The following is a 72,089-nucleotide window of genomic DNA, read 5'->3' as shown; positions in this document are numbered from 1 at the left end:
CAAAGTTGTATGCTTAACTGACTGAGCCACACAGACACCCCAGTTTTGTTTATTTCTAAAGTTAGAATTAAAGCTAGGTATATTCCTCTAACAAAGCACATGTCATATTCACTTCATTCTTTCATTCTTTCTACATTTAACAAATCCTGAGCACCCATTATTGCCTTTCATTCTGCTGTATGTTCAGGATTTAAGATAATATGGATGATTAAATACCAAATGTATTCTTCATAAACAAGCAACACATTTGGAGGAAAAAGAAACACTACTCATACATCCTACTAAAAGCCAGAGTAAGATAGATACCCAGGTGAAGGCCCAAAACAGTTCAGAGAATAAGCGACAAAAGAGAACATAGAGTGAAGAGAAGTACACATGCTTAAGCAAATGAATGTCAGCCAGTCAGAGTGTAAAAAGCACAGATATGGAAGCTTCACAGACCTGGGAGGGATGTTAAGCTTACCCACTAATCCTCTCAACACCAGAAGTTACCACAGCATTTTCAGATTCAATTTCCATATTCTAAAATTTGAAATAATGCAGCCCCTGAAGTTTTGTTGAGATCTCCCAGTAGAGAAAAAGCTAAACAGTTGATAATACCTAGATATAATTGGGACCAGTGAAAATCATTATTTTCCATAATCCATCCAGGCAGGGAAGGAGGTAATATAAGGGAAGAAATAGAGGGGCGCCTGCGTGGCGCAGTCGGTTAAGCGTCCGACTTCAGCCAGGTCACGATCTCGCGCTCCGTGAGTTCGAGCCCCGCGTCAGGCTCTGGGCTGATGGCTCGGAGCCTGGAGCCTGTTTCCGATTCTGTGTCTCCCTCTCTCTCTGCCCCTCCCCCGTTCATGCTCTGTCTCTCTCTGTCCCAAAAATAAATAAACGTTGAAAAAAAAATTAAAAAAAAAAAGGGAAGAAATAGAAATTAAGGTGAGATGGAAAAATAGGTAGGATTTAGGTCAAGATTTGTAGGGAAAATTTTCAACAGAGTCTCAGCTGAAGTCAAGGCAGAGAATAGGAGAGTAATGAGGGCACCGGCAAGTCTGGTCTGACCAGTTCGTGCCTGATTCTGTAGCACAGAGGTAGCAGAACCACCTGGGCAATGCTTAAAATACCCATCACAGAAAAGACCAAGTAAAACAGGTTCTCTGCTGGTAGAGAAATTACTTCAAAAACTGAGTAATCTTTAAATGCCAACCAGATAAGTTTATAATTATTCAGGAGCACTGTAGAATTAAAAGTTCTGGTCATAGGCTTATATAGAGGAGATGCAAATCCTGACTGTTCAAACTGAGGAACTGAACAAGTCCTATGAATCTGAATTTTTGGGGTGGGGGAGGGTTAATCTTAAAAATACAGATTAGAAATCTCCTTTCTTTTTTTTTTTTTTTAATGTTTATTTATTTTTGAGAGAGAGAAAGGGAGCATGAGCAGGGGAGGGGCGAAGAGAGAGGGAGAGAGAGAATCCCAAGCAGACTTTGAGCTGTCAGCACAGAGCCCGGTGCCGGGCTAGAACTCACTAACAATGAGATCATGACCTGAGCCAAAATGAGGAGTCAGATGTTCAACCAACTGAGCCACTCAGGCACTCCCAGCAATCTCCTTTCTTAACCCCATTTCCCACCACATGCATATACTCACACACACATACATTTTGAAACTGTCCTTGGAATTAAATAACCAAATACACTAGAGAGAGACACATGAATGGCAGAAATATAATAAATATAGCATGATATTATAAAGTAATATCAAACTCTTACAAGCTTTTGAATGGAGAATGAAACACTGTGTGACTCAAGAAACCAGAGATGATTAGAATCACTTCTCCAAGAAGTGTATTGGATATAGTTTGACCAGTAGTATTGTAGGTTACAATCAAAGGACAGTTCAAGGAGATGAAACCATTCAGTCATAGACTAAACTGAAAAATTATATGAAGGTCTCCAGAGTTATTTGTGGGAGAGGAGCCACAAGAGTACTAATGGTCTGGTTCAGAGTTCGGGACCTGTGAGGTTGGCAATCAAGTGAGGGAAGAATCCTGGGAGGGAGGGAGAGTAGATGTTTTAAAAATCTGTGTAAAAGATGAGCACACTGAAGATGTGCATACATGGAATAAAGTAGAGATTCTGAGGTGGCACAAAAAGAAGGTGAATATTTCATGCTTCTTTATGCTTTCATTCCAGTGGAACATCTTCTGTCATGGTCTTGGGAAACCACAGCACCATCACAGAATTCATCCTCCTTGGGCTATCTGCTGACCCTCACACCCAAATTCTCCTCTTTGCATTTTTCCTGGAAATTTACCTCCTGACCATCATGGGGAACCTGATGATGATGATGGCGATTATGACTGATTCCCATCTCCACACCCCCATGTACTTCTTCTTGAGTCACCTCTCCTTCCTGGATCTTTGTTTAACTTCAGTCACTGTGCCCAAGATGCTGGAGAATCTCCTGTCTCAGAAGAAATCAGTATCCATAGAAAGCTGCCTCGCTCAGGCATTTTTTGTGTTTTCCATCGCAGGGACTGAAGCTTTTGTGCTCTCTGCCATGGCCTATGACCGCTATACTGCCATCTGCAACCCCCTGCTCTATGACCAGGTGATGAGTAAACAGTTGTGTGGGGGTCTGGTATGGGTCTCATGGGGACTGGGCTTTCTGGATGCTCTCATTAACACCCTCATGGCTTGCAATTTGGACTTCTGTGGGACTCATGTCATGCCTCACTTCAGCTGTGAACTGCCATCTCTATTCTCTCTGTCTTGCTCTGATATCTCCACCAACTTTGCAGTTCTGGTGTGCTCTGCCATCATTCATGCCTCTGGAACCTTACTCCTGGTCTTCTTCTCTTACACCCGTATTATCTCCACCATCCTGAGCATCACCTCCACCTCAGGCAGAAGCAAGGCTTTCTCCACCTGCTCCTCCCACCTCACTGCAGTGAGTTTCTTCTATGGATCTGCTTTTCTTCGCTATCTCATGCCAACCTTAAGTTCCCCACTGGAGTTAATTTTTTCCATACAGTACAGTGTGGTCACTCCTCTAGTGAATCCCCTTGTCTACAGCTTGAAGAACAAGGAAGTAAAAGCAGCTCTGAAAAGAATGTTGCAAAAAGGTTTACAACAGCTCAGAGAGCAGAGAACAGGTAGATTTGAAGGCTGAAACAGAAAAGGTACCAGATGAACCTGAAGCATCTAGTAGCAACAGAAAGGAAGCACTCAACAACAACAACAACAACAACAATAACAACAAAACCCACAATGATAAGGGTATGTTAAAGGGACACAGGAACCAAATGAAAGAGACCCGGGTGACTAAGGATGGGACAATTTGAGCAACAAAAGAAACAACATAACATTAGATTATAACCAAAAGCATAAAATCAATACCTATTATACCAATATAAATAAATAATTGAATAATGAAATAAATGGAAGAGAACAGAAAATCTTCCTCTCAGAAGAATTCCAAATAACTTAGGTAGAAACTACACTCTCAATGAAGTGTAGAGCGTACCTGCCTACTCCTTAAATGTGGGTTGAACATAGTGTATTGGACCCCTTCTAAAGAATACAGTGTGACAAGGGGGAAAAAAGTGGAGAAACCTGACAAATGCTACCTAAGACAAATGACCAAGGTTAATATCAGCAATGGTTAAGTCATGTTGATAGTATGTACTTTCGATATGATGTGATGACTGACAATGGTACTTCACTTCTGTGGTCCCCATCTCCCAAACCCATAACAGTAATATAACCATGAGAAAAACATCAAATAAAACCAAATTGATGGGGTCTGTACAAAATATCTGACTAGTACTCCTTAGGACTGCCAGTGTCATCAAAAACAAAGTCTGAGAACTATCACAATCAAGAGGTGCCTAAGGATACAAGAATTAAGTGTAATGTGCTCTCCTGGATAGAATCTTAGGATAGAAATTGGACTTTAGATAACAACTAGGGAAATATGAATACATTATGGACTTTAGTAATAATTTATCAATATGGTTCATTAATTATGATAAGTATACCATACTAATGTAAATTAAATGCTAATAATAATGAAGACTGGGTAGGGGTATATGGGAATGCTCTGTACTATCTTTGCAACTTTTATATAAATCTAAAACTATTCTAAAATTAAAATTTTATTTAAAAAAAAGTCTCCTGGGGCACCTGGGTGGCGCAGTCGGTTAAGCGTCCGACTTCAGCCAGGTCACGATCTCGCGGTCCGTGAGTTCGAGCCCCGCATCGGGCTCTGGGCTGATGGCTCAGAGCCTGGAGCCTGTTTCCGATTCTGTGTCTCCCTCTCTCTCTGCCCCTCCCCCGTTCATGCTCTGTCTCTCTCTGTCCCAAAAATAAATAAACGTTGAAAAAAAAAAATAAAAAAAAACAAAAATAAAAAATAAAAAATAAATAAAAAATAAAAAAAAGTCTCCTTCTTGATCTTAGTCGGAAAGCTCTCAGATTTTTCCCCATTGAGGATGGTATTAGCTGTGGGCCTTTCATATAGGGCTTTTATCATGTTTATGTTCCTTCTATCCCTGCTTTCTTGAGGGCTTTTATCAAGAAAGGATGCTGTATTTTGTCACATGCTTTTTCTGCTTCTATTGAAAAGATTATGTGGTTCTTATCCTTTCTTTTATTAATGTGATATATCACATTGATTGATTTATGAATATTGAACCAGACCTGCAGCCCAGGAATGAATCCCACTTGATCATGGTGAATAATCCTTTTATTTTTTTAAGTGTATTTGTTTGTGTTGAGAGAGAGAGAGAACACAAATGGGGGAGAGGCAGAGAGAGGGAGATAGAGAGTCTCAAGCAGGCTCTGCACTGTCAGGGCAGAACCTGACTCCAGGCTCAAACTCATGAACTGTGAGATCAAGACCTGAGCCTAAACCAACAGCTGGACGCTTAACTGACTGAGCCACCCAGGCACCCTTGGTGAATAATTCTTTTAATGTACCGTTGAACTTCCCATCTCCAATCTCATCATCCATGGTAATCAATGTTGTGACCAGCACGGATCAGTTAATTCATGACAAGTACCACATGGTCCAAGGCATTCTGAATATTTCTCCAGACTATTCTGGTGGATGGTGAGATATTCTTACGCTAAAGCTTGGGAGGATGTTTTAAATCTTCTAAAATACTTAGAGTCAAGTATCTATTAAAAAAAATAATTCTTGGGGCGCCTGGGTGGCGCAGTCGGTTGAGCGTCCGACTTCAGCTCAGGTCACGATCTCACGGTCCGTGAGTTCGAGCCCCGCTTCGGGCTCTGGGCTGATGATGGCCCAGAGCCTGGAGCCTGCTTCCGATTCTGTGTCTCCCTCTCTCTCTGACCCTCCCCCCGTTCATGCTCTGTCTCTCTCTGTCTCAAAAATAAATAAACGTTAAAAAAAATTAAAAAAAAAATAATTCTTTTTTGAAATGGACTACCACCAAAAACATAAGTTTGATATGTCATTGTACTTGAAAGCATTTCTCACTTTTTACTCTATCCCTTCTCTGTTGGCTAATTTTATGTCTCAATTTGGCTGGGCCATGATGCCAAGATAGTTGGTCAAACATTATTCTGGATGTTTCTGTGAGGATGTTTTTGGATGGAATTAACATTTAATTTTCACAGATTTAGAGTAAAGTAGATTGCCCTCCATAATATGGGTGGGCCTTGTCCAATCAGTTGCAGGATCAAATAGAACAAAAGGCTGCCCTCCCCTGAGCAGGAGGGAATTCTTCCAGCAGACTGCCTTTAAGCTTCATTTACAACATCAGTTCTACCTGGTTTACCAGCTGATTGTTTCTGGACTTGAGCTGCAGCTCTTTCCCAAGTCTCCAGTCTGCCAACTTCCTCCATCAGATTTTGGAATCACCAAGCCTCCACAATCAATCACATAGGCAAATTCCTTGAAATAAAACTTATTCTATACCCGAATACAAAGCCTGCTCTTTCTATTTCTCTGGAGAAGCATGACTAATACACCCTCCTAAACAGGTGCAAGAGGAAGAAGTTCCAGTAAACTGTTAGAGGAAAAATTATCCATGATTAGATGCACTGGAGAGGGTACAATGAACAGTTATTCTGTACCCATGTCACCCCTCCCCAAAGGGCACGGCTCAGTGCCAAGAGAGACCTTCTCAGCCCATAATTTCTCCCATGGAGGAAAACAGGAGCATGTGAGTAAGCATCTGGCTTCCCCAGCTGTATGGGATAAGAAGGAGGCCAACTTCTTTCTTGCCTCCTCCAGAATACTAAGGTGTGCTACATGACTATGAATGAAGGGCCTTGGAGAACAGCAGCCAGTTGCTCTCAGAGGGCATCAGAGACATAGGTCCCACTAACCACTTCACAGATACCACCAAGAAGACGGCCTATGAGCTGCTGGTGATACCTCACCTGTGGGTCCCCCCCACCTGGCCCATGGGCACCCCCAACATTCCAGATGCCTAACACACATACCCTACCACCCTGTAGCTGTCAACCTGTGTGGTCCCCGATGGCAACAAATATAAGCCTTTGCAGACAGCTAGGGAGAAAATGTAGAAAAATGGCACAACTCTATAGGACTAAGAAAATGCATGGATACTGATGCATTCAGCATCGATGCATTCAACACTGCCCTAGGGAAAGCAAACAGGAGGCTGTTGGTACCCGCCCTGGCTTTGCAGGATCAAAAAAAGGCAAGCAATTTTAAGAATTCTGCCTAAGAGGAAGCAAGAAGCATAGAGTAGGTGTATCCATAGAAAAACTCAGAGAAAGCCTCAAAATACCTAGAAGGCCAACACAAGGTATTTCTCTCCTGAAGGCAGGGCAGTAGAGACTGGAGGAGGTGACTGAGTCTTCAAATGCAAAGACAACACAAGACATCAAGGAATAAGAAAAATCAAGGAAACCTGACACCACCAAAGGAACAAAATAATTTTTCAGTAACCAACCCAAAGGACTGGAGATCTATGATTTGCCTTATAAAGAATTCAAAATAGATGTTTTAAGGAAGCTCAATAAGCTACAGGAAAACACAGAAAGACAATTCAAGTAAATCAGGAAAATGATACATGAACACAGTAAGAGCTTTCGCAGAAAGATAGAAATTATTAAAAATAATTCAACTTCTTCTGGAGCTGAAGAATACAATGAATGAAATGAAAAATGAAATAGAGACCATCAACAGCCAACTGTTTGTTATCAGTAAGGTCAGCAGTAGACTGGTCAACAGTAGACTATTAGTAGTTAAGTTTAGGAGGAGTCAAAAGCTACATGCAGATTTTTGACTGACTCGGGTTGTTCAAGGGTCAACTATAAATAAAATCAGAAATGAAAGAGGAGATGTTACAATTGATACAACAGAAAAACAAAGATTAAAAAAGACTACTATGAATAATTATATACCAACAAATTACATAGCCTAGAAGAAATGGAGAAATTACTAGACGTATATCACCTGCCAAGACTGAGTCATGAAGAAATATAAAATCTAAACAGACCAATAACAAGAGATTGAATCTGTAATCAAACCTCTCAACAAAGAAAAGCTTATGACCTGATGCTTTTATTGTTGAATCCTACCAGATATTAAAATAAGAGGTCATACCAATCCTTCTCAAACTCTTCCAAAAAACTGAAGAGGAGGGAACATTTTATAATAACAGCATTACCCTAATACCAAAGCCAGACAAGGATACTACAAGAAAATTACAGGCCAATATCCCTCATTAAAATAGATACAAAGACCCTCAATCAAACACTATCAAACTGAATTTAAGAACACATTAAATGGATCGTACATGGGGCACCAGGGTGGCTCAGTCAGTTAAGCATCCAACTTCAGCTCAGGTCATGATCTTATAGTCTGTGAGTTCAAGCCCTGCATTGGGCTCTGTTCTGACACCTCAGAGCCTTAGCCTGCTTCAGATTCTGTGTGTCTCCCTCTCTCTCTGCCCCTCTCCCACTCATGCTCTGTCTCTCTCTCCCTAAAACAAATAAATAAATAAACATTTTTTTTATTTTTTATTTTTTTGTTAACGTTTATTTATTTTTGAGACAGAGAGAGACAGAGCATGAACGGGGGAGGGTCAGAGAGAGAGGGAGACACAGAATCTGAAACAGGCTCCGGGCTCTGAGCTGTCAGCACAGAGCCCGACGCAGGGCTTGAACTCACGAACTGCGAGATCATGACCTGAGCCGAAGTCGGACGCTTAACCGACTGAGCCACCCAAGCGCCCCAAATAAACATTTTTTTAAAAGGATCATACACCACAATCAAGTAGGATTTATTCCAGAAATGCAAGAATGGTTCAATACTGAAGATCAAAAAACATGATCTACACCACATTAACAAAAGACAGAAAACCTATGATCATCTTAATACATGCAGAAAAAGAATTTGACAGTATTGAACATCGTTTCATGAAAAAACTCTCAACCGATAAGGTACAGAAGGAATGTACCTCAACATAACAAAGACCATATATGGTAAGTCCATAGCTAATATCACACTTAATGTGAAAACAGAAAGTTTTTCCTCAAAGAATAAGATGAAGACAGGGTGCCTACTCTCCCCATTACTATTCAACATAGTTCTGTAAGTCTTAGCCAGAAAAAATTGGTAAGAAAAAGAAACAAAAGGCATCCAAATTGGAAAGGAAGAAGAAAAATTGTTTCTGTCTGCAGATGAGGTGATCATACATATGAAAATACTAAAGACTCCACCAAAAAGCTATTAAACTAATCAATTAATTCAGTAAAGGTGCAGGACACAAAATCAACATATAAAAGTTAGTTTATGGTCAACTAATCTTCAACAAAGCAGGAAAGAATATCTAATGGAAAAAAGATGGTCTCTTCAACAAACGGTGTTGGGAAAATTGGACAGCAACATGCAGAAGAATGAAACTAGACCACTTTCTTATACCACATATGAAAATAAATTAAAAATGGATGAAAGAGCTAATGTGAGACAGGAAACCAGCAAAATCCTAAAGGAGAACACAGGTAGCAACCTCTTTGACCTTGGCCATAGCAACTTCTTACTAGACAGGTCACCAGAGGCAAGGGAAACAAAAGTAAAAATGAACTATTGGAACTTCATCAAAATAAAAAGCTTCTATACATTGAAGGAAACAATCAATAAAACTAAAAGGCAACTAATGGAATGGGAAAAGATATTTGCAAATGACCTAATAAAGGCTTAGCATTTACAAATCTATAAAGAACTTAGCAAACTCAACACTAAAAAAACAAATAATGCTTTTAAGAAATAGACAGAAGGGGAACCTGGCTGGCTCAGTCAGTTAAGTATCTGACTTCGGCTCAGGTCATGATCTCACAGTTCGTGGGTTCGAGCCCTGTATCGGGCTCTGTGCTGACAGCTTAGAGCCTGGAGCCTGCTTCAGATTTTGTGTCTCCCTCTCTCTGCTTCTCCCTCACTCACACTCCCTCTCTCTCTCAAAAATAAATAAACATTAAAAAAAATTTTTTTTTAAAGAAATGGACAGAAGACATGAATAGACACTTTTCCAAAGAAGACATCCGGATGGCCAACAGACATAAAAAGATATGCACCTGATCATCAGGGAAATACAAATAAAAACCACTATGAGGGGTGCTTGGGTGGCTCAGTCAGTTAAACATCGGACTTCTGCTCAGGACATGATCTCACGGTCTGTGGGTTGAAGCCCCATGTTGGGCTTTGTGCTGACAGTTCAGGGCCTGCAGTCTGCTTCAGATTCTGTCTCCCTCTCTCTTCACCCCTCTCCCACTGGCTCTTTGTCTCTTTCTCTCTCTCTCTCTCAAAAATAAACATTAAAAAAAAAAAATTAGGGGCCTCTGGATGGCTCAGTCAGTTAAGCGTGTCTTCAGCTAGGTCTTGATCTCACTGTTGCAGCCTAAGTTGCAGCCCTGCGACTGGCTCTGGAGCTTGTTTCAGATTCTCTCTCTCTCTCTCTCAAAAATTTACATTAAAAAAAGTACATACACACACATACACACACACACACACACACACACACACACACACACACATTAAAGGGGCGCCTGGGTGGCTCAGTTGATTGAGTATCTGAGTCTTGATTCCGGCTCAGTTATCATCCCAGGGTCGTGGGATGGAGCCCCGCATCTGACTCTGTGCTGAGAGAACAGAACCAGCTTGAGATTCTCTCCATTCTTCACTCTCTGCCACTCACACTCTGTGTGTGTGTGTCTCTCAAAATAAATAAATAAAAATTAAAAATAAAAAAAAATAAACATTAAAAACTTTTTTGTTTAAAAATTAAGAAAAAAACAAAACATGATGAGATACCACCTCACATCTGTCAGCATGCCTAAAATTAACAACAAAAGAACCAATAGGTGCTGGCAAGGATGCAAAGAAGGGAATCTTCTTGCACTGTTGGTGGGAATGCAAACTGGTACAGCCACTTTGGAGAACAGCATGGAGTTTCCTCAAAAAGGTAAAAATAGAACTACCCTATGATCCAGCAATTGCACTACTAGGTATTTACCCAAAGGATACAAAAAGTACAAATTTGAAGGGGTACATGCACCCCAATGTTTATAACACTATCCACAACAGCCAAGTTATGGAGAGAGCCCAAATGTCCATTGACATATACATATATATGTGTATATATATACCACATCTTCTTCTTCTTCTTTATATATATATATATATATATACACCACATCTTCTGTATATATATATATATATACAGAACAAAGGTATATTTTCACAGAAATAGATTTCTTAAATCCTATATACATACATATATACACATATATATAATACATAAAGAAGATGTGGTATATATATATATATATACATGCATATATACACATATATATACATATATACACACACAATGGAATATTCCTCAACCATCAAAATAAATGAAATCTTACCATTTGCAACAATGTGGATGGAGCTAGACCGTATTATGCTAAGCGAAAGAAGTCAGTCAGAGAAAGACAAATACCACGTGCTTTCACTCATATGTGGAATTTAAGAAACAAAACAGATGAATAGATGGGGGAGGGGTGTGGAATAGAGAAAAACAGACCATGAGAGACTCTTAAAGATAGAGAACAAATTAAGGATTGATGGAGGGATGGGCTAGTTGGGTGATGGGTACTAAGGAGGGTATTTGTTATGATGAGCACTGGGTGTTGTATGTAATCGATGAATCACTGAATTCTACTCCTGAAACCAATATTGCACTGTGTGTTAACTAACCAGAATTTAACTAAGTAGAATTTAAATAAAAATTTTAAATTAAAAAGAATTAGTTGCCTTTTTATACACTAAGATCAAGCTGTCTGAAAAGAAAAGAGAACAATCCCATTTATGATTGCATCCAAAACAATAAAAGACTTAGGAATAAATTTAACCAAGAAGGTGAAAGACTTGTGCACTGAAAACTATCAGACACTCCTGAAAGAAATTGAGGAAGACACAAATAAATGGTCAGATATCCATGTTCATGGATCAGAAAAATTAATATTGTTAAAATGTCCATACTATTCGAAGCCATCTACAAATTCAGTGCAATCCCTATCAAAATTCCAATGGCATTTTTCATGGAAATAGATTTCTTAAATCCTAAAATTTGTATGGAACCATAAAAGAGCCCACATAATCACAGCAATCTTGAGAAAGAAAAACAAAACCAGAGGCATTATATTTCCTAATTTCAAACTATGTAGCAAAGCTATAGTAATCAAAATAGTATGATATTGACATAAAAATAGACCATTGGAATAGAATCAAGAGTCCAGAAATAAACACATGTATATATAGTGAGCCAACCTTTGCAAGGGCACAAGATTACACAATATAGAAAGGATAGCTTCTGATAAATTGTGTTGGGAAAACTGGATATCCACATGCAAAAAAATGAAACTAAGCCCCTATCTTACAGCACTTACAAAAACTACTTGAAATAGATTAAGTACTTAAACATAAGACCATACGACCTGTAATCATAAAACTTCTAGAAGAAAACATAGGGGTTGGGACTCCTGGGTGACTCAGTTGGTTAAGCGTCCCACTTCAGCTCAGGTCATAAGCTCGTAGTTCATGGGTTCCAGCTCCACACTGGGCTCTGTGCTGACAGCTCAGGGCCTGGAGCCTGCTTCAGTTTCTGTGTCTCCCTCTCTCTCTCTGCCCCTCCCATGCTTATGATCTCTCTCTCTCTCTCTCTCTCTCTCACTCACTCTCATTCTCTCTCTAAATATAAATAAATGTTTTTAAAAATTAATTTAAAAAGGAAAACATAGGGATAAGCCCTTTGATTTGCTCTTGGCAATTATTTTTTTGGATAGGACACCAAAAGTATAAATAATAAAAGCAAAAATAAACAAGTGGAACTCCTATACATCAAAGGAGACAACCAACAAAAAGAAAAGGCAACCTACAGAATTAGAGAAGTATTTGCAAACCATACAACTGTCATGGAGTTAATATCCCAAATACATAAGGAACTTATCCAAATCAACAACAACAAAAAATAATCCAATTTAAAAAAATGGGCCAATCACCTGAACAGACATTTTTCCAAAGACATTCAAATGGCAACAGGTACATGAAAAAATGTTCAACATCACTAATTATTAGGAAAATGCAAATCAAAACTACAAACCTGTTAGAATGGCAATTATCAAAAAGAAAATAGATATGTGTTGGCAAAGATGTGGAGAAAAGGGAACCCTTGGGACATTGTGGGAATGTAATTGGTACCACAATTACAGGAAACAGTATGGAGATTCATCAAAAATTAAAAATAAATATGATCCAGGAATTCTGCTTTGGGCATGTATCCAAAAGAAACAAGGTTAGTATCTCAAAGAGATACCTGTACTCCCGTGTTCATTACAGTATTGTTCACAATAGCAAACATGGGAACAACTGAAGCATCCATCAATGGATGAATGGATAAAGATGTGGTATATATATATGCAATTGAATATATACAATGAGAAAGGAGATCCTGCCATTTGCAACAACACAGATGAATCTAGAGGACATTATACTAAGTGAAATTAGCCAGAGATAAAGACAAATACTTTATGATCTCACTAATATGTGGAATCTTTAAAATAAATGAATTAATTAATTTTAAAAAATGAATGCATAGAAACGAAGAGTAGAATGGTAAATGGTGATCACAAGGGGCTGGGGGTGGAGAAGATAAGAAGATGATGGTCAAAGGGTGCAAGCCTTCAGTTATAGGATGAATAAGCTCTGGGGATCTAATGTACATCATGATAACTATAATTAATAATATTGTTGTATACTTGAAATTTGCTGAGAATAGACCTTAAACATTTCACCACACACAGACACAAACATATAACTATGTCAGGCGATGGATGGGCTAATTAATCTGATTGTGTTAATCATGTCACAAAGCAAAAATATGTAAATCATCACATTGCACATTTTAAATATATAAAATTTTATTTTTCTTTTTAAAAAAAAATTTTTTTTAACGTTTATTTATTTTTGAGACAGAGAGAGACAGAGCATGAATGGGGGAGGGTCAGACAGAGGGAGACACAGAATCTGAAACAGGCTCCAGGCTCTGAGCTGTCAGCACAGAGCCCGACGCGGGGCTCGAACTCATGGACCGCGAGATCATGACCTGAGCCGAAGTCGGCCGCCCAACCGACTGAGCCACCCAGGCGCCCCTAAAATTTTATTTTTCAAGTATAGCTCAAGGAAGCTGAAAAAGCAAGAAGGAAGGAAGGGAGGGAGGAAAGTACAGAAAAAACACCAGACACCCAGAGTTCTCACTCAAGTTTCCAGTAAGATTTCGAAGTCAAGTTCTGAAGCCAATATCTGAGATAATCTGCAGAATTTGCAAAATGCAACTTCCCCAATTAACGCATGTAATCTTGGCTTCAAGCTCTAACTCCAGGGAATAAAGACTGTCGCTTCATCTTTCTCTTGAGCTCCCAAGTTCAGTCAGCCAATAAACTAACTGCATGACCTATAATTGCTTTTCTAGAAGTTAGAGCTAAAAACTACTCTCTTGAACACAATATTTAGTCACAGAGAAAACTAAATGAAGAGACACCAAGTAGCCGGGCCCGAGATCATCTGAGAGAAATCTCTTACCCAAATTGTACTTGTTGAGGATCTGAGAATCTTTTCACTGTGGCCAGTGGAGACATGGATGACCAAGACTTCAGGACAATCTAAATCTAGGACAGTCTGTCTTCCTGCCCTCACTGTGACTCCCAACTGGAAAAATAAAAATTGCTGTTTTCCCTGGAGTTATTTCATTGAAATATTAATTCTTAGAACCTCAAATAAGTTCTACCTAGAAAAAGAACTACAAAATGTCTTCAGTACCAGAAAAGACAGGAGCATGGTAATATTTTCTATAATTTTTCTGAAAGTTTTTCCCAAATCCTTTCTAGTCACTTTATACTTTTATTAATATCTCTCCTCAGGTCTTCTCTCCCTGCATCTCTGGGACACCTCTTTTCACTTTCTCACCTCACATTCCACTAACAGACACCATTGTATAGCAATGCTCCCTAAAGCATGTGTATATTTCTTGTTATGTTCCAGTGGGCCTTTGTCCTCAAGTTCTCTTATTAGGTAATGAGGAGGTCAGTGTTTACTCAATGAAGAATCTTAATTATTGGGAAAGGGGATTCCATGAATTTTGGCAGAAAACATCAGAAAATATTGGTGCCCTAAGATATACTCTTTTTTCCTCAATCCTATTTGTGCAAAGAATTCATTTCTCTATTATTACCCATTCCCATTCTGATCTGTGCTAAAATAATTAATGCAAAAATGTGGGATACATATTTATAACAATTTATTCCGATCATCAGGCCCCTTCTATAAGTACTGAAGCATTTCAGCTCTCTCCTCCTAACTTCACTTATCAATTAAGACTTCAACATTTTCTGAGTTGAACTATACCAGGCCAAGTATCAGGCACCTACCGAAGTAAATCTCATATTTTGATTATTGGTCCTTAACTACTACTGCTCACCTTGTAAAACATTGGTGGCATCATTAGACCTAAAGACTTCATACTTCATAACTATCTCAATGTACAACCCTTACCCAAACTTATTTTACTTTAGACATAAACTCACTTGGGTAAAAGCAATCTCCAGTGTTGAAATTTCAGCAAAAAGGAAGATAGTGATTATTTATGATGCTATTTGATTTCAACTTTATATTCTACTTCTGTTAAGATGGTCTTTGAAAAAAGATGTGGAATGCTAAATGAGTTTATTTTTGTTGTTGTTGTTCTGTGTGCAGTTCAAGGAAAATTGATAAACAGTCTCGGAAGAAACCCTTGGGTTGCTCTTCCCACCTCTACCTTTTCAGGAACTACCCCAAACCCCCTACATTCACAATCATTTTTAGATCTGGAACCATTCACTCCGACTTTGGACTGAATTGAATTCACTGTGTTTCTTCTGGGAGGTAAGTGAGAAGAGTTTGGTATTAGCATCTTATCATTTCCTTAAAGATTAATATAAAGACATTGTCCTTCTTTGAAAGAAGGTATCATTTGTTAGAAGGTCCATGCTTTGAGCCTGGAGTGAGATGGGTCATCAAGTCACATGATGTAGCTGTCTCACTGATAGACTGTGGTGCCTCCATTCCAGGATAAATTTTCAGGTTTTGGATCCACAATGAACAGCCTCTCTAATATGCTCTGTAGATGCTAGAGTATTTTCATACTAAGAATTGGTCCTTATAGCCAGGTCTATATTAGAGCGTCACCATAAAAGAATTGAACCAATTTCTCTGATTTGAATACTAAATACCAAATTCTTAAAAATGTTCACAGTCTTGACTAGAATGGATTTTGTTCACAGTGTTATTTTGTTAGTGTAAAATCCAGGGAAGTTGTTCACTTTCAAAAGAATGTTATGGACTTGCTAGGGGATAGTTTATATCATCAGTCTTCCATCCAATAGGATTCCTGAAATGAGCAGGATAGGGCAGTTTAAAATGAGTACTTTGACACCTGATATGGCTGCATTCTATACCTCAGTGAAGAAGCAGAAAAATACTGACACATAGTGAGGCAAACGGCATTTCTGAGAACATTTTGTGACAATATATTAGCATGTGGTGGGCTTTAGTTTTATTTTAAGCTAAACATTCAAACAGATTATAGGTTAACAGCTCCTACAACTCAGATTTAGTATTGTTGTTTGATCATCATAAAGCATATTATGTTGCTAGTTTTTTTTTTTTAATTTTTTTTTTCAACGTTTATTTATTTTTGGGACAGAGAAAGACAGAGCATGAACGGGGAAGGGGCAGAGAGAGAGAGGGAGACACAGAATCGGAAACAGGCTCCAGGCTCTGAGCCATCAGCCCAGAGCCCGACGCGGGGCTCGAACTCACGGACCGCAAGATCGTGACCTGGCTGAAGTCGGACGCTTAACCGACTGCGCCACCCAGGCGCCCCATGTTGCTAGTTTTTAAAAGACCCAGGGGCGCCTGGGTGGCTCAGTCGGTTGGGTGTCCGACTTCAGCTCAGGTCACGATCTCGCGGTTCGTGAGTTCGAGCCCCGCGTCGGGCTCTGGGCTGATGGCTCAGAGCCTGGAGCCTGCTTCCGTTTCTGTGTCTCCCTCTCTCTCTGCCCCTCCCCCGTTCATGCTCTGTGTCTCTCTGTCTCAAAAATAAATAAACGTGAAAAAAAAATTTTTTTTAAAGACCCAAACTATGATTTATAAAATTTATTGGCATTTTTGCTGGGTACGTTTAAATAAGATTTAAATAAAATAACAGATTTTTTAAAAGCAAGTAAAGTAATGTGTCAAAAAAAAAGTAAGAGTTTTACGGACTCAAAGATAAAATTTACTTTTGCAGATAGTGCTTCTTCATTATTGAATCTTCTTCATTGGTTTGGCACAACCCCCTGGGACTATAGGTTACCCACTGGACAGAATTCAGAGGTAATTCAGAAACATATTCTAAATAAGGGCACAAAGTTTGGGAGGTATATACTGGATATAGTATCAGGGACGGGGAGGGTGGAGAGGAAGTTCAAGGCCTAGGAAATTTTACTTCTGAGCAAGATTATGCCTTTTATTGCAAGTCCTATGATTAGACTTGTGTGGTAGACACAAAAAGTAGAGGTGCCAAGAAAGATTTGGAGTTCAAAGGGCAGATCAGAATACTTTAATAGTAGCAAAGCACTCATGAAGATCCCAGGAAAGTCTGCGTATGAACGTCAACCATAGGTTGCATCTGATGAGGAGGAAACAGGCTAGGGGGATTGTCACACCTCAGTAATACTCGGGTAGGTGCACTCACACAACAGTTAACGAAAGTACACTGGAGAATTGTCTTCAATTGCATGCACAGCACAGTGCCTTACAGTGAACAGAGATTCAAAAAACTTTTGTTCAATAGCATTATGGATAGGTAGATAGATGGATGGATGGATGCTTAAAAAAGCAAAGTATGGAGTGATCACTATGAAGCAGATATCTGTAGGTATTAGTGATTTCAGAAGGAATAGGCCCTCTTTCAGTCTATTACAGCAAAAAGGAGAGAAATATTCCACCTCTTCTCTTTCTCTTCTAATTCCAGGCCCCCTTAATGCTTTGCCCTTGACCTGAAGTTGACCTTCTGGACCTAGAGATAGTCTCCAAGGGTTTTTACTACATAATCTGTTCAATTTTATTTATTTTTGTATTTACTTACTTAACAATGGTTCATTTAAGGTCCATTAAATATTGATGGGGAGGTGAGTTAGAAAATAATTCCTGCCCTCCTTTGAAACTGCACTCTCATTGTAGACATAGGAAACAATACACTCAAAACTAGGTGATAAAGCAAGCTAGTAATATAAATAATGGCAGAACTTACAATGTGTTGATGAATTGTTACCCAGAAAAGGGAAGCACACAAGGTTTTACGATTCCAGACTAGAAAGAGATTAATTAGAATCTCACATTAGCTTATTTAGCTTTATTTTCATCACCTGAAAAATATGGTTCATGATGATTTTCCCAGAGATTTATGTGAGAACAAAGAAGGAAGTGGTCAAAGAAGAACTCATGGATCAGGTGGTAAATAAGGTGGGAATCTCAAGATAAATAAGATGTAAAGCAATTAGTAGAAACACAAAATAGGCCAACCGAAATCAAATCAGAGAGAACAAGAGTGATGGGGAACAAGAAATGCCTACTGGCCTCAGCAGCAGGGCATCTAGAGAACCTTGGGTGATTAACACTTTGAAATCCAAACTAGGGAGTTTGGCTTTTTCTCTAAGCAGGTCATACAGTAGATCAGCTCTTGTTTTACAATCATATGTGGCAGGTTCAATTCCTTGCTGTTCAAAGAACTGATCAGTGTGGGGATCTAGACAAGTTCTAGGATCACTGGGCTTAAATGTTCTCACCTGTGAAATAAGCTCAGTCTCTTCCCTCACCATCTCCCGTACAAACACACACACAGCGGAAAACATGTGCGGAGGTCATTTGTACAAGATCAACAGCTACGCAAACACAACTTTGCTATCATTAATCAGTTAATGAACCGTCGGTGGGTTTTGAAGAAGGGAGTAAAAACCCAGGTAATAGATGTGAGCAGAGATCTGCATCAGCCTCTCCAAGACATCTTCTGGAATTCACCTAGCTTCGGGATTGTGTAACTTAGTCGTGGGACAGTTCTCTGGTAGGCCTACGTAGTCGACCATACCCCCACACATTAGCCTTATTAGGAAAAAGTCCAGTGGGGCTGATCCAGAGCTCAGAGACAGCACCGCAGAGAGCCAGGGAGGAGAAGGACTCCACGGAACCATCGAAGGCAGATATGAGGGCTATGAACATGAAGATCAGACCAGGCAGGAGGGATATATAGGGAAAGATACGGGGAATGAATAACAAAGAATAATACCTTCAGCAAACTGTTATGGAAAGAAGAAAATTTAATGGTCTTCCTAAATTTTCTCTAAAGAACAGTGACCATAAATGGCCTCAGGGAATCACAGCCGCATCACAGAGTTCATTCTCCTCGGGCTGTCTGCTGACCCCCATGTCCAGGCTCTGCTCTTTGTTCTGTTCCTGATGATTTACCTTCTGACTCTGCTGGGGAACCTGCTGATCATACTCGTGATCCATACAGATTCTAACCTCCACACACCCATGTACTTCTTCCTCAGCCACCTCTCCTTCCAAGACCTCTTCTATTCTTCCGTCACTGTGCCCAAGCTGCTGGAGAACCTCCTGTCTCAGAGAAAAGCCATCTCAGTAGAGGGCTGCCTGGCTCAGGTATTCTTTGTGTTTGCCACTACAGGGATTGAGGCTTGCCTGCTCTCAGTGATGGCCTATGACCGCTATGCCGCCATCTGCCACCCTCTGCTCTATGGCCAGGTGATGAGTAAACAGCTATGTGAGAGGCTGGTGTGGGGTTCTTGGGTTGTGGCCTTTCTGGATGCACTCATGAACATCCTCCTGGCTTTGAATATGGACTTCTGTGATGTTCAAACCATCCACCACTACTCCTGTGAGCTGCCTTCCCTCTTCCCTCTCTCCTGCTCTGATGTCTCCACCAACTCTGCGATGCTACTCTGCTCTGCGCTCCTGCATGCCATTGGGACCTGCCTCCTGATCTTTTTCTCTTACGTTCGCATTGTCTCCACCATCCTGAGCATCGGCTCCACCTCAGGCAGAAGCAAGGCCTTCTCCACCTGCTCCTCCCACCTCACTGCAGTGAGCCTGTTCTATGGCTCAGCCATTTTTCGCTATCTCATGCCAACCTCGGGTTCACCTCTGGAGCTGATCCTCTCCATACAGTACAGTGTAATCACGCCCCTGGTGAATCCGCTCATCTACAGCTGGAAGAACAAGGAGGTGAAAGCAGCTCTGAGGAGAATGACGATAAAATATTTACAATGTCTCAGCACCGAAGAGATATAACATGAAGAAAACAGGACAGAACCGCAGCAAGAAATCTCATGGCTGACATTAAGTTCCTGATTTCCTATTTTGTCACGTGTTGCAATATGCATTGCTGATGCTCCCTTTTGAAAAATCACCAAGGAAAGTGCTGGAAGCTATTTTGCTTGCCATGGCTCAGAATCAATCCTATTCAGACACAGAGCACGTAAATCAGAAAACCTCAGCTTCACAGTCTTAGTTAATGACATGTCAAGTCATGATTCACATTTTTGAAAATCATTCAAATTGGGATGGGCCCTGAAATATTTTGCATCCTGAATGTTTAATTTGAATTAATGTGCCTGGGGAAAGGTTTTATAGGCATAAAAGATCCTGGATCTCTGAGAAAGGGAAAACAAAGAGTTGAGCTTTGGGGGGGTGGAGGAAAGGATAACGAATGGGTGGTGGTAAAATGTCTCGAAATAGGCGGAAAGAAAAATGTAGCCAACAGAGGCAAGTCACAATTTACCAGGTATACTAGTTCTCTATTGCTTTCTATTATTGTCATAATAAATTAGCGAAACTTTAGCAAATTAAAATAACGTCCGTTTATTACCTTCTGGTTCTCAAGGTCAGAAATTTGGGCAGACTCGGCTGGGTTCTCTGTTTAGGGTCTCACAGGTCTCACAGAAATCAAGCTGCTGGCTGGGTTGGGCTCTTATCCACAGGCTCTGGAGAAGAATCTGCTTCTAAACTCATTCTGGTTGTTGGCAGAATTCAGCTCCTTGAAACTGTAGGTCTGAGGTCCCCATCTCCTTGCTGGCTGCTGACAGGGGGTCATTCCCTCCTTATCAAGGCCCCTTCGCTTCTCACAGGGCCCTCTCCATTTTCAAAACAGCGCATCGCCTACCTCTCACGCTCCAAATCGCCCATTTCCCCTCCCGCTTCCATCTGGAGAAAACTCTGCTTCTAAAAGGCTCCTGTGATTAGATTAGGCTCACCTGTATAATCTCGTATTTTAAGGTCAACCGATCTGGGACTTTAATTACATCTACGAAATCCCCTCACAGCAGTCTCTAGATCTGGGTTTGAATAACAAGAGACTGGGAATCTTGAAGAGCCATCTTTAGAATTCTGCCTTTCACACCAAGTAAACATATAAACATAACACTCCTACCACAAGAATAGCTCATAAAAGGGATCAAAGCTGGAATGAAGTGGACGGAAAGGGAGGGGTGAGAGAAGGGAGAGAAGTGGGCAGAGCAAATAGTGCTTCATAGAGACGGGGAAAGAGTCAGCCTGGAGAGGAGATCATTGAGAAGCTGTCAAATGTAGAACATCTCCTTGTCCCAGAATATGTATGGATATAGGGAATTCACTGCGTCGATGCCTGGGACTGATAATGAAGAAAGGCTTTGGCCCAGGACTTTAAAATGAAACTAGGGGCGCCTGGGTGGCTCTGTTGGTTAAGCATCCAATTCTTGGTTTCGGCTCAGGTCATGATCTCACAGTTCCTGGGATCAAGCCCCAGGTCAGGCTCCACATTGTCAGCCTGGGATTCTCACTCTCTCTCTCTCTGCCACTACCCACTCGCTCATGCACTCTCTCTCTCTCTCTGAATGAATGAATGAATGAATGAATGAAACAAACTAAAATACAGACATAAGTTCCTACCCAAGGCTTAGGATGACCTCCTTCCATTTGGGAGGACCAAAAGCCCTGTCTGTGGTCCTTCTCTCTCTGCACATCTCCCACTTCTTTATGTCCCGGTGCCTTGAGACTGCCCTTGCAGAACTCCGCAGGCTTTCCACCTAAAGGATATTTGTCTAAGCCATTTTAGCCAATTATCAATTCTTTTATCCCAATCTATAATTATCAAACATTAGGTTTTCATATAAGGCAAACATGTTTCAGCCCATTTCAACATTTTGTTTCATTTTCAATCTGTTCTGTTTTGCTTCTTGCTTGAGTACTAGAAATAGTCTTAACTGCATTAATGTCCAAATTAACAATATTTTATAACAACCTCGGCAGAGAGGTAACGTAGAACCACTAAGGAACCATAGGTATTCATGACTACCTCTTGTCTTGCAGCGCACGAAAGCATAGTAAGAGTTAATATGTTAACAAAATTTTGAAAAGAGTACACACTTGCATGGAAGAGCTCACTACCTCGTGCAAACAGTGCAAAGAAAATGAGTTTTATTTTAATGTTTATTGATTTTTGAGAGACAGAGCATGAGCAGGGGAGGGGCAGAGAGAAAGGAAGACACAGAATCCGAAGCAGGCTCCAGGCTCTAAGCTGTCAGCAAAGAGCCCAAGGCAGGGCTCAAACCCACATACCGTGAGATCATGACCTGAGCCAAAGTCAGACGCTTAACCTAACGGACTGAGCCACCCAGGCACCCCATGAAAGCGTTTTATAACCTCCTTCTGAAAACAATCTGCATATGCAAAAGCATTTTTTCTAAGTTACCATGCCACACTCCCCAAGGACATCACATTTGGTTTTATTCAGTACTTTAATGTGCTTTGATATGTATATGTGTAACGTATATTTGATGTCTGCAAAAGCCAAGTAAATTTTAAAGATCTAATTGGCTTTTGGGGCACCTGGGTGGCTCAGTTGGTTAAGCGTCCGGCTTCGGCTCAGGTCATAATCTCACCGTTTGTGAGTTTGAGCCCCGCATCAGGCTCTGTGCTGACAGCTTGGAGCCTGGAGCCTGCTTTGGATTCTGTGTCTCCCTTTCTCTCTGCCCCTCCCCTGCTCATGCTCTGTCTCTATCTCTCAAAAATAAATAAATGTTTTTAAAAAAAAATTTTTTTTAAAGATCTAATTGGCTTTATTAATTGATTTATGAATCAGGCAGCATCCTATCAGCCAAGTAGAGGGGAGCTCCAAAGGGAAGGTTTTTAAAGGTAGAGAGGGAGTGGAAAAAAGGAAATTATTAGCAAAGAATCCATTGTTTTAGGCAAGGTTGCCCTCCTAAGGGGAAAGCTAGGATGTCTTTCAGTAAATTTCCTAGTGCTGACCAGGAAATTCCCACGTTGACTGGTTAAAGGTTACATTTCTGAGGGGTTGAAACTGCAGGAAGATTATTAAGTCTTGGTTTACTGACTTGGGGCCTTAAGCTAAGTGATGCCATTTGGGGCCTGTGATCTTCTTTGTAACACACACACACACACACACACACACACATTTAATGAGCACTAAATATACATTTAATATTATAACTGTACCAAATAGTAATTGTGTGACCGAAACCCATGTTTGGCTGCCCGTCCCTTGAAAGGCCAATTAATACTCAAGAGACAAGTTTTGACTGAAAAGGAACATGAGCTTTATTCGGGAGGCTGGCCACCTTTGGGGAAGGCGAACTCTTGTCCGAAGGCCGGCTTGTCCGAAGGCCAGGGTTTCTGCCTGGCCCAGAGATCTTTAAAGGGGTTAACTCAGTTCAGGGAGTGCTCTGGTCTGTGACATTTCTTTATTACCTGCAGACTGGATGATGCCAGCTACAGAGCTATCTCGGTGCTTGGAGGTTGCGCAAGAAGTTCTATCTAGTTCCTTGTGCCCGGGGGAGGATTGTGCAAAAAGGTCTGGTTCCTTGGTACCCAGGGGTGGTTGTGCAAGAGTAGTCTGTTCTTTCTGCAAAGGAGGGCAAGGTCTACAGATGCGCAAAGGGAGGTTGGTAAAGTCATTTGTGTGACCTTAAAAAAGAAAAACATTTTGCTACAAGATTGCTACTGGGCTAATCAGAAAGCCTGTGAGATTTCAAACAGACTTTCTGGCCTCTGTGACCTGGGAAAATTCTGGTCTTTCATTCCCCAAGGCCAGTGGTCTGCAAATCTCAAAGAAAGTAAATTAGTTTTGTCACTGATCAAGTGAGCAAGCGAGGGGTGTGTTAATTTGCTAACCCTTAAATTAACTCTTATTTTTTTTAGTTTATTTTTTTTTTTTCTTGAGAGAGAGAGGGAGAGAGCAGGCTCCATGCTCCTCGCAGAACCCGACACAGGGCTCAATCCCACAACCCTGAGGTCATAACCTGAACTGAAGTTAACAGTCAGACGTTCAACCAATTGAGCCACCCGGGTGCCCTGACCCTTAAATTAACCCTTAACATTGGCTGGAGTGCTGTTACAATTGTAACGAATGATAGATTTAAATGACAACATTGTTTGTTCTAAAACGCTAGCCTTTTAAAAGAATCTTATCTAGCATGCTAAAAAAAAAACCAAGACAATATTAATAATATACTGCTTCATTTTATATCTTAATTTGGCTGTTTGAAAATTTTCCTTATAAGTAGGGGACAATGTAGTGATTAAAACAAAGGGATCGTATCGTAACTGTGTTCATTGTTTTCTCTTTCCCTCTTCCCGAATTCTCAAGATTAGCATTTCTTAAGATTAAAAGAAAAAAAGCTTATTAATTCCTTAAACACTGTATGAATCCAAGGTTTCTAAAGTCAGTTGAAGTATTTATACCTGTAGGAAGGAAAAAAAATCTTTTTCTTCCACCCTTTTAAGTTCATGACTGGGACTCCTGGAACGAAAGACAAACAAAAGGGAAGCATACAAATTGTCTCTTCTTTTTCAAGTTTTTATTTAAACTCCAGTGAGTTAACATACAGTGCAATATCAGTTTCAGTGTAGAACTTAGTGATTCAGCACTTACAACGCCTGGTGCTCATCACAACCCATACAAATTTATTTAAGTTTTGTGTGACATGGGAATCTTCCTAAGAAAATGAAGACCAGAAAAAACAGTTAAACTCAAGTGGGATATTTTCCCAGGTTTACTGAGATATAATTGAAATATAACATTGTATAAGTTTAAAGTATATAACATATTGATATAATAATATACTTATATACTGCAATTTGTTTTTAAATGTCTCTTTATTTTGAGGGAGAGAGTGACCATGGGAGGGGCAGAGAGAAGGAGAGAGAGCAGGCTCCACGCTCAGCGCTGAGCCCAACACGGGGCTTGATCTCACAACCACAAGATCACAACCTAGTGAACTAATATCAAGAATCGGACACTCACTTAACCAACTGAGCCACCCAGCCACCCCTGTTTGTTTTAGATATATACTGCAATTTGATTACCCCCATAGATTAGCTCACACCTCACAATGGGAACATGTTGATCAAAACGTACAAACCTGTTTTTATGAAAAAGACTGGAAAGTCATGGAAAGATGTGATAAGACAAAGGTGAGCTAAGTATGGTAAGTGCAAGTGAGGAGAATGGGGATGGGTAGTTAGCAAGGCCTGTTCAGATTCCTCTCTGTGTCCCTTCACTTTAGAAATAAGGACGCCCCTTTCCTCCAGGTATAGGGAGGGCACCTCTTACGTGAGAGTTTTATGATCTGTGTCAGGGGAAGATCAGAAAGTCCTTCCTGCACCTGCCATTTCTCAAATTCTTTCAGCATGACATATTCAATAATCCAAGGTGCTACATTTGGGGAGAGTGATTTCATTCTACATAACTTCAACACAGAAGTTCCAAAAGACCATACCAAATCGAATCATCTGAAGTTTTTACAAATTTCAACTTGTCTAGTTAATGAGTTTCAAATTGGGCTTCAAGCTATGACTTCAGGGAATAAAGGACATTGGCTCCTTCATCTCCTAGGCTGCCAGGCTCAGTTCACCAATTACTGACTGCCTCATCTATATATACCCTTCTCAAGGGTTTTATGTGAGAATCACTCACCTCCCAGATTCTCCTATGACAGTATTTAAAATCAGAGAGGAAATTAAATAAAAAGATGCCCGTGTGGTGCGGCCTATGACCACTGGAGGGAAGCTCTTCAGTTTTTGTTGAAGATTTGATAGTCTTACCACCTATCGAGTAGGAGAGAAAAGGAGGAGCAAGACAGAACTCAGAAAATGCTGGTCTTGAAGCTGCTACCTTTAAGAGTAGCTCTGGTATAATCAGTTTTCTGCTCTCACTGTGACTTCCAAACAGGAAAAAAAAAAAAAAAAAAAAAGGACTGATTGCCTTTCCTGTAACTAGGCTACAGAAACATTTGTTCCCATAGGCATAGAGATCATCCCAGTCCAGATGAGATCTCATCATGAAAAGACCAAAGCAACAGGAAGTCTGAATCACAAAAAGCCTGGAACTCGGTAATGTCCGCTCTGATTGCTCTTCTCTCCTTCCTGGTCCCTATCTTCCCTCTCCTAATCCAGCCTTCTTCTCTTCTCATTAGCTTTCTGTTTGCTGGAGACTGAGCTTCCTGACCCAGAAATCACTTTTTCCATACACTGGGGCCTTTGTCCCATCCAGCTACATGAGAAGAACTCTCTACCCTCAGTGAGTTATGCTTAACATGGGGGTCTGGCATGTCTCACAACCTGGCTTCAGAGTCTGCCCTGGCCTGGGCTCTAGCAGTTCAGTGAAACCTGGGACCAGCAGGTGGAAGCATCAAGGTCAAGGTGGATGGGGCTAGTAGCGAGTACACACCAGAGTAGATCAGAGTAGACAACAGATAATGGTCACCCTGAGAAAACCCTCTTCTTCTAGGATGCCAAACCACATCTACTATAAAAAGTTCATTTTTTTTTTCGTTTACTAACTCCCCTTGACCCCAGTAAATATTTATGATGTGAAGCACACAGAGAAAGGGTCAGGAGTCTGACCAGGTTTGAGGGAAAATATCTGGATTCAAAAAGTTCCTTTTCAGTTCTCTCCTACATTCATCCCTCCTCCGTAGCCCTGGTGTGAGTCTAGACATCCAAAGATCTTTATACCATTTGCCACTCAGTAACCAAATTCCTACCCCATCCCATCTGCATTTGGCCACGGAAAACATCCCCACATTCAGTGAATAAAAGAAACACTGGACCTCTCTCTCTTCTCATTCTCAATAATCCACCAATCCCAGCATTTGTTCAACTAACATTTTAAAAATTAAATATATGTGAGCCTAACAAGACTTTAGGTACTTTGTATTATGCTATGTGGCTCCTTCGCCAAGGAGTGACCCAAGATACCCATCCCCTTAGACAGGATATGACAATGTCATATGCAAAGTTCCTGAGCCCAAATTCCAACTGACTCTTACTATCTCTATGATCTTGAGAAAGTTACTCAACTTTTCTGTGTCTTAGCTCCTCATCTATAAGAAAGGTATGTGTCAGGACTGTTTCAGAAACAAATAGAATCACCATACACAGAGGTGCCTGGGTGGCTCAGTCAGTTAAGCATCTGACTCTTGGTTTCAGCTCAGGTCATGATCTCACAGTTCGAGAGTTGGAGCCCTGTGTCAGGCTCTGTGCTGACAGTGTGGAGCCTTCTTGGGATTCTCTCTCTCCCTCTCTCTCTCTCTCTCTCTGCCCTTCCCTGTTCATTCTCTCTCTCTCTCTCTCTCTCTCTCTCTCTCCTCTCCCTCTCTCAAAATAAATAAATAAATACACTTAAAAAAATGAAGATAGAGAAAATATTCATTGGAAAGGACTTGACAAACTCAGAGATGAGAGAGGCTCTTTAAAATGGACTCTTTGTCCTGAAAGTTGCTCTCATTGTTTGCTGAATCAGAGTTAAATTGGGCCATCCTAAAACTACAGATCCACCTACAGGACAGACTGAGCTGTCATCTAGATCTAGCTTCTAAGTGAGACTCAGAGTCTTGGGATCTTTATGAATGTTTAATATTAATAGTGGAGAAAAGACATCTCTACTTTTTTGTCCAAGTAAAGAAAATGACAAAGACTGAAAACTCGGCTAGTTTTTCAGGATTTAACTTTTTGTTGTGAGTCCTCTGGGCAATACCAACATCAGACTCTGGTGTCAGAACAAAGCTAGAGAATAAAAGGCAGACTAAGAGGTCAAGGGACTGGTCAGAAGAACGTGTGAAGATACCAACCAAGGGGTGTTTAATAAAGAAGCAGGACTTGAATGTAGAGTGCTATATCAAGTTTCAAATGAAGCATAAGGAACTAGTCTAGAAAGATAAGTCATCCCTGGATACTTGATAAGACTGACTTAAAAATCTAGCAGAGAAATGTGCATGTATATAGCAGTTCAACATAAGTATCTGCAATGTGGCTTTCTCTAAGTCCAGCATTACCTGACATACAGCAGGAAATTCATGAGTGAATGAATGGAGCTTTGGATGGACAGATGGAAGAAAGATCAATGAATAAATGTGTAGAACTTAGAAGGCTAAGTTAATGGAAAAGATGTATTAAAGAATGAATGGATACACTAAATAAATTAATGCTCAGGAAAATGAATGAATGAACAGGTAATGTCATGTTAGCCTTTCTTATAGAGTCTGAAATGGGATAGCAGGCATGGAATATGTTAGGTACACCAATAGTTGCTCAAAACTGAGACAATCTATACACCCACTGCAAACACACATATACACACGTACCATTTCTTTGTTTCCCCCTCTGTTGTCTTCTTATTGCTGGATCCTTATCAAGCTTACGGGTGTGAAAATTTTTCTAAAGAAGATTAGCTAACGAGTCTGTCCAATTCACTTCATGGCTTTCTTTTTTCATCCAACAACTGCTAAAAGATCCACCGTATGTGCTTCTCATTGGGCCAAGTACTATGATAGATACCAAGTAATGTAGAGCATAATTACCCTCATCAAAGAACTATATAGTGTCATTGTTTGGTGGGGGGAGGAGAAAAAGAAATAAAATGACATAAATATTCGAACCACTAACTGCCAAAATAAGATGGTGATTCAGCAATGTCATAAAATGAATAGAGTTGTTTATGGTGAGTTAATGACTTAGCACAGAGTGGAAGCATATCAGGTGAGATCCTCCTCACCTGAAGCAGATGGTGAGGATTACACGAAGTTTTATGGGGCAGGGCCTGGGAAAGATAAAGAGGAGGAATCAGGATTGGGTCAGAAAAGCCTTCAGACTGTGATTCAGATGTGACACCGGCGATGGGAAAGAGGGAAGACCAACAGAATTGTCTAGGAGAGCTTCAGACTGCAGTACGGATCTGACAAATATTCATCCAAGCCAGTGGGAGATCGGAGCAACGACCTCCTTGTAGAGAAGGCATGCTCATTCACTGCCTCCCTGCAAACAGTTTGGCCTCTGCTAAAGCTGTGGTTAATCTCAAAGGTCCTGCAACTGGGTGCTGTCAGTTAATTGCATCCTTCACAGCTGAATGTTAGGTTCTTTCTTTAAGGTAGACCTTTCTTTAAGAAGTGCTTTAAGGAGCACTTCCAAGGCTGCCACCAGATGAGAGCTAGCGTCCTTAAGAAATTGGCAAGAAACAGGGAGGCAGAGGTGCCAGATAAGAATAATGAAGACCCGGGTGAAATCCTGATGTAGCCACTCATTCACTCGGGGAAGGCAAAACAATCACATACTCCTGATTATAGATTTGAAAAATTAGTATAGAATGACCTATCCAGAATTGTGAAATGAATTCTCATTTAATTGTGAAATTAAATGAGAAAAATGTCACAATTTTAAGAGTGCCAAGGACATATTAGGCCCTCGATTAAAATATATATATATATATATATTTTTTTTTTATCATTATGTACTGTGGGAGTTCAAAGAAGCAAATGATCACAAAGGATCTCAATAACAGGTCAAAATTAAGATGGGAGTAAAACAATAAATAAGATTTCAATTAATTACCTAAAAGGCATTTCCAGTAGAGCAGATGTTCGAGTAAAAGCTGAGAGAAAGTTATTCCTGTGGGTGCTCAGGAACAAGTACACCTGTCTGTCCACAGCATTGAGACCAAAACAGTTAAGACCAATTTTAATGTCTAAATGCCATGTATGATGGAGAATTTGAAGGCAGGCTTTAAAGGAAAGTCACTGGGGCGCCTGGGTGGCGCAGTCGGTTAAGCGTCCGACTTCAGCCAGGTCACGATCTCGCGGTCCGTGAGTTCGAGCCCCGCGTCGGGCTCTGGGCTGATGGCTCAGAGCCTGGAGCCTGTTTCTGATTCTGTGTCTCCCTCTCTCTCTGCCCCTCCCCCATTCATGCTCTGTCTCTCTCTGTCCCAAAAAAATAAATAAATAAAAACGTTAAAAAAAAATTAAATAAATAAATAAATAAAGGAAAGTCACTGTAGGAAAGAAAGGCTAGGTATACAAGTTATGGCCTTGGACAAGTTACGTAATTTATGATACTCATTTTTCAGTTTGCAAAAAAGGAGTCAGCAATAATTTCCCTTATTCTTTTGTCCCACATCCAAAATTCACACACACACACAATCATTTTTTAATCTGTTCCAGAGGGTCAAATTAACAATATATGTTAATGTGTATCATCAACAGTAAAAAGTTGAAGAAAAACAAAATGATGCTACTAAGCAATTATGAATCCTAGGAGGGTTTTGAAATGAGGCAAGAACAGATTGGAGAATAGAGGAGAGGAGGCATGAAATATCCCCCTAGCAACTCTGCTACAATGCATAAAACACACACAGAATACTGCTGACAAAGCAGTGCTCAGTTGAAGGAGGCGGAATAAATTAGTCATCAACTAGGTCTGAACAAATTTGCAAAATTCCCCCAGCCATCTTTTAAAATTTTTTTAATGTTTATTTATTTTTGAGGGAGAGATAAACAAAGTGTGAGCAGGGGAGGGGCAGAAAGAGAGGAAGACACAGAATTTGAAACAGGCTCCAGGCTCTGAGCTGTCAGCACAGAGCCCGACGCGGGGTTCAACTCACGAACCGTGAGATCATGACCTGAGCCAAAGTCGGACGCTCAACCTGCTGAGCCACCCAGGTGCCCTATCCTCAGCTGTCTTTAGAGTAGAATAACAGTGGGGTGCCTGGACGCCTGGGTGGCTCAGTCGGTTGAGCATCCGACTTCGGCTCAGGTCATGATCTCACGGTTCATGAGTTGGAACCCCGACTAGGGCTCTGTGCTGACAGCTCAGAGCCTGCTTTGAGCCTGCTTCGGATTCTGTGTCTCCCTCTCTCTCTGCCCCTCCCCCCACTCATTCTCTGTCTCTCAAAATAAATAAACATTAAGGAAACATTTAAATAAATAAATAAAGTAGGATAACAGCTCTATGGAAATATCACAGTGAGTTTGAACCGAACCCTAGAAGGGAAAGGAGGGATTCCAGATAGTCAATAAGGGCATACGTGGAATCTAAATAATTAGGAAGGAGTATACACATAAAAGTTGGTCCCTACCTCCGTAATTGGGTGTAATCAAGAGAAGTTTCAAGTCCATGCCTGTATTTACTTCTAGGAAACACGCTCTTTATTTTTTTTTTTTCAACGTTTTTATTTATTTTTGGGACAGAGAGAGACAGAGCATGAAGGGGCGAGGGGCAGAAAGAGAGGGAGACACAGAATCGGAAACAGGCTCCAGGCTCTGAGCCATCAGCCCAGAGCCCGACGCGGGGCTCGAACTCACGGAGCGCGAGATCGTGACCTGGCTGAAGTCGGACGCTTAACCGACCGCGCCACCCAGGCGCCCCGGAAACACGCTCTTTAGATGGCCTTGAGAAACCACAGCACCATCACTGAGTTCATCCTCCTTGGGCTGTCGGCTGACCCCGAAGTCCAGGCGCTGCTCTTTGTGCTCTTCCTGGGGATTTACCTCCTGACCATGATGGGGAACCTGACGATGCTGCTGGTGATCAGAGCTGATTCCCAGCTCCACACACCCATGTATTATTTCCTGAGTCATCTCTCCTTCCTGGATCTTTGCTTTTCTTCAGTCACTGTGCCCAAGCTTCTGGAGAACCTCCTGTCTGAAAGGAAAATCATTTCAAAAGAGGGCTGCCTGATTCAAGCTTTCTTTGTGTTTGCCATTGGAGGAACAGAAATTTTCCTGCTGTCTGCCATGGCCTATGACCGCTATGCTGCCATCTGCCACCCTCTGCTCTATGGCCAGATGATGAGCAGCCAGCTGTGTGTAAGGCTGGTATGGGCTTCATGGAGCCTGGGTTTCCTGGATGCAGTTATCAACATCCCCCTGGCTATGAACTTGAACTTCTGTGAAGCCCATACCATCTCCCACTACAGCTGTGAGCTACCCTCTCTCTTTCCTTTGTCCTGCTCTGATGTCTTCAGCAATGTCACTGTCCTGATTGCTTCCACACTCTTGCATGGCTTTGGTACATTCTTCCTGATCTTCTTCTCTTATGCCCGTATTGCAACCACCATCCTGAGCATCAGCTCCACCACAGGCAGAAGCAAGGCTTTCTCCACCTGCTCCTCCCACCTCACCACAGTGAGCTTCTTCTATGGTTCAGCTTTCCTTCGTTATCTCGTGCCAACTTCAGGCTCGCCGCTGGAGCTCATCTTCTCCATACAGTATGGCACAGTCACTCCCCTAGTGAATCCCCTCATCTATAGCCTGAAAAACAAAGAAGTAAAGGCGGCTCTGAGAAGAATGTTGGAGAAATGTTTGCAATGGCATAAGTATCAGGCTACAAAGAGACGATGAATTAGGAAGGAACTACAGGCTTCAGGATATCTGGTGGGTTGACACTAAAACCTTCTGATGGCCCACTGTTTTAGATGCTAAAAGGTATCACATAAAAGCTTAAGAAAGAGACACAAAGATACCTTGAGGGTGAGGTCAGGGTAGGAGAAGGTGGTTCAGATTAAATCCGGCTCAAAGGCAGATCAGTGGAATATATAGTCACCTTGATTAAAAGTTTTATTTAATCATAACTTATTTCCCTATTGTTTCATTGACACTGAGTTTAAAAATGTGTGTGTATTGGGTTACTTTTTAGAATTAAGTATACAGAAAGTCACTGAAAACCATGAGATTTCACCAAAACATTGAACTGCAGGGAAAGAACAGTTACAGACTTGGGGTCTGTGGAGACATTTGGGCTTTGGTTGGCAAGCCCTTGCTAAAATTCTGGACAGCACAAGCGACAGGTCAGTGACTTGGGTGATACCAAGAACTCTATTGTTACTTCGGAGTTGAAACATGAGGGAAAATGTGGCTCATTCTAGGGTAAGTCAGGAAAATTTAGACCTCTGCTACGATTCACCTCCTTTAAGCTTTATTTTTTCCATCTAGCCTACTTGGGGAATGCAAGGGATTTTAGTCAATTGTTCTGGAATAATTTCCTTTTCATGTATTTTAGCATGGGTTTATGAAATACGCAGTGTGTGTTACATAATTCACCACATGTGTATCTTCTGAGAAATTTTTCCATGCTATTTATGATTTTTCTCAAAATAGATTAAACTGTAGTAACTTATACTCATTCAACGTTATTTTCTGTACAGCAATACTGAGACACCTAATAATGCATGTTATTGACGAGGGACAGAAGCAGGAAAATGTTTAGGCTTAGCCCAGATTTAGGCTGATTTATAGTCTGCGCAGTTCCAATAAGGATCAAATATGTGCTGATTGCTACATTCTCTAAGCGTCTCACAACTGCCTGTATATTACTGGTAGTTAATATCGAACTGAATGATAAGCACCAGAGGAATCTTGCAAAAGTAGTTTTGTGAGTAGAAATTCGAAGAAATTTGTAATCTGATACTCCCTGCAAGCCCTCTACCCTTTGATTCTAGCAGATAACCACCAGCCTCACACAGCAAAAGTGTAGCTTTTTCTGCCCATGGGTCCCGTCCCCATGCTGCTGAAATAAACTTACTAAGTTGCACCATACAATGTCTCAAGAATTCTTTCTTGACCTGTGCTCCACAACCCCGCATCATTTTGATGAATGGGTTAAAACACTTCAGTTCCATTTTACTTTGTTTTTTCATTAACATGTTATCATAAAACATTATCAGGTACCGAATCATGCACTAATTAATAACACATCTGTATTTCCAATTTTTTAAGTTATAATAAGAAAGCAGATACATTAAAGAAAAGATGATGATTATCAAAAAATAATTCCATCACCCATATTTAGGTATATTTTCTTCTAATGTCTCTTATACATAAACATTTTATTTTTTTAATGTTTATTTATTTTTTTTGAGAGAGAGAGAGAGTGCAAGCAGGGGAGAGGAAGAGAGGGGGTTGGTGAGAGAGAATCCTAAGCAGGCTCCACACCATCAGCACAGAACCTGACATGGGGCTCCATCTCACGAAGCCATGAGATCATGACCTGAGACGAAATCATGAGTTGGATGCTTAACCGACTGAGCCACCCAGGCACCCCAAGATTTTAATGTAATCCATTTATTGGGCAGGGCCAATTCCACGGCAAATATACATGAAACTTCTTTTTTCCATTTCTTTAGTTCAACTGTGCTGTATAATCTCCATTTCCTTCCCCACCCCATCTGTCAGCTTTTCCAATTCTTCTCTTTCTGGCTCAGACAGGCGTAGAGGAAAGATCAGCAAGTCTACTGCTGAAGCAGATGTCTAACAGGAATAAGATCACAGTATATTCTGCTGGCAGGCATTCTGTTTTTGTGAGTTCTTCTCTTAAGAGCCCGTTCATTTGGATTCCACAAAAGAAAAGCAATCCTACTTGCCCCATGAGAAAGGAAGGAAACGACTTCTCACCACAAATACTAAATTCCCAATAAGGCCAATGAAATGAACACCCTCCCCAATTTGTTCCCAACCCAAACATTTTATATAGCCAGGGAAGGAGGGGGTTGGGAATAACTAGTGATCGCATCATAGGTTCTGCTATCTCTTACTAAGCCTTGAAAAGGGTCTGATGCCATTATTGGTAGATATTATCAAATGTAGGGTATTTATGTTGTGGGAATATAAACTGGTTCGGCCACTATGGAAAACTATATGAAGATTCCTCAAAAAAATTAAAATTAGTTCTACCATGGGGCACCCGGGTGGCTCAGTTGGTTAAGCGTCTGACTTCGGCTCAGGTCATGATCTCATGGTTCATTGGTTCAGGCCCCACATTGGGCTCTGTGCTAATAGCTTGGAGCCTGGAGCCTGCTTCGGATTCTGTGTCTCCCTCTCTCTCTGCCCCTCCCCCGCTCATGCTCTGTCTCTGTCTCTCTCTCTCTCTCTCTCTCTCTCTCTCTCTCTCCCTCTCTCTCAAAAATTAAAATAAACATTAAAAACTTTTAAAAAATAGGTATACCATATAATCCAGCCATTTCACTTCTGCATATACACCCAAAGGAAATTAAAATAAGATATCAAAGAGATATATGCAATCCTGTGTTTATTGCAGCATCATTCATAATAGCTAAGATATGGAAACAATCTAACAGCCCATCAAGAAATAAAGAGATAAGGAAGGTGTGGTGTAGGTATACAATGGAATATTATTCAGCCATAAGAAAGAAGGACATCCTGCCATTTGTAACAACATAGATGAATCTTGAGCGCTTAATGCTAAGTCAGACAGAAAAAGACAAGTACTACATGGTATCACTTATACATGGAATCTAAAAAAAGCCAAACTCATAAAAACAGAATAAATGGTGGTTACCAGAAGATGGGAGGTGGGGAGATAGGAGAGATTTCATTTAAAGATACAACCTTGCAACAAGTAGTAAATAAATCCTAGAGGTCGAATGCACAGCACAGTAAATGTAAGCAACAATATTGTATTATAATCATCAAACTTGCTTAGACACTAGAACCTGATTATTCCAACCACTAAAAACAAATTGTAATTATATAACATGACAGAGGTGCTAATTATCACTACAATAGCAATCATATTATATAAATGTATCAAATTCACATGGGGGTGCCTGGGTGGCTCAGTCGGTTGAGCATCCGACTTCAGCGCAGGTCATAATCTCGCAGCTCCTGAGTTCGAGCCCCACGTCGGGCTCTGTGCTGACAGCTCAGAGCCTGGAGCCTGTTTCAGATTCTGTGTCTCCCTCTCTCTCTGTCCCAACCCACTCGCATTCTGTCTCTGTCTCTCTCAAAAATAAATAAACATTAAAAAATTAAAAAAAAATTAACATGTTGTTCATCTTAAATTTACATAATGTTATATGTCAAATATATTCCAATTAAAAAAAAAAACTCACAGAGAGCAGATCTGTGGTTGCCAGAGGCCAGGGGGTGGAGGGTAGGCAAAAATGGGTGAAAGTGATCGAAAGATACAAACTTCCAGTTATAAAGTAAATAAGTCCTAAGGATGCAGTGTACAGCCTGGTGACTATAATTAATAATACTGTATTGTATATTTGAAAATCACAGAGAGTAAATCTTTAAAGTTCTCAAGGAAAAATTTTCTTTCTTTCTTTCTTTCTTTCTTTCTTTCTTTCTTCTTTCTTTCTTTCTTTCTTTCTTTCTTTCTTTTTCTTTTTTAGAGAGAGAAAAAGAAAGTGCCAGTAGGGGAGGGACAGAGGAAGAGAAAAAGAGAGAGAGAGAGAGAGAGAGAGAGAGAGGATCTCAAGCAGGCTCCATGCCAAGCATTGAGCCCAACACAGGCTCAATCATATATATATATATATATATATATATATATATATATTCCTTTTGGCTAACATTTGTTGAGGATATATATATAGAGAGAGAGAGATTTAAAAATCCTTTTCCTATCCTTCCTTCTCCAGTCCCTACCAGCTTAATAAAAGTTCTTTTAGGCTTTAAATAATTGCTTTAATTCAGAAATTTCAAATACTCCCCTGTGCCTCTTCCTGTTTACCTTCCTAGTCAGCTGGAAAGTGTGTTAATTAGGAAGTCCAGAACTTGGTTTCAGACTAGACTTCAGAGAATACAAAGCATTGGCCCAGCTTCCCCTGGGTGCCAAACCCAGCCCATGGCTGCATAAGCATAGACAGCCTCTGATTGGTTTTATTAGATTGTTCTTTACTTAAGAAGTATTTTTAAGATAGTATTCAGAATCACAGAGGAAGTAAACGAAGAGATGGCAGGTTACTAGATCTGAGATCATGTGAGGAAGTTTTAATGAAGTTGGAAATATGCTGGTTGGAAATATGAGCTTCTTTATAGATATTGTTCTTGTCCTTCCACAGAGTGGCCTGCACTGTAGAATGACACCACTCTATGTTAAGGTATTCAGGAAATAATCTTGATATTCTGGCCTCCTCCGTGTTCCTAAAGTTTGAACCATTCAGATGCCTAATATCCACCGACAACAAGAAGAAAAAGCTATCTGTTCTGTCAATAGTCAGACTCCGGTGACATAGGTTCTCTTATGGGGAGAATTTACCAATGATGTGTCTACCTGAACGGGAAAGCCGGAACACACAGGAGCTGCCTCCTCCAGGAAAAGCCAGGAGCATGGTAATATCCTCCAACATATCTGATATCCCTCTACTTTTTCTTCCTAGAAAGTTCTATATGTGTTTTAATTTTGCTCACCATTCTCCACCTTGACCCCATCTCCCAGAACCTCCTGATACATCCCACTAGTGCTAGATCCCGAGATGCCTGTTCAACCCATTCCTCTTTCCTGAGCTTGTGGTGGAAACTTCCCACTCCTTGGTAGGCCACCTCCTTCTCAAGATTGGCCCCTGAGGTCTCTGTTACTGAAAATGTTGTGTTTGTCCCAGCTGCCTTGGACACGACCTCAGAAAGATCTCTCTTTGCTCCCTCATGACACTGGTGACAGGGACATCTCACAGCCTAGGCATAAATCCTTTTATGCATCAGGATCCCAAAAGATTGCAGAAAGCTGACACCTGAAATGAAATGAGGGTAACAGAAATAGATGCTGACTTGCTGAAGCTACCTATTCCCCTGCTTGCACAGAACTTCTCTATTCGTACTTTTTTCTATTATTAGAACAACTTTCAGATCTAGCCACCACTGTGACAACGTGAATAGTATGACACAGTACTGGAGAGGACAGCTATGAGAACAGTCTCAAGTGGGTTACACTGACCTTTGGCTCCCTCCTGCTTCCAGCACTGATATCTTCCTCTCCTTTCAAATTACTTCTCATGCACAGAAGGTCAGAACATGGCACCCAGCCCCAGGAAGCCTCAAGCCACTTGGAAACTGACCTTCCAAACACATCCTTCATTCACTTATTCTTTCCAAATAAATCCAAAAACCAGTGTGGGCAAGGGTTGTCTAGAACACTTGTGAAATCCTCTTATTTACATATTTTACCCTTTCAGCCACCCCTTGTTTGATTTCAGTCCTTTGTTCTCACCCACGTGTAAATCTGACATGAGTCTCTCTTATGTTAGTATGAAATAAAGCCAATGTCTTTCATTTTAAATAGTGAATGAAATACTCATTTCCTGTTTAAAAATTGATTTATTTTCATGCCTGGAATGTAATCTAGAATTGAATAGAAGACTTTGTCCTCGGTCATTAAAGAAATCCCTGTAATCAGTTTGAGTTGCTGTTTAGGATGGTGAGGAAGGTGAGCTCCTTTTTTGTGATATCCCAAAATCATATGATACAAATAGCTGCTACCTTCATCCACACATAACGTGGATGTTAGCACATTAATAAAAAATACTTTTTTCAAAAACGCTACAGTCTTCTTAGATGGGACCCTGAACTCCCCAAAGATACTGTGGTCAGGTACCGTCTTGGGAGAGAAAGCAGAAAGATGGAAACAGTTTTCAGGATAGCCCTACCCACAAAAACTTGTTGCTCTCCAAATCTTTGATAAGCGTAGAACACACTTATCATTCCACTTCACTTGAGAAGATTCCGAGTGAAATGTTTGCTTTCAACAGTGTTTACAATTTTATCCATGCAGGATCCTCAAAAGTAAATTCCCCAGCTGTTTATGCTTCACCACCACTGGATCTAGCTGAAGTCACACCAAGGTAAACACTGCACTGTTGGCCCAGGCACACAGGGAACCTAGACTTGGGTCTAAGATGAGCTTGAGCTTGGAAATAGTAGGATTTGAGGGGAGGCTGGAAGTCACATGAAAATTTGGGTCAGTGGAATAAAGGAGAACATGTGAAAGCAGAACAATGTAATCAAAGACACAAAAATAGACCTTTCTAGTATCAAAAGGGGTGAAAAAGGCCAAAAGATAGAGTAAGACAAATGAGGAAGAAGTCTAAATGTCAAGGCAGGAAAAGTGATCTTTGTTTCTAGATGCTGGGATGAGAATTAGGAAAAAACTACAGAATCTATTTCCTGGCTCTCCTACTTGTTCTCAATAGGGCTCAGTATCATATTCATCAGGGGTAACATGGGATAAATTTCTATGCCTAAAATACCCCATAAAATGGCTGTGAGAACGAATAGGATTTTTTGTATATACTCTGTCTACAAAAAAAAAAAAAAAATACTATTAAAGTTTATTGTGCTGTTTAGGAAGTAAGAAGTCTTGGATTATTTTGAACAAGAAGAATGAAGAAAGGAGAAAAGGCTTAAAACATTCACTGTAGATATGTCATATAATGGCTTTTGAAACAAGATGGTAAGGATTTCTGAACTTTGGAGCATGCAGTGAAAATTGAATAACAATTAATGTGTAAGCAAGGCAGCAATACTATTTATCCAGCAAATCCCTGTGAAACAAGAATGGAATTCTCTAAAGTATGTGAATACTAGACAAGAAAGTGTAATGCCTGAAGTTCCGAAACCTCCCACAAAAGTCCACCAGAGTCGTGAGTCAAAGCCAAGCGGCAAGGGTTGTTTATTGCAGGTTCGAACCTGGTCCCCTGCGCACTCGTCGCTGGTGACGCAAGAGGCCTCGATCAGGGTTGGTACAGCGTTTTTATAGACAGAGACAAAGAGCACAGGGGAGGTTTCAAATTATGAGGGGCCTGATTGATTGATTTTAAAGTAAGGACATTTGTTGTTCTCTGATTGGGCGTCCTTTGTCTGTCCTTTGGCGGGAAGGCTTTGTCCGTTACTTGTGGCGGGAGGAAAAAGGGGGAAGGGGGAAGAGGGTAGGGTAGGTGAGGAATGTGCTAAGCAAGCAAGTTTACAGAAGCGAGAAATGCCGGTTAGTTTATGTACAATTACTCATTCCATGACCTATCAGACTACATTTAGGAAGGTTTACAACCCATTCTACTACACAGCGGGTTACATTCAGGAAGGGCCTCACAATGCTCGTAGCAAACAGCAAGCAAAACAGACTTCTCAGCAATTGTATTTCTTATCAAAGATCCATAATAAGCAGACAAGAGAACCTAGCTTTAAACGAAGGCAGGGCTGTCATTTGGATTGTTCCTTTCAAAAGGATAAAAACTCTTCCTGAGATACAATGGGGGCAGCCTTGAGATACTGAGCACAAGGTCAAGCAAAGCAGAGAGGGAGGGATGTATAAGAAGACATGATGATGCCCTAAAAAATGGGAACAATCATAGATGATATCACCCCCTTTCTATTTTATTCCAGGGACATCCCCTCCACAAATGGCCTGGAGGAACCACAGCATCATCACCGAGTTCATTCTCACGGGGCTGTCCGACGACCCCCACATCCAGGCTCTGCTCTTCGTGCTCTTCCTGGGGATTTACCTCCTGACCGTGATGGGGAATCTGATGCTGCTGCTGGTGATCAGGACCGATTCCCGCCTCCACACACCCATGTACTTCTTCCTGAGTAACCTGTCCTTCATGGACCTTTGCTTCTCTTCTGTCACTGTGCCCAAGCTACTGAAGGACCTTCTGTCTGAGAAGAAAACCATCTCAGTAGAAGGCTGCCTGACTCAGGTGTTCTTTGTGTTTTTTTCTTCGGGGACTGAAGCCTGTCTGCTCTCGGTGATGGCCTATGACCGCTATGCCGCCATCTGCCACCCTCTGCTCTACGGCCAAGTGATGAGCAGCCAGCTCTGTGTGGGGTTGGTGCTGGCCTCATGGGGCCTGGCCTCTCTCAATGCATTTGTCATTGTGCTTTTGGCTATTAACCTGGACTTCTGTGAGGCCCAAACCATCCACCACTACACCTGTGAGCTGCCTGCTCTTTTCCCTCTGTCTTGTTCTGATATCTCCATCACAACCAATATCCTGCTCTGCTCCAGTTTACTGCACGGGCTGGGAACCTTCCTCCCAATCTTTTTCTCCTATGCCCGTATTATCTCCACCATCCTGCACATCAGCTCCACCTCAGGCAGAAGCAAGGCCTTCTCCACCTGCTCCTCCCACCTCATCGCAGTGATCCTGTTCTTTGGCTCAGGTTTTCTTTGTTATCTCATGCCTCCCTCGGGTTCCTCTTTGGATTTGCTCCTCTCCTTGCAGTACAGTGCAGTCACGCCCTTGCTGAATCCCCTCATCTACAGCCTAAAGAACAAAGAGGTGAAGGCGGCTGTGAGAAGGACACTGGGGAAATATCTCTAACGTAGTGAACAAAGACACACTTACTAAGCAAAAATCACAAAGACTGTGTTCCGTTGCGTTCTCCTTTTGTTCCCACCTCTTCCCACACAGTGTCAGATAATTTGGAAGAAAGACTCTAGAGCTTGTCTGAACAGAGCTTGCCTGTTCTTCAAAGGCAGTAGTTTTGGTTTGGGCTCCTCTTTTGGAAAGGCTGCTCTGTTGGTTGGAAGAGAACGCGAAGACAATTTTCCACAAAACAGATCAATAAGACAAAATAATTAGGTTGAAAAGATACGATGGTCATTTCAGGAGATTCGGCATCTGACTGAGGAGTCGCAGAAAGAATTGAAAACAAGGGAGGAATGGGGCCCCTGGGTGGCTCAATCAAATAAGCATCCGACTCTTGATTTAGGCTCATGTCATGATCTCAGGAGTTCGTGAATTTGAGCCCTGCGTCGGCCTCTACACTGACAGTACAGAGCCTGCTCGGGACTCTCTCTCTCTCCATCTCTCTCTCTGCTCCTCCCCCATTCATGCTCATTCTCTCTCTCTAAAAAAAGGGGGGGGGATTTATTACACAGAAGATAACTTTTACAAATACCAACTACTTTTAAGTTTTTTTAAACAAAACTTGGGATAAAAGAAAAAAACTCCTATGTTAACACTGCAATCAAAACTCTATGTAGAATATTATGAACATGAGAACATTATATACTAAAGTTACAAAACATTGCCAGTGCAACCATTATCTTTATCTATCCTTATATTGATTCGTGAATAAACAAGAAAAAAAATTAAGTTTCTGAAAGCTCATATCCAAGCATTAGAAAATAACAAAACCTAACATAAGAAAAGGAGGATAAAAGAACTGAAAACACAAATTAATAAGTCAAAAAACAGAAAACAGAATTGAGAAATAAATCCAGGCTCTAGTCATTCAAAAAAGATCCATAAAATTCGGAGCACCTGGGTGGTTCAGTCGGTTAAGTGTCCAACTCTTGATTTCGGCCCAGGTCACAAACTCACAGTTGGTGAGTTCAAGCCCCACATCAGGCTCTGCACTAGCAGGACAGAGCCTGCTTGTGATTCTCTCTCTCTCTCTGCCCCTCCCTTGTTCTCTCTCTCCCTCACTCTCTCTCTCTCTCTCTCTCAAAAATTAAACTAAAAAAAATTATTAAATCTATAAAATTTGACATAACTCTGTAGAATATATTCAAGAAAAAAGAAAAAGAAATCAATAATACATTGACATAAAAAATAAAAATTATAATGAAATACTAAGATTCATCCCAATAAATTTGAAAAGCAGGCTTTTGTCTAATTTTAAGGAATATGTAACTCAAGAAAAAGAAAATTGAGCCATTAGATGTATAAAAACAAAAAAAGTCAAAGGATTAGCTCGCATGGGCAACAAGCAGGGATAGTTTTTCAGGTGAGTCCAAACTTCAATGTTATATGCATTTTTTAGAGTACAGAATAATATGGAAAATTGTCAATGCATTTTCAGAGCTAAAGCAACTCTGATTCAAAACCTAAAAAAATCATCATCTTCTGGGGCACGTGGGTGGCTCAGTCAGTTAAACACTCAACTCTTGATTCTAGCTCAGGTCATGTTCTCATGGTTCGTGAGATCGAGCCTGCATCTGGCTCTTCTCGAACAGCATGGCATCTGCTTGGGATTCTCCCTCTCCCTCTCTCTCTGCCCCTCCCCTGCTTACTCTCTCTCTCGCGCGCGCTCTCTCTCTCTCTATCTCAAAATAAATAAATAAAAACCTTACAAAAATTTTAATTATCATTCCCTAATGAATACATAGACAAAAATTCTGAATGAAATATTAATCCATTGAATCCAACAGTATACTGAAAGAGTAGCAATCTAAATAATAATCATGACCAAATAAATTTTGCTATTGGTTTGACTTCTCAAATCAATAGCTTAGAATGAGAATAATCATATTCCACCTGAATAGCTTCTTAACAGGTATAAAAATAAAATTCTACGATCATTGTGACCCCAAATATTTAATAATAAAAACTCTAATGATTCTCTCTTTCAATAAAACATATTTAAAATTAATCAATATTGAACCACATGTTTCAAAATAATAACAGATAATATCAGATTGAAGAAATTACAGTTTAATAAAAGAAACAACATGGGGCGCCTGAGTGACTCAGTCAGTGAAGCATGGGACTTTGGCTCAGGTCATGATCTCCTAGTGCATGAGTTTGAGCCCCGCATCGGGCTCTCTGCTGTCACTGCAGAACCCGCTTCAGATCCTCTGTCCCCATCTCTCTCTGCCCCTCCCCCATTCTCTCTCTCTCTCTCAAAAATAAATAAACATTTAAAATATAAATAAATACAAAGAGAAGAAAAGAAACAATACTACCAGGGAGCCTGGTGGCTAAGTCGATTAAACACCTGACTCTTGATTTCAGCTCAGGTCGTGATCTCACAGTTCATGAGTTTGAGCTTCATGTTGGGCTCTGTGCTGACAACACAGAGCTTGCTTGGGATTCTCTCTCCCTCTTTCAAAATAAATAAACATTTAAAAAATAAGAAGAAGAAGAAACACCACTCATATTACTTAAGAAGATTATGCAGTTTCCCTCCAATACAGTGAAACGAGAGTAGAATATGACATTCAAATTGGGATGGGAGGGATCCACAAATATTCAGAGTCGCTAATGATTATCTACCTGGAAATCTAAGAAATCTCATTAGAAATGACAAATTACTGGGGCTCTTGGGTGGCTCAGTTTGTTGAGCTTCTGACTCTTGATTTTGGCTCAGGTCATGATCCAGAGTCATGGGATCAAGCCCTGAGTCCTTTTCCTCACTGAGTATGGAACCTGCTTACAATTCTGTCTCCCTCTGCCCCTCTCCCTGCCTCACACTCTCTCTCTAAAAACAAAAGAAATGAGAAATTATTAGTATTCTAAGAGAGTTCAGAAAGGCAAACAACTTTGGAATATTCATGCAATCGGTAGTTTTTCTATACATCCACAACATTAGTTAAACAAAAAAAATGTATCTTCCAGAAAAATATCCATTCACTATGGCAAGAGAAATATAAAAACTTCAGGATTAAACTCAATAAGCATTCAGAACCCATACGAACGAAGCAACAACTGAACTAAATGTCATAAGAGGTGCTTAAATCAGCGGAGAAAGTATTCATTAGGCATGCTTTCATCTTCAAGTAACCAAAATGTGATTAACAATAACATAAACTGTAAAAAGATTTATCACTGAATTAGCAATAGGTCTGGAGATGGATGGTTCCAGAGTTAGTTGAGTTGCTCAATAGAACCATCAATGACTTGGGTTCTTTCCATCCATCCACTGTTCCATCTTCATGCTTTGGATTTCATCCTCAGTCTTGTTATAGGGTAAGCCTTGAGAGCTGTTATTTTTTCTCTTTTGGAATGCAAGGGTCTGACTTAGGCTTTGGTTGCCCAGGCAACTTGAATAAACACGATTAGGTAGAGAGATCTTGGTTCATGCCCATAACTGACCATTTGAGCCTCTTGTTTTTGTTTTTGTTTTTGTTTTTTCCTTCTTAATAAATCCTTATTTTTTCAAAGTTTCCTGATGGTTGTCTCTGAAGGGCGTCTTGCAATCATAACAAGAACCACAAGGGCTGCCCCGTCATAAAATTCATTTGGAAAAGGGAAATTGTGGGAAGCTCACCCAGACCCAGGCATTTTTAGCTGACAGTTTAACTATCCATAGGCTGAGGCTGGCCCTAAACACTTGCCCAGGCAGCTTCAGTTCTAGACATCATGGTCTTCTAAAACACAGACCAAAGCTAAAAGAAGGAAAACTATTACTTTAGTCCGTCCTTGAACTTTACATAAATGAAACCATTCTAAACGCTGAAAATTTAAAATACTTGGTCTTCAATCCTGATGAGGAGGTGGTTAGCTTCAATCTCCTTGCACTTGTTTTGCTTTCCATATCAGGCAAAAAAACAAGAAGTGCTATAATTTTTGTCTCTCAATTTACAAAGGAATGTTCCCTAGGTGACGTCACCTTCCGCTTTGCTACTTACAATTCTCTATTTGCAAGACCTTGGGGAGCCTGTTTGCATGACAATTGTCTCTTTGTACGACCTTGCTGCTTACAAGTGTCTACAGTATTTGCTTGTCTATTGCATTAAGAGGTGTTGGATTTTACAATCCTGAATACACTACAAGGAAAAAGAAAATAGAAAAACAGCAATAAGAATTGGTCAAGTCCCCAGAGCAATTGAGCTATCCCTCACATGTGAAATTTAATTTGCTAGTAGAGATTTTAGGCAAATGCACATTTATATAAATGGGCTTTTCAGCGATTAGTCTTTTTTTTTTTTTTAATTTTTTTTTTCAACCTTTATTTATTTTTGGGAGAGAGACAGAGCATGAACGGGGGAGGGTCAGAGAGAGAGGGAGACACAGAATCGGAAACAGGCTCCAGGCTCTGAGCCATCAGCCCAGAGCCCGACGCGGGGCTCGAACTCACAGACCGCGAGATCGTGACCTGGCTGAAGTCGGACGCTTAACCGACTGCGCCACCCAGGCGCCCCTTCAGCGATTAGTCTTAAGGAGAACTGGTTTGGACCAATGTAAACCTGGGCAGTCTACACATACTGACTGGTTTCTCATGCTCTGAAATATTCTCTTCCATAAATGTGTAAAATCAGTATCAGTGGCAGTGGTGGTGGGTAGAAGCCAGACTTCAGTGTGTTGAATAAATAGAACACATTTAAAAAAGTAATAAGTTCACACCACATTCTCAAGGTGTTTTAGAGAATGAAAGAGGAAAATAACAAGAAGGTGTGTCGAGGTTGAAGACATTTTTAACAATGAGAAAAAGACGTGGCTGCACTTCCAGGTAGTGAGAGAAAAAAATGGAGAAAAAAATTGAATATAGAGATATGGGAGGTTCGAATAGAAAAAACTTTATCTTAGGCCAGTTAAGTCCAATCCCCCTTCCTGCACTAATCACTAGGACCAAGGGACTTGTGCATTAAGACAGTCTACACCCGGGTAATCGGCCTATCAGAGAACAGAGCTTGGGCTACTACACTTCAGGTGCACTGAAGTCCACAGGTTGGGAGGTCATCCCTAAAACACACACTTTTTTTGGCCTCCACCGTTTTGATCTACCCACTGTCCTTTTCCTCCTCCCGTTGGTACTGCCCTCTAGTGTTAGGTGCCCGTTCACTCCCAATGTCATAATAGCCAACTTCAGCATTAATGTTGGTAACCTGATCTCAAATTCCTTATAATGTCTACCCTAAGTCACCATTGCTCAACTTGTACAAATAAAGTGACCCTCAAGGTCCGACCATTCATCTTATCTGAATGATTCCACCACTGTTGTCTCTAACCTCTGATGGAAATCCTCTGTCCTCACAGCTCCCTCACTTTTTCACCTGCAGCACCGCTTTCTAAACACTCAAGTTCTTCAGTCCATCCCTTCTTTCTGTCCATGACGATCACCCCACAAAAGCTTCATTTTAGTTATTTCCGTACATCGATTTAGCAGCTCTTGTGTCTGTGCCTTCAATGTCTTGCCAGCTTGTTCTTTCATTGCATCCACAGGCCCCACTACTTTCTCCATTTCTGTATCCAGGACATTAACCTCCATGGAATTCTGCTTATGCTTCAAACATAGTTTGACCTTCAGAATGAATAGTCGCCTTCCTCCTTAAATATAAAAAGAAAATTGTAGTAGATGACCTTCCTTTACACTTGACAGAGAATCACTTAATCATTTCTTCCATACTCAAAATTCTACCTATCTCTGCACATGACTTTAACTCTTTCAGTGCCAGTGAAATAGTCTAGAAGGACACCTTCTATACCTGCAATGGGGGTGTGTGTGTGTGTGTGTGTGTGTGTGTGTGCGTGTATTGGGTTGTGTGAATCTTTTGCCACCTTTCCCTGGACCTTGCTTCATCATTGTTTACCATTTTATTCTGCATTCTTTTTTTTTAAATTTTTTTTTTCAACGTTTATTTATTTTTGGGACAGAGAGAGACAGAGCATGAACGGGGGAGGGGCAGAGAGAGAGGGAGACACAGAATCGGAAACAGGCTCCAGGCTCTGAGCCATCAGCCCAGAGCCTGACGCGGGGCTCGAACTCACGGACTGCAAGATCGTGACCTGGCTGAAGTCGGACGCTTAACCGACTGCACCACCCAGGCGCCCCTTTATTCTGCATTCTTAACTTCGTCTGCTTTGTAGGCATAAACTATACCTATAGGTATAAACACTTTCCCATAGGTACAAATATTTTAACATGCTATTTCATCCCACCTTAAAAAAATAGTTATTCTCCAACACTGCTGTCCTCAGCCTTATATCTTCTTATCTTTAAACTCGTGTGCATCTATTCACAAAATATAGTTTCACAGGAACACTGGGGTGGCTTAGTCGGTTGAGCATCCGACTCTTGATTTTGGCTCAGATCATGATCTCACGGTTTGTGGGATTGAGCCCTACATTGGGCTTTGCACTGACAGCACAGAAACTACTTGGGATTCTCTCTCTCCCTCTCTCTCTCTGCCCCCCTCTCAAAAAAATGATACACATTAAAAAACATTTAAAAATATATATATGTGTATATATATATATATGTATAGTTCACCAACTAACACTGTCAAGGTACAAATGTGAATAAAGAAGAATAACAGATATATAAACAGGTAACTATATTTCAATAATGTAATTTTGATTGCAGACTGAGTAGAGGGTACTTCTAGAGCCGAGAGGATGGCTACTTACACAATCTTGATTGGGAACATCGGGAGAAATTCATGTAAACCAAAGGATTTATTCTTGAGGGATGATCCTTGGACTGGTGCTTCCAAGTCCTTCAGTCTCTCCCATCAGTAACCGATGAAGTCTGACAGTACTGATGAGCCTTTTCTTTCGCTGGTAATTTGATTTGGATCCTCTGGATGTCACTCCTGGATCTAAAGAAAACTTCACCTCGGTCTATTTGTCGTGTCCACTTCCTGACTACTTCTATAAATGATGTTATTCCCACAATTCTGACCTTGGGAAACTTCTCTTTCTATATACATTCTTTCCTGGCATTATTTTATTCACCTCTATGGTCAATAAAACTCATATGGTTTTGACCCCCTAATCTGAAGTCCAAACTAGTCTCCTGACCATTGAGCAACACATCCTACCACTCTACACACATTTAAAATGCAACATATACAAAATAGAGTACATTTATTCATACTTTTGCATAATAAATGCTTATTAAAATACTTACTATGAACCAAGCACTCCATGAAATCTATCCTCCATTATGTCATCCCCATGCACTTTTTTCATTACTAAGTGTGAAACTCTCATAGTCCTTCTGTTTGTTGCATCTGACTGGTGGCATAAATTAAATTGTGAGTATCACAAAAACTTATTACGTGAAACTCATGCTTTGCCACCAACTGTCTCATCTGATACAAGTCACTTTCATTTTCTCATTTAAAATGAAAGGCTACAAAGAATACAGAAATACTAATGCTAGGGGTGTGTGGGTGGCTCAGTCGGTTAAGCATCCAACTTCAGCTCAGGTCATGATCTCACGGCTTGTCAGTTCGAACCCCGTGTGGGGCTCTGTGCTGACAGCTCAGAGCCGGAGCCTGCTTCAGATTCTGTGTCTCACACTCTTTCAGCCTCTCTCTCTTTCCCCCTCTCAAAAATAAATAAACACTTGAAAAATTTTTAAATACTAACTCTAAGGAATACATGCGCCCTGATGTTTATAGCAGCGTTATCTACAATAGCCAAATTACGGAAAGAGCCCAAGTGTCTATCGACTGATGAACAGATAAAGAAGAGGTTGGTGTATAGTATCATGGAATATTACTCAGCCATAAAAAAGAATGAAAACTTGCCACTTGCAATGACATGGACGGAGCTAGAGAGTATCATGCTAGGTGAAATAAGTCAGAGAAAGACAAATACCATATGCTTTCACTCATATGTGGAATTTAAGAAACAACCATAGGGTGGGGGAAGAGAGAGACAAAGCAAGAAACAGACTCTCAACTATAGAGAACAAACTGGTGGTTATCAGAGGGGTGGGGTGGGGGGATGGGTGAAATAGGTGATGGGGATTAAGGAGTGCACTTGTTGTGATGAGCACCAGGTGTTGTACTGAAGTGCTGAATCGCCGTATTAGACCCCTGAAACTAATATTACATGATATGTCAACTAACTGGAATTTAAATAAAAACTCAAAAGTAAAATAAAGGGCTAAACCAGATCGAATGTTTTCAAACCTCTTTTAGCCCTGACTATATTCTTTTTTAAATCCTACATAAAAACATAAACTAATAAAAGTGATCAAAGTAGAGCTTCTTTGGATTGATGGGGGGCTCGAGAAGATGCAATGCCACTCACTTATGCCCCGCTTTTCCTTGTCTCCCAACACGGCTGAGCCAAACTGCTACCACTCCATCAGCTGGTCCGCCTCTCACCCAATCACGTCAAGTCCTAAACTGCCTCTTACCTTATTTACCTTCATAGTTTACAGATGCCATGCCAGTCAAGGATCGACGCTTTCCAAACACCACAAAAATCATACTAAATTGGCCTTAATTACAAGGAGTACTATTTGCTTCCCAGAACTGAGTTTTTTTGTTTTGGTTTGGGTTTTTTGCTGACAGGCTGTCACATATTAAGCATTCAGTGAAGTCTGGATTTAACCTTGCTCAGAGGATGACATTTACTGGGGCCCGAGAGAGACAAAGGGCTACAGGCAGATGGCTGTAGGTGTGCTGGTCTCTGGCTGTCCTCCTGGCCATACCTTGCCCCACTCCGGCCCTAGAGCATTCCACACTCCTGCAACGTGACGGCCAAGGCAACCACTACTCAGAGGCCCCGGCACAGGGCCTTCTCCTCCAGGAAGCCTGCCCTGAGTCCCTCCAAAGTTGACTGTAGACAGGTACTGGAAGATGTGGTTAGACAGTTAGAAATTCAATAAATAAAAATAAACACAGGGGTGCCTGGGTGGCTCAGTCGGTTGAGCACCTGACTTTAGCTCAGGTCATGATCTCACAGTTTGTGAATTCGAGCCCTGCGTCAGACGCTCTGCTGACAGCTCAGAGCCTGGAGCCTACTTGGGATTCTGTGTCTCCCTCTCTCTCTGCCCCTCCCCCTCTCATGCTTGCTCTCACTCTCTCTCTCTCTCTCTCTCTAAAATGAATAAACGTTAAAAAAAAACAAAAACAAATAAAAACAAACCAGTAACCACAAAGATGGGGGTCCCAAAGGAGACCATTCCTGCCCACTCACCAGCCTGGGCCCATTTACCATGTCTGCAGAATGACGCCTATGTGCCCCACCACTTGTGAATCCAGCCCACCCATGACTGCTTCATATGGCCAGCCTGGAGATGGGAGCAGAGAATTCAGGGTGGGCCGTCCAGACCTCTCCATCCCCCAGACGCCCAACATAACCGCTCACAGAGGGGCACACACACCAGGTGGTCAGGGAACCCTGCCCTTCCAGTTCCTGACCCTCACGATGTGTTAGGGTGTTAGGGTTGCTGGGTCACAGGCACCACTCTGGGCAGGACCGCCGCTGCCCGGAATCAGGGACACGCGTGTGTCCATCTGTTCTGTCCTGTCTAGTTGCCCCCACAGGGCCCGTCCTCCCTGTCCCTTGGGGAGCAACCTCCAGGAGCACTGCCCACCCTGGAGAAGTGTTCGGAACCCACGTATGGGCATCTGGGAGCTGTACATGTAACATGTCTCATGTTAGTGAAAACCGACCTCTGTGCTCTGGAGCAGAGATATGTAAGGCGAAGACAGAGTTTGGGTGTGAAGAAGGAAGATAGTTATTACTTTGCCAGGCGAAGGAAGCTGCTGCAGGCTCATGCCTCCAAGACTGCAAGCCCGCCCGGGGGTAAAGGGCTGAGGGGTTTCTACGAAAATACAGAATATGGCGGCTTCGATACAAATCCGGGACACGGAGCCAGCCACGTTCATCATGTCTTCTTCCAGCCATGGTCTCATGACTGGGGCTGGCACCGGCCGACCAGTCCCCTAAGTATACACTGAGGTCAGCAGGATGTCAACATCGATACTGAGCTCCTGGAACAAAGCATTCCACAGAAAACCAAGTGAAGGGGACGGGGAGGTTTCAAGAATGAGGAGGAGTTTAAAGTTTAAAGTCGAGCCTTGCTGAAACACTAGTGTGTCCATCTTCAACGTTTATTTATTTTTGGGACAGAGAGAGACAGAGCATGAATGGGGGAGGGGCAGAGAGAGAGGGAGACACAGAATCGGAAACAGGCTCCAGGCTCTGAGCCATCAGCCCAGAGCCCCACGCAGGGCTCGAACTCACGGACAGCGAGATAGTGACCTGGCTGAAGTCAGACGCTTAACCGACTGCGCCACCCAGGCGCCCCTAGTGTGTCCATCTTCATTTCCACCCGTTGTTTCTGTGGCAATTTCGGTCATGCCACCCAGGAGCCAGGGGAGCCGTGTGGGCACAGAGCAAGTGGGGTGAGTAGGGCCCTCTCATCACCCATCTACCCCCTCCTGGCCCTGCCCGGGCCCATCTGTACACTGAGGCGAGCCAAGGGTCCACACGGATGGTCTGGAAGGAGGAGTACAGCTCCACAGGGACCACGGACTCCGTGGCATCCTCCACCAATGGTGAAGGGTAAGGTGCCCTCTGTGTTTGTTACTTATATGTGAGCCCCGATAAATGCTGATGACGCTTCTCTGCCTTAAATCAGAAATACAAAATTTTGACTGCAGACATTTCAAAAACCCTCTGTGGGACTCACTGAACACAATTCATTACATACTCCAATTACCACTCTTTAATAAACTCCTTGAAAAATTCAGTATGTGCTTAAATGGAAACACTAGAAACTTAGGGCTGAATAAGACTCCTAAGGCGGACTTATAGCCTTTCGTTTAACTATTATAACAGACGATCCTGTCGGAGGAATGAGGAAAACTGCGATGTCCAGTGGAAATGAGTTGCAGTGCAGGCGGTAATGTGTCACAGCTCACCTCCCTCAACACTTTCTACGGGCTTTCTCAGGCCAATGATGCCATGGGGGAAATGTCCTTTTTCCAGCAGTTTTTCTTCAAATCTCTTTCTTAGGCTCTTGTTTTTCAACACCCCCACTCCCACCCCAAGCCTAATAATAGTCTTTTCTAGGCTTTCAATAATTCCCTCAGCTCAGAAACTTGAAATCCTGCCCTGGAGAGAACCTCTGTGCCTCCTACTCAATTCACCTTTCTAGTTAAGTGCGAACTGCGGTTAGTGAGGCCCGAGCTCGGCTTCAGACTGGGACTCGAGGGAATACAGGGCAGCGGCCCAGCTTCCTCTGGGGGCCCGACCCAGCCCCGCGGCTCCCTAAGTACAGATGGCCTTCCGACTGGTTCTATTAGATTGTTCTTTCTTTAGGTGATGCTCTCAGAGAGTATGCAGGAGCACAGAGGAAATAAATGAACACCAGGCACGTTACTGCACCTGAGATCAGGTGAGAAGGGATCCATGGAATGTGTGCCTGTTGTTCAGCACAGGAGCTTCTTTAAAAAGAACCGTCCCTGTCTTTCCATACAGCGGCCTGCATTGAAGAATGACCCCACTCTAGGTTAAGGTGTTCTGGAGAATAGTCCTGATTCTGTGATGTATCCAGTGCTTCCAGACCTCGAGCCATTCTAATTTCCCTCACTCACTGACAGCAAAAAGAAAAGGCTCTATACTCTGCGAAGAGACGCTTGCGGCGGGGGTTCTGTTCTCGGGACTTACCTACCAAGAGTCTGCTTGTGATCGGGAAGACAGACCATGTGGAGTTGCCTCCTCCAAGAAAAGCCAGGGGAATGGTAATATCTCGTCTGGTTTTCTGGTGGCCCCCCTGTTTTTCTGCCTGTAAAGTGCTGTGTATGTTTCAATTCTGCTGCTTTTCCTCTCCCCCCTCTCCACCCCACGATCCCTTCCATCTGTCCTAAAGCCTGAGGTGTCTGCTCCACCCGTTCCTTGTCCCTAAGCCAGAGGGGGGAACATCTGACTCCTCGGCGGACCATCTCCCCAGATGGGACTCTGATATCTCTGCTTCTCTGAATGACGCATCTGTACCAGCTGCCCTAGACACCTTCCCTTCCTCCCTGCTTCACACTAAGGAAGTGACACTTTAAAGTCTGGGCATAGGGGCGCCTGGGTGGCTCAGCTGGTTAAGCGTCCAACTTCAGCTCAGGTCATGATGTCCCGGCTTGTGAGTTCGAGCCCCATGTTGGGCTCTGTGCTGACAGCTCAGAACCTGGAGCCTGCTTCAGATTCGCCTCTCTCTCTCTCTCTCTCTCTCTTTCTCTCGCCCTTTCCCTGCTTGTGCTCTCTCAAAAATAAATACACTCTTTTAAAAATATTTAAAATAAAAAAAAGTAAAGTCTAGGAATAAATCCCTCTCATGCTTCAGGACCCCAAAGGATTACAAAAAGCAAACACCTGGAATGTAATGAAGGTATCAGAGAGTAAGGTGGACTGTCAGAGGCACTTATTTTCCTGCTTGCTCAGCACAACAGTTAGAAGCACAGTAGGCTTTTTTCCTCCTTGTGGAAGTCCCCCTGCAACAGTTAACCCCCTGAGAGCCATAAACTCATAAACATACCCAATATCCTCTCTCATCTCTTTGTAAGAGAAATCGATCGAACGACCAGGTATCTGGTGGGTATGAGGCATCTGTGTTGGCAAAATGGCAACACAGGCGTTTATCCAAGACACTGCTGGAATCCTCCTTCTACATCTCCCATCCCTCCATGACCAGCACCCCGGTCCACTCCTGCCCACAATCTATGTTCTAACTCTGGTGTCTGTCTGCCACGTCTCAGGATGGAAGCTTCCCTTCCCAAGAGTAACTCCCGGTCTGCTTTACTTTTATGCTTCATTCATCTGGGATTAATTGTTCCTGGTCATGAAAGAAGTCTGAGGCATCAATCTGGGGTGCTGCTGAGGGATTGTGAAGGGGAGGGACATGCCTTTGTGACAACTTGAAATCACACAAGAGAAGTCGCTGTTGCCTTCTTCCATAAAAAATGTGGGTGTCGGGCAGGACAGAAAAGGATTCTCCATAAATGCTAAGCTTCTTCAGATGAGAGGGCTTGACGCCCCAGCGGACATTATAGCCAGGTCCCCCTTATGAGTGAAAGCGGAAGAAGGCAAGCGATTTCCAGGGTAGCCATATCCCTAACTATTTTGAAATACAGGAATCTTTGGGAAGATGGCTTCCACGTATCATTTTACTTTGCTTGTATGGATTCAAGATACAGTGTTCACTTTCTACAGTATCTACAATTTTATCCATGCAGGCTCCTCAGAAGTAACTTCTCCAGTTATGCTTCACCACCCCTGGACGGAAGCTAGTGTCCTGCAGGCACACAGAGGTGAACGTTGCCCTCTCTGTCCTGGCACACAGGTAACCCAGACTTGGGTCTAAGATGGGGGGCTGATGGATTTGTTAATGGGATCAGAATTTAAGCTTTTCGTGATGCAAGTTAGCACCTAGTCATAAGATGGCTGCAAAGCTGAAAGGGTCAGAAGCAGGGCTCTCTGAATCAGTAAGATTAAATATTTCTGTGAAGACAAAAGCCCACTATGGGATCGGACTGTGGACTGACAGACAAAAACAGGCTAAATTAGCCTCAGAGGTCCAACTGAGGAAGGAATCTTCACATAGGATGTAGTCTGAGAAGCTAGGGTTCAAAATGATTCTTAGCATCACGATTAACATAAATTGCTCACCATCTGGTCCTCTTGGTTACACAGCTGATCCCTAGAGCAGGCAGATGCAAAAAACACTTAAAAGAAAATCGTAAGACTCTTCACTCTGACCCGCAAGGGGCAATAAAAGAATGACACATCCACAATAAATTACAAGCAGCCTCTTGCAGTGGTGGCTACAATGCTGTGGATTCTACAAAAATGAGACCGCAGGAGGGGCTGCGGCGTGAGGCGGTGTGCTCTGGATAGATAACAACATCCTGGAAATTCAGCCGCGGTGGCCTCCGCGCAGGGTGAGTGGGCAGCCTGGCGACGCTGGGGGGCAGCAATGTCAGCAGGACTTCTGCGGGGCGCTAGCGCTGTGGGGGCCGCTGGAGTCCGGGAGGAGACTGTGCTGAGGATAGTCCAGAGGTTTTTTTTCTAAGGCACGTGGGAGATGACGTGGAGAGGCTTCCAAAATAATCGGACAGAAATCTGAGAGGTAATCAGAAGCTAACAGGCAGGCGAGAGCCAGAGAAATGCTGATTTGTGATTGTTGGTGTCAAGTTGTGATCTATATTCTCAAGGAGTTCACAATCGGGAGGGGAAAACTGAGACGCTGTCTAACATGAGACAAGACACACAGTTCAGACTATGCCATAAGGCACCTGGGAGCAAGTGTCCCAGTGGTTTGAACAGAGAGCTGGGCAGTCAGGACAGGCTAGAAGCAAAAAGCAGGTTTATAGATGACACTGGAAGACCCAAGAGAGTCTGGGTCAGTGGGCTTAAGAGGAGAACATATGAAGAAGAATGTGAGCAAAGACACAGAAACAAATAGACCTTTCTGGTGTCTAAAGCAGCCAAAATGGCCACGAGTTGAAGGGCAGATGGAGAAGAATTTGAAGCATCTGAGTAAGAAAAGTGTTCCTTATCACTGTGCACTAAGCCTAGACATTGGGCCTAGACATTAGAAAAAAAATAATGTAATTTACTTCTGCTTCTCCTATTTTTACTTCTATTTGTTGTCAACATGACATTACAAAATATCCCTTAATATCAGACTTCTCTCACGTAAAAATGGGGATAAAATTCCTTGCCCCATGGCTAATAATTCCTTATCAAAGCTTACGGAATTGCCTTGAAACAATTGAGATAGTGATTTAAAAAATGCTCTGTATTTAATAAAGTCTTACTAAAGTTAAATGCTCTGTTCATAAAGTAGAGAGCAAGGACACATTAGGACTTTCATGGTTCCAGGCACTTTTGCCTCCCTAGGCTCCTTGTCTTTCCACACAAAGAGATATTAAAATGTTGCAGTTAAAAAGATGAATAGAATGCAGATTCTTCTGGTCTTAAAAGAAATTTAAAATGTTTTCATCAGCCATGCAACAACTGTGGCCCTAGGCACTGGACCTCCTGTGCCTAATGGATGTCAACTCTGGTAGGGAATCACTGGATGATTTTGAACCAAAAACTTGTGGTTGAGAGATTGAAGAAAGAAGGTTTAGAAAACCACTCAGATATGTGCTAGACTTTTGACGATTTCTAAAGTCTAAGAAGAATTGGTAGCATCTAAATACTATGAATGTGTAGGTGAACCAAAGATATCCATTGGTCCAGTGAAATCCCTAACGGAAGGGGCAGAAGATTCTCTGAAGTTCGCAAAGACTGTGACGTAGGATCGGTGATAACAAAACAGGATAAAAACTTTTCCTGAGATGCGGTAAGGGCAGCTTCAAGGGATGTATGGTGAGAGGGGTGATGACCTGAAGGAGACAGAGCTCATCGCTATTTCTATTCTATTCCAGGGACATCCCCTCCACAAATGGCCTGGAGGAACCACAGCATCATCACCGAGTTCATTCTCACGGGGCTGTCCGACGACCCCCACATCCAGGCTCTGCTCTTCGTGCTCTTCCTGGGGATTTACCTCCTGACCATGATGGGGAATCTGATGCTGCTGCTGGTGATCAGGACCGATTCCCGCCTCCACACGCCCATGTACTTCTTCCTGAGTAACCTGTCCTTCCTGGACCTCTGCTTCTCTTCTGTCACTGTGCCCAAGCTACTGAAGGACCTTCTGTCTGAGAAGAAAACCATCTCAGTGGAGGGCTGCCTGGCTCAGGTGTTCTTCGTGTTTATCACCGCAGGGACTGAAGCCTTTCTGCTCTCGGTGATGGCCTATGACCGCTATGCCGCCATCTGCCACCCTCTGCTCTACGGCCAGGTGATGAGCAGCCAGCTCTGTGTGAGGCTGGTGCTGGCCTCATGGGGCCTGGCTTCCCTCAATTCAGTCATCATTGTGCTTTTGGCTATTAACCTGGACTTCTGTGAGGCCCAAACCATCCACCACTACACCTGTGAGCTGCCCTCCCTCTTCCCTCTGTCTTGCTCTGATATTTCCATCAATATTGACATCTTGATCTGCTCCATCTTACTGCATGGGCTGGGAACCTTCCTCCCAATCTTCTTTTCCTACACCCGTATTGTCTCCACCATCCTGCGCATCAGCTCCACCTCAGGCAGAAGCAAAGCCTTCTCCACCTGCTCCTCCCACCTCATGGCAGTGATCCTATTCTTTGGCTCAGGTTTGATTCGCTATCTTATGCCCACCTCGGGTTCCTCCCTGGATTTGCTCTCCTCCTTGCAGTACAGTGCAGTCACGCCCTTGGTGAATCCCCTCATCTACAGCCTAAAGAACGTAGAGGTGAAGGCGGCTGTGAGAAGGACAGTGGAGAAATACCTACACTATTTTAGGTAGTGAACAAGGACGCAGAGTGCAGGAGAGAAATTTGTTTTGCCATCTGCTTGAACCTCAGGTAGAAGAACTCTGCGGTGCCTGGGTGGCTGGTTGGTTGGTTAAAGCCTCTGACTTTGGCTCAGGTCACAATCTCGCAGTTCTCGCAGTTCACGAGTTCAAGCCCCACGTCAGGCTTCTGTGTGCCCCAGCCCTTCCCTGACTCACATTCTGTTTCTTTCAAAAATAAATAAACATTAAAAAAAAAATTTTTTTTTAAAAGGACAATTCTTGACCACTAGCTTGAAGTGAGCCCTGTACCATCCTCTCCCTGGCTCTCCCAACAACAAAAAGTAAAATACATGAAATTATATCTAGTTTATCTCTGTGGCTTATAAAGGTCTGTTTTTTCTTCTGCTCCTTTATACCATAGCACCACTTCCTTCGTAGAGCTCATGATTCAATTTGGTGTCTCCTGAATTAATCAGTAATGTACTTTATCTTGTTACCCTTATTATTTTTTGTCCTACTGATCTACCTTGTTAAAGATTTATCCGTTTTATTGCCCTCTGTAATATTTAGACAATCTTTACTTCCCCTTTATAATTTTAAGCTCATCTTAAATCTGTGTTTATGAAGCTCAACTTTATTTTTTTTAATATGAAATTTATTGTCAGATTGGTTTCCATACAACACCCAGTGCTCACCCCAAAAGGTGCCCTCCTCAATACCCATTGAAGTTCGACTTTAAAAAAAAAATGTCGGGGCGCCTGGGTGGCGCAGTCGGTTAAGCGGCCGACTTCAGCCAGGTCACAATCTCGCGGTCCGTGAGTTCGAGCCCCGCATCAGGCTCTGGGCGGATGGCTCAGAGCCTGGAGCCTGTTTCTGATTCTGTGTCTCCCTCTCTCTCTGCCCCTCCCCCGTTCATGCTCTGTCTCTCTCTGTCCCAAAAATAAATAAATAAACGTTAAAAAAAAAAAATTAAAAAAAAAAAATGTCGACACCTCCCACGAAAGATTACAAATTTATTTTTCTTTAACAATCTTCCTCCTCCCTCTGCCCCTTCAATATCCTTCCCCAGTTTTTGTTTTTGTTTTCACCCTTTGGGATTTGCTGTCCCTGGATATTATCAACAAGTTATTATCTTTACATTGGGTGCTGTTGAAATCAATTAAATTCTGGATCTTAATCATAATCTATATTTAGGCTTCATTCTATGTTTAAATTTATTTAATATTCACTGGCATCCCTTTCACAGCACATCCCCCCATTTTACTTCCCCTTTGGCACATCAGAGCATAATGGTTAGCGGCTTTGGGAGCTTGACAAAATCTTTACCTATTCTGTGTCTCAGTTTCCTAAATACAGAATTGGGACAATAATAGTATCTACATCGTATAGTCATTTTGAGGATTAAAGGAAATGGCACGTAGAGCACCAGAACACTAACAGCCACCGTTTGAGTGTCACCAATCATTATTCATGAGTTCTTTATTTCATTCCGTTTTTATTTTGTTGTCATATGTACTCCTCTAGATTTTTGGTAAGAAGCGGGGATTGTGAAATATTCCAAGATCTTGCGTATCTGAGAGTCTATTTTTACTCTACATATGAAAGAGAACTTACCTTGCTGCAGATTTTTGGGGCGTCCTCTTTCTTCTTCTGGACATATTATATACACTGTCATCTGGTATCTAATGGTCTTCAGACTTGTAAGACCAGCATAACATTCTTGCACAAACAATAGATAGAAAACAAAATAGCACTAAGAGAGAAAGAAAAAAAAAACAGTAAAAAAAAATTTTTTTTTTCAAGAACAGGGCAGAAAATATCAGTAATGGGAATATACACTCATCGCTTACAGGGAAAAGACTAAGATTGGGTTATAAAAGCTATATGTTATATACAAAATAAAGACTTCCAAATAAAGACTTCATAATGCATAAACTTGTAGAATCACTATGCTGTTCACCTGAAACTAATGTAACATGGTATGTCAGCTACACTAAAAAAATCCAATTATCTTAAACAATAAAAAATCATAATCTCAAAAAAAAAGACTTCAAAGTGACTCATGAAGTTTGAAAGTTTTAAAAAATTGTTCAAAGATCTAGAGGCGCCTGGGTGGCTCAGTTGATTGAGCACAGGACTCTTGATTTGGGCTCCGGTGAGGATCTCAAGGTTTGTGGGATCAAGCTTTGCATGGGGCTCCATGTGGATACCACAGAGCCTGCTTAGGATTCTCTCTCTCCTTCTGTCTCTACCCCTCCTCTGCTCTCTCTCTCTCTCTCTCTCTCTCTCAAAATAAATAAATAAACATTTTAAAAATAAATAAAATAGGGGCGCCTGGGTGGCTCAGTCCATTAAGCATCTGACTCTTGGTTTCTGCTCAGGTCATAATCTCACACTTCATGAGTTCCAGCCCTGCATCAGGCTCTCTGCTGCCATGGCAGAGCCTGCTCAGGATCCTTTGTCTCCCTCTCTCTTCCCCTCCCCACTTATGCTTTCTCTCTCTCTCTCAGAAATAAATTTAAATGAATGAATGAATAAGTAAATACATAGTTGTTCAAAGATCTAAACTAGCAAATGCATACAAGGAGAAAGCAGTCGTCAAGGTCTCATTGTCAGTCAAAACTGAATTTGAAGAAAAAAAAATTAGGGGTGCCTGGTGACTCATTCAGCTGAGTATCCAACTCTTAATTTTGGCTCAGGTCCTGATCACAGGGTCATGGGATGGAACCCCACACGGGCTCTCACTGAGTGTGGAACCTACTTAAGATTCTCTCTCTCTCTCTCTCTCTCTCTCTCTCTCTCTCTCTCTGTTTCTCTCTCTCTCTCTCAAGTCACATAGCATAAAATACTGTAGAAAAGAACAAGGGAAATTAACAAAAATATAATAATTGTGGAAGATTTTATACAGATTTTTAGAGTTCTTAACAAATTAAATAGTCAAAACAAAAGTAATGACAAGGGAAAAAAGGATACTATAATTAAAATTAATCTTCTAGTAAGAATATATCTAAATATACATATACACACACACCCTGCATTATAAAATTTCAGAAAGTCAAGGTTGAATAAAATAAGGAATGGATTGGGGAGCCTGGGTGGCGCAGTCGGTTAAGCGTCTGACTTCAGCCAGGTCGCTCTGGGCTGATGGCTCAGAGCCTGGAGCCTGTTTCCGATTCTGTGTCTCCCTCTCTCTCTGACCCTCCCCCGTTCATGCTCTGTCTCTCTCTGTCCCAAAAATAAATAAACGTTGAAGGAAAAAAAATTAAAAAAAAAAAAAATAATAAGGAATGGATTGACCAGGGAGCAACATGAGGGAACTTTCTAAGCTAGCTACAAGAAAATTAAAGAAAAGAAGAACCCGCCCCCCCTTTCAGGGCTGGAGCATGCCACCCACCTTGCTTTCTGAAATATCTTGGGAGACTTATGGTAGCAATGTGAATGAGCCAAAATTTCATCTCAAACAGACCCTATTTCAAATCCTTGCCCAAACAGGTAGTACCTGTGTGACCTCAAATAAGTTATTTAAGGGGCATTGGCTGACTCAACTGGTGCAACATGCTTGATCTCTAACAATCTCGGCGTTGTGAGGTCAAGCCCCATGTTGGGTGTAGAGATTGCTTAAAAACTTTTTTAATAATACATAGGTTATTTAATTTCTGTGAGTTTCTCTCTAAAATGAATGTAATCAGGGGCACCAGGGTGGCTCAGTAGGTTAAATGTCAGACTTTGGCTCAGGTCATGACCTTGCATTTTGTGAGTTGCCCCTCATCGGACTGACATTTCAGAGCCTGGAGCCTGCTTTGGATTCTGTGTCCCCCTCTCTCTCTGCCCCTCCCCCACTTGTGCTCTGTCTGTCTCTCTCTCAAAAATAAACATTAAAAAATTTTAAATGAGTGTAGTCATATACTTCTGTGAATTTTTAATTTTTTTTTTTCGATGTTCATTTATTTTTGAGAGAGAGACAGAGCATGAGCCAGGGAGGGGCAGAGAGAGAGGGAGACACGGAATCCGAAGCAGGCTCCAGGTTATGAGCTATCAGCACAGAGCCTGACACGGGGCTCACACTCACAGACAGCGAGATCATGACCTGAGCTGAAGTCGGAGGCTTAACCAACTGAGGCCACCCAGGCGCCCCATCTCCTGTGAATTTTATAAGGACTCAGTGATATTATGTAGAGACATAGGCACATACCTATTATTCTTAGAACTATATATAATCCAAGCATACAGGTACACTGAAATTATTTCACCTTTTTTTAAGTTTTTAAATTTATTTTTGAGAAAGAGAGCTGGGGAGGGGCAGAGAGGAGAGGGAGACTCCCAAGCAGCTCTCACATTGTCAACGCAGAGCCTGACATGGGGCTCAAACCCATGAACCATGAAATCATGACCTGAGCCAAAGTCAGATGCTTAACCGACTGAGCCACGCAGGCGCGCTGAGATTAATTCACTTCTAGTAAATATTCACCAAGAATATATTAAGCACATGTCACCCTGATGACCATACTTTAGTATGACCATACTTTAGTATCAGTGCTTTGCTGATATCTACTATGTAGCATGGGTAAGAGACGGACATCATAGCAGAGAATCCAGCTGGAAGACTGGGAACATGAGAAAGCAGAGGTAGATATGAAAAATTAAAAATATCTCAGCTTTCCAGAGTTTATGATCTAATTATGTGAGAACTGAAACAGTGAACTCAGCAAGAGTGAATGATTAATTGTCCAAATGCCTTTAATATGAAAAACACACACGCTAAAGGAAAAGAAAAGAAAGGGAAAGGAAATCAGTCAGCCAAAGCCTAGGATTGCAAATTCTGCTTATTCATTCACTGATTCACCCATCGAGCTTCCTGTGAGCATCTAGAATGTGTGGAGCATTATATATTGTCGGGGATTTAATACTAAAGAAGGAGAGTGTGCTGTGCTATAAGGGTTAATTCCAGCAGATGCCGAATTGGCCTGAAATTTTTTACTGAAATAAGAGACATATCTGCATGGCACTGATCCAGGTATGCCATGAAATGGTCAAGGTATGAAATGCACTGATTAATGGTTTGCTTTGTATCCATGGGCCCACGGTGACTTTTGAAGTGGCTTATCCCAGTGTGTCAGCATTGTTTATTGATAACAATGAGACTGACTGTATCTGGTCTCAGTGAGACCTCATAGAGATCTCTGCTATTGAGGCTGGTTACATAGCAAGATCTATATGATTAACAAGGTACAAGGTAGTTCTAGAATCCTTTTGTACTTCCTGGTTCCAAAATGTTCCACGCACACATGAGTGATTTCTGATCTAAGAAATATGTCCTGCCATGGCACTGTGGAAAGAGGACAATTGGAGCCGATGCCAGGTGTCTCTGGATAACTTGCTGTGGGGTCGCTTTTGGCTACGAGGTTATGCTTACTTGATGCTTTTGCTATGCTGTGTCCCTTTAGGCAACAACCATAGATTTGTAAGCATTGTTATTTGTGGTCCTGTGAGTGCCCTTTAACAAGCACTAACTGCTGCCATTAGTTCGGTTGGTATCAGAAGGGGGATTATAAGTCCAGTCCCTGATTCATTTTTAACTAAAAATATGGCTAAGGCATTACTGAGTAGAAAAACTCTGGTTCTGCTAAAGGGGGTGGAGATGAATCATTGATGCCAGATGGTGGCCAAGTCACCCTTGATTTGAATTAGCACGTTTTCAAAGCAGTTATTGGTAATAAACCTTCCAGTGGAATCTGAAAATGATAAAACCTAAGCCTCAGATCTAGCAAAGTGGATTAGCAGGAAACTTCAGGCAGGTCCTCAAAAAATCTGTTCCATGGTGGCTGCATTCAATGTTAGCAAAAATAAAAGCTCAGAATCTCCTTTCGTTGGGCTTAACCCTCTCTGGCCAGGAGATGGCGCTTCAACCAAAGGAACCTGGGGTAGCTATACCTGCTAAATTTACATCTGTGAGACCAATTAACTAAAAAGGTGATTCAGGTGGGACAAATTGACCATGGAGGACAAGAAAACACAAAAATAAAGGATTCTTGAGTGAAAAGAATTGTGACTGCAGTGTACTAAAAAAAAGTTCCCTGATGAGCCCTTGTGGAAACGGCTACTGAGAATTTTAGACCCAGGGGCAAAGCCCCCCTCCTAGAACACAGCTAAGTGGAGGAGAATGTTTGCTAGCCCCTGAGCAAACGTTTGGGCTTACCTTGGATCTTTGAATCGCTGCTACCTTTGCGGAGATGGTTTGTGCAGCAGCCACTTCTTGACCAGGCTGGATGGAGGAAGCGATGTGTCACGCATATCCCGATAGGTAGGAGCTCCTGGTTGTGGTGTGTGCCATACACGTTGATGGTTTCTTTCTTTCTTTTCTTTTTTTTTTTTTTTTTAATGTTTATTTTTGAGAGAGAGAGAGAGACAGGAGAGGGAGAGAGCAGGGGAGGGGCAGAGAGAGAGAGGGAGACACAGAATCCAAAGCAGGCTCCAGGCTCTGAGCTGTCAGCCGAGAGCCCGACATTGGCTGCAACTCACAAACCGTGAGGTCATGACCTGAGTCGAAGTCGGACGCTTAACCAATGAGCCACCCAAACGCCCCCATGTTGGTAATTTCTAATCAAGAGAGAAAGCACGTGCTGTATGGCCCTGTGGAAGGAAGATAACTGAGCTCCATCCAGTCCTCTCCCCTTGCTATGAGGCAGCCTTTGGCTGTGATGCATATCCATATTTTAATGCCGCTGTCATATTGTATCCTTTTCCTATAAATCTTAGGTTTGTAATATTTGTCATTTTGGATCCTTGGAGTTTTCTTTATCGATGGAAACATGTCTAACTCTTGCCATTAATAAATATATATATATCCTTTTGCCCTCAGGGAGTTTGCAGTTTAGTGGGAGCTGAATATCAATTATGGGGTCAAGAGGCAGGTTGCATGGCTGGCAGGGAAAATTTCTCATGAGCCATAAGGAGAAATGATTGGGTGGTCATATAGGCCTCTGCAATGAAGTCTGAATGAGCTAGGATTATTTTACCCTAAACCCATAACCAAAGAGACCACACTGGAGACCTTGAGAAAGGTAAATCAAGATATTTGGGTTTGGGGAAATTGCATCTTCAGGAAGAATGCATTATAAGGACTCAAGAACTTGAATGAAGTTCCCATAAAAACTTGGAAGCGAAAACAATAGATGCCTCTCTCTGAGCATTTAGCAGCAATTTGCAACTGATTAGGCCAATGAAATGCAAAATGAAGATATGGCAGAGTTGACCATTAATATACTCAATGTGTTATTGTATCCAAAAATGTACAAAGGGTCGGCAGCTTGAATATGTCCCACCAAACTCTAATCCCAAATTCAAATTTCGTGGTTCTCCTTGGCTGAGCTGTGACTGCTACCATCAGGAAGCTGGGTCAGTGAGGCTCAGGGCCCCTGAGAGTGCTGTTAGGAGCAGTGTGTGCAGGGCTTTCTCTCCAGGAGCTGAACATGGATGTTCCTGGGAAGACTAGCACTCCAGTGATGAGTCTATAGGTCACAGGTTGGCATTACCTCATGCAAAGGGATTTCTGTCCAACTACCAAACATCTAAGGAAGAACTCAAACCGAGATAAGTCTTCCTTTCATGAGGATGGGAAGTCACACGGAGCCTGGAGTGCAGAAGTATGTGTCTGGAGATAGGATGGCAACTTGCAGGCTGCTATAGGCACACAGGTGTGGACTCTCCTCTGCCAGGAGAATGTCGCCACTTACTGAACTCAAACAGCCAGACTTTGGCCACAGTGAGCAAACAAAACAGTATAGAGAGACACAGAGATAAACGTCAAGCAGAAAATAATCAGAACAACCCACAAAAAATGTGGAAGGAGATAGAAATAGATGGACCTAAATAAACAACCAACACAGAAAAAAGACAAACAGTGGAGGCATTAAAGAGATTCAAGTACAGTAAAATAAGAGACATTCTGGAAACAAGAATTATAATTTTCCTGTTTAAAAACTCAGACTTCTGGTTTTGGCTCAGAGTTGCAGAGGGCTGGCAAGCTATCACTCCTGCTCTTACAATAAGAAAAAAGCTGGGCCATTCTTTACAGGGCTAGAACAAACAATCTTAAGTATGGAACCAAAAAAAGACCCCCAATAACCAAAGTAATGGTGAAAAAGAAACCAAAGCTGGAGGCATCACAATTCCAGACTTCAAGCTGTATTACAAAGCTGCAATCATCAAGACAGTATGGTACTGGCAGAAAAACACACATAGATCAATGGAACACAATAGAGAACCCAGAAATGGGCCCACAAATATATGGCCAACTAATCTTTGACAAAGCAAGACAGAGTATCCAATGGAGAAATAGTCTCTCCAGCAAATGGTGTTGGGAAAACTGGACAGCAACATGCAGAAGAATAAAACTGGACCACTTTCTTACACCATACACAAAAATAAATTCAAAATGGATGAAAGACATTTAAGTCTCACTTAAGTGAGACAGGAAACCACCGAAATCCTAGAAGAACACAGGCAGCAACCTCTTTGATCTCAGCCACAGCAACTTCTTAATAGACATGTCTCCAGAGGCAAGGGAAATAAAAGCAAAAATGAACTATTGGGACCTCATCAAGATATAAACTTCTGCACAATGAAGAAAACAATCAGCAAAACTAAAAGGCAACTAAGGGAATGAGAGAAGATATTTGCAAATGACATATCAGATAAAGGGTTAGTATCCAAAATCTATAAAGAACTTACCAAGCTCAGCACCCAGGAAACAATCCAGTGAAGAAATAGGCAGAAGACAGGAATAGACACTTTTCCAAAGAAAACATCCAGATGGTTAACAGACATATGAAAAAATGCTCAATATCACTCATCATTAGGGGAATATGAATCAAAACCTCAATGAGATACCACCTCACACCTGTCAGAATGGCTAAAATTAACAACTCTGGCAACAGATATTGGCGAGGATGTGGAAAAAGGGGAACACTTTTGCGCTGTTAATGGGAATGCAAACTGGTGCAGCCACTTTGGCAAACAGTATGGAGTTTCCTCAAAAAAATTAAAAATAGAGCTATCCTATGACCCACCAACTGCACTACTAGGTATTTACCCAAAGAATAAAAAAACACTGATTCGAAGGAGCACATGTACCCCAATGTTTATAGCAACACTATGAACAATAGCCAAATTATGGAAAGAGCCCAAATGTCCAACTGATGAATGGTTTAAGAAGATGTAGTATATATATGCAATGGAATACTACTCAGCAATGAAAAAGAATGAAATCTAGCCATTTGCAACAACGAGGATGGAACTGGAGGGTATCATGCTAAGTGGAATAAGTCAGTCAGAGAAAGACAGATATCATATGACTTCACTCGTATGTGGAATTTGAGAAGCATGGCAGATGAACATAGGAGAAGGGAAGGAAAAATAATATAAAAACAGAAGGGAGGCAAGCCATAAGAGACTCCTAAATACAGAGAACAAACTGAGGGTTGCTGGAGGGGAGGTGGGTGAGGGGATGGGTTAAATGGGTGATGGGCATTAAGGAGGGCACTTTTTAGGATGAGCACTTGGTGTCATATGTAAGGGATGAATCACTGGGTCCTACTCCTGAAGCCAAGACTATACTGTATGTTAACTAACTTGGATTTAAATTTAAAAAAGAAAAAACCTGGTCAGGGGCACCTGGGTGGCTCAGTGGGTTAAGCGTCCCACTTCAGCTTGGGTCATGATCTCTTAGTTCATGTGTTTGAGCCCCATGTCAGGCTCTGTACTGACAGCTGAAAACCTGGAGCCTGCTTCAGACTCTGTCTCCCTCTCTCTCTGCCCCTCCCCCACTTGCTCTCTCTCTCTCTCTCTCTCTCTCTCAAAAATAAATAAATAAACATTTAATAAAAGAAAAAGAAAAAAGCTAGGGAAACTTAAAAATCAACAACTTATCTTAACCATCAGAGAACTGTCTTGGGCAGATGCCCTATGGAAATCTGGAAAGGAGCAGGTACCTGTAGGGAGACACAAGACCTGAGCATTTGCTTACTCAGGACAGAAGCCGCTGGTGCCATATAAACTAGGAGGAAAATTAAACTAGAAATGTTGATGGATTACTGGAGGCTGACAGTGTGCCAGTGTGAGGCTCCCCAAGGGTTGCAGTCATAGGGAAGCTCCCACCTTCTTGCAGTTTGCTCCTCCAGGAACCCCACCTGGCTCTCACGGGGAGGATGTGGGGGGACGCCAAAGGAAGCTCTCCCCGTGGGCTGGCTGGGGTCGGGGAACAGAAGCCACAATCAAATCTCCCAGGCCCAGCTCCCCTACCTATCTCTCTTGTGGAACAAAAGGCTCAGGCTGAAGCAGGAAATGCATCAAAACCCACCGGGTGCTGTTGTGGTCCCCTTGCAGCCAGGGAAGGGATTCAAAACCTTAGCCTGCAGAAACTCGTGAAAATGGAAAGGCAAAGGTACAAAAATAGCCAAAACAATTCTGAGAAAGAACAGAGCTGGACGACTTACATTATCTGATTTCAGGACTTATTATAAAGTTACAGTATTCAACACAGTGTTGTATCTGCAAAAGGATAGCAAAGGAATAGACATGTAGATCAATGAACCCAAATAAATCCGTGCAAATATAATGAACTGATTTTTGAAAGGTGCAAAGGAAACTCGGTAGAGAAACAATAGTCTTTTCAACAAGAGGTGGCAGAGCAATTGGATGACAGAAGGGCAAGTGCAAATTAAAAATAAAAGGCTAATTCTCCTGTCGAGAAGAAAGGAAGTAACTTCTCTCCCTCATCACTTTTCTTAGAGCATTTACTTTAAAAAACTTGTAAGTTCTTCCTCTGTCTCCTGGAAATGTATGTAAATCTTCTTAAACGTTAAAAAGCCCCTTGCTGGCTTTACTGCCTGGTAATGTCTTTCTCAAGAACCTAAAAACCAACTCTTCAAAATGTAATTACAAGAGAAGACAGTTCCCCTGTCTCCTGCTTTCTGGGGAATGGTAGGAGCCTAACCTCAGAGGGGTCTCACTCCAAGTTGCAAAACCACCTCATGTCATAATGGTGTGAGTAGTTTGTTTTCCTTTGGATAAAGCCCATTAGCAAACCCACACAGACACCTCAACTACCAAGTAAGTCTAGAATGAGCACATGTGTGACAAATGGTGCTGTGAAGTTCTCTTACTTAAGGACTAGTTATTGTTTATCATGTGACTATGTATGTAATGAGTTGTGTTTGCTTGACTATTGCTGGCATAGTAATAGGCAACCCTTCATCTGCCTCCTAACTGCAGTGCTAGGCCCAAAGGAGACATTTATGAATGGTCCACCAGGTTCTGTATATGATGGTGGTCTATTCTTTCTGGATATCACATTTTCATCTGATTATCTATTTAAGGCTTCAAAGGTTAACTTCCAACCAGAATCTATCTCTGTGACATCAATAGTCAGGGAGCCATCTAATTAAAGACAACTGGAATACTGCTTTTCTGTGTTGAAAGTTTTGCTGTCAATTTGTTCTTTTTCCTCAGACTACAACCCTGCAGGTTCATTCAGTACTTGACCAACAGGGCAGACAGAACACTACAGGATACTCAGATGATGGGCCAAGTGCAATGTGACATAATTCACACAATGTGTATGTGGTGTAAAGGAATAGAGGGCATCTTCTCACAGGACCACACATCTCTATACACAGTACAGAGTTCTGTGTGCATGCAACACTGACCCTACTCCCTGAGTTTACCCTTTAGAGACTGGTAGACTCCCCAAAGAAGTAAATGCTATCAAGAATAGAACTTTATAGCTGTAGGTTAGGGTAGGTTATGTCTAAGACACCTGCTTGCAAGTCTTGCTTCTTTGGTGTATCAAAATATATTTTGTGATGTACTAAAGTTCCTGATGTCTACCAAATATTAAAGTGCATTTTAGCCTAATTTATTATCTGTATTTTTTTTTAAATGTTTATCTATTCTTGAGAGGAGAGAGAGAGAGAGAGAGAGCACAAGCAGGGGAGGGGCAGAGCAAGAGAGGGACACAGAATCCAAAGCAGACTCCAGGCTCTGTCAGCACAGAGCCGCGAGATCATGACCTGAACCAAAGTTGGACGCCCAACTGACTGAGCCACCCAGGCTCCCCTATCTGTATTAAGTTATAAAAGTAGCCTTAGATGACTAGAAATTCTGTTATTTGTATTAAACAGAGATCTTTTTCTGAGTATGTGGCTCATGCTGTTGTGAAAAATGTTTTACCTCTTACCTTTGTCAGTTTATAATGAGAAAACTTCCTTTTACCCTATGTAGCTCAGAGAGCAACTTGATGTATTATCTCAAACACAATAAATATGCTCCTGAAGGCAAAAAAAGAAAAGGGGGTTATTGCAGCTTTATTTTTGATAGTGGGACATTGGAGAAAATTGTAAGTTCTTTCTCTGTTTCCTTGAAATGTATGTGCTGGTGGTGGGACATTGGAGACAATTTGGGTTAGTTATGAAATCTATTTTAGGAAGATAAAGGCTAAGCTGTTATGGAAGAGATCTTCAAATGCAGTGCCTCAGACAAAATAAAAGATTATTTTTGTCTTAAGTCCAGAGACGTATGGGTGGTCCCAAATGAAAGGCGCCAGTTCCTTATATATTGTTGCTTTGTTATTTCCTGGGAACTTGGTCAATCACCATTCAATCCTCATCCATGGCAAAGAGTGATCATCCGTCCTCAGTACTGCCCTTTTCTTCTACCTTTCAGTAATAGAACTTTCCCGTGTTTTAGACACATGACTGTTCATATAATGCAGAGACCACATTTTCCAGCTCAATGTGATCAAAGCTGGAGAGCAGTCAAGGAGCTGATAATTATTGAAACTGGATGATGGATACAGAAAGGTCAATAAACTGTTCTTTCTACTTCTCTATATGTTTAAACTTGTTTACAATAAAAAGGTTTTGCCACAATTAAAATTTGTCTTAAAGTTTTTAATCTATTTGGATTTTATTTGAATTACAGTAAATAAAATAATTTTGGATGACATGATGAATCCTTATTTTCTTCTTTTGTTATTAAAATATCTTTAATATCTTTCATTTTCAATATATCTTCAGTATCTTTTTCATTTTCTATCTTTTATCATAATCTTATTTGTATAATCATAAATATGATTTAAAACATAATGAAATGAGAAGGAAGCAAAGACAAAGGGAGGGAGACAGGAAATTCCAAGTTTTTGCACTAGGAATCCTTAGAATTCCTTATTTTTATCTGTAGACATTATTGGCCACCCTAGGTCCCATCGTGTATGATGCAACCCACTGAAACAAGAGTAATTCAGAGGAGGAATAGTTGGCCCAGGAGAACTCATTCACATTCAGAGCAGGCTTCCTACTTAAGGGCCTCTCCAGGGAGCTCTGTCACTCTCCAAAGTCTAGAGTCAAGATCAAGTCCCTCTGGCCATTGTTATATGGGAAGCAGAGTTAAGAAGGCTTCCCCTTATAAGACTATAGGAATGTTTCCTTGCTAGGAAGTTCCACTCCTGAATCTTCTAAAGGAAGGACAAAGTTGAGGGAAGCCCACAGAAGCCCTAGCCATATCTGGGGCTTTTGCTCTAGTGTTGGAAGGATGCTATTCAGTATCACCCATTGAGAGCATCACTTGTTGGCCTAGGGTGCCCAGGTAAAGACAAATCTCCTTCTCATTCATATACATCTTCTCCTAAAACTACCCACTCTGGGAACCTGTGAGTGTCAAACCATGAACAGAGAGATCAGATCCTCACTTATCACCTTCCTGAGTTATCCATCAAAGAGAAAGGTGAAGGTGACAAGTATACCTTGTTCTGGTCTAGACCAAACCCTATCACTGTACATTTTACCAGGTGTTCTTGTTCTCAGTGTTCTTGCATTCTCTCTCTCTCTCTCTCTCTCTCACTCCCATTGGCATTTACCATCCCTGTGATGCACAGAAGATGGTCCAAGATTGATTTGGCTTTATCCAAATCTCCTGGTACCAACTCAGAGAGTAGCACAGTCTTCATGGACTTACATGCTAAGTACCGAGATTACAGAACAAACAGTAGACAATATAGATTCACATAAACCCTGGAATGGGAAGACCTTGGAGTAGCTGATGTGCGCAACTCTCACCTCCATTTTGAGGGCTTCCTCCTGCCTGGCTTCCATAAAATCAGCACATTTGTGTGCCACTTCTGCTTGGGTTGACACAGAAGGGAAGAAAGGATTTTTATTTAGTACCAGTAATACCCAAGGAAGTTGTCCTTTAATCTTTAGAATTGCTTTTTTAAAAACTTTTTTTTATTTATTTCTGAGAGAGGGAAAGAGAGAGAAAGCATGAGTGGGTGAGGGGAAGGAAGAGAGGGAGACACAGAATCAAAAGCAGGCTCCAGGCTCTGAGCTGTCAGCACAGAGCCCAACATGGGGCTCAAACTCACAAACTGCAAGATCATGACCTGAGCCAGTTGGGCACTTAACCAACTGAGCCACCCAGGCACCCCTAGAATTGCTTTTTTTTTTAATCTTTAGAATTTCTTTTTTTTTTTTAATTGTTTTTATGTTTATTCATTTTTTAAAGACAGAGAGCACAAGCAGGAGTGGGGCAGAGAGAGAGGAGGACACAGAATCTGAAGCAGGCTCCAGGCTC

General features: G+C 41.7%; 5 protein-coding genes across 5 annotated transcripts; all 5 read left to right on the top strand.

The window, feature by feature from the left end:
* Positions 1 to 2,202: 2,202 nt before the first annotated feature.
* On the top strand, positions 2,203 to 3,309 carry LOC121039058 (olfactory receptor 8S1-like). The gene has a single exon (XM_040489059.1). The coding sequence runs from the start codon at positions 2,203 to 2,205 to the stop codon at positions 3,163 to 3,165; it is 963 nt and encodes a 320-aa protein (XP_040344993.1). The 3' UTR covers positions 3,166 to 3,309.
* Positions 3,310 to 18,972: 15,663 nt separating this feature from the next.
* On the top strand, positions 18,973 to 19,920 carry LOC121039057 (olfactory receptor 8S1-like). The gene has a single exon (XM_040489058.1). It carries the CDS (start codon positions 18,973 to 18,975, stop codon positions 19,918 to 19,920), a length of 948 nt encoding a protein of 315 aa, XP_040344992.1.
* An 11,406-nt stretch (positions 19,921 to 31,326) lies between these two features.
* On the top strand, positions 31,327 to 32,997 carry LOC121039055 (olfactory receptor 8S1-like). Its single transcript, XM_040489057.1, has one exon. It carries the CDS (start codon positions 31,338 to 31,340, stop codon positions 32,292 to 32,294), a length of 957 nt encoding a protein of 318 aa, XP_040344991.1. The 5' UTR covers positions 31,327 to 31,337; the 3' UTR covers positions 32,295 to 32,997.
* A 6,926-nt stretch (positions 32,998 to 39,923) lies between these two features.
* On the top strand, positions 39,924 to 41,421 carry LOC121038652 (olfactory receptor 8S1-like). Its single transcript, XM_040488301.1, has one exon. The coding sequence runs from the start codon at positions 40,037 to 40,039 to the stop codon at positions 41,006 to 41,008; it is 972 nt and encodes a 323-aa protein (XP_040344235.1). The 5' UTR covers positions 39,924 to 40,036; the 3' UTR covers positions 41,009 to 41,421.
* Positions 41,422 to 56,465: 15,044 nt separating this feature from the next.
* LOC121039054 (olfactory receptor 8S1-like) lies at positions 56,466 to 57,549 on the top strand. The gene has a single exon (XM_040489056.1). It carries the CDS (start codon positions 56,541 to 56,543, stop codon positions 57,474 to 57,476), a length of 936 nt encoding a protein of 311 aa, XP_040344990.1. The 5' UTR covers positions 56,466 to 56,540; the 3' UTR covers positions 57,477 to 57,549.
* Positions 57,550 to 72,089: the final 14,540 nt, after the last annotated feature.

This window comes from Herpailurus yagouaroundi, unplaced genomic scaffold (genome assembly GCF_014898765.1).
Source record: "Herpailurus yagouaroundi ecotype Mexico unplaced genomic scaffold, PumYag 166, whole genome shotgun sequence".
Lineage (NCBI taxonomy): Eukaryota > Metazoa > Chordata > Mammalia > Carnivora > Felidae > Herpailurus > Herpailurus yagouaroundi.
This window is presented reverse-complemented; position numbering and strand designations above follow the sequence as displayed.

Excerpts from the sequence above, each read along its gene's own strand:
- LOC121039054 (XM_040489056.1), top strand. The coding sequence starts at position 56,541 with ATGGCCTGGAGGAACCACAGCATCATCACCGAGTTCATTCTCACGGGG.
- LOC121039055 (XM_040489057.1), top strand. The coding sequence starts at position 31,338 with ATGGCCTTGAGAAACCACAGCACCATCACTGAGTTCATCCTCCTTGGG.
- LOC121038652 (XM_040488301.1), top strand. The coding sequence starts at position 40,037 with ATGATATCACCCCCTTTCTATTTTATTCCAGGGACATCCCCTCCACAA.
- LOC121039058 (XM_040489059.1), top strand. The coding sequence starts at position 2,203 with ATGGTCTTGGGAAACCACAGCACCATCACAGAATTCATCCTCCTTGGG.
- LOC121039057 (XM_040489058.1), top strand. The coding sequence starts at position 18,973 with ATGGCCTCAGGGAATCACAGCCGCATCACAGAGTTCATTCTCCTCGGG.